The sequence below is a fragment of the Colius striatus genome, chromosome 1 (genome assembly GCF_028858725.1).
Source record: "Colius striatus isolate bColStr4 chromosome 1, bColStr4.1.hap1, whole genome shotgun sequence".
In the NCBI taxonomy this organism is placed as follows: Eukaryota; Metazoa; Chordata; class Aves; order Coliiformes; family Coliidae; genus Colius; species Colius striatus.
In genome coordinates, this window is record NC_084759.1 from 180,944,413 (window position 1) to 181,005,360 (window position 60,948).

General features: G+C 41.8%; 2 protein-coding genes and 1 long non-coding RNA gene across 3 annotated transcripts; all 3 read left to right on the plus strand.

Moving 5' to 3' along the window:
• The first annotated feature begins 403 nt into the window (after positions 1–403).
• CAV2 (caveolin 2) lies at positions 404–8,033 on the plus strand. Its single transcript, XM_062017614.1, has 3 exons — positions 404–610; positions 802–989; positions 6,927–8,033. Exons 1-3 carry the CDS (start codon positions 461–463, stop codon positions 7,075–7,077), a joined length of 489 nt encoding a protein of 162 aa, XP_061873598.1. The 5' UTR covers positions 404–460; the 3' UTR covers positions 7,078–8,033.
• A 7,669-nt stretch (positions 8,034–15,702) lies between these two features.
• Positions 15,703–34,885, plus strand: CAV1 (caveolin 1). The gene is made up of 3 exons (XM_062017626.1): positions 15,703–15,897; positions 16,982–17,143; positions 32,551–34,885. Exons 1-3 carry the CDS (start codon positions 15,868–15,870, stop codon positions 32,890–32,892), a joined length of 534 nt encoding a protein of 177 aa, XP_061873610.1. The 5' UTR covers positions 15,703–15,867; the 3' UTR covers positions 32,893–34,885.
• Positions 34,886–36,625: 1,740 nt separating this feature from the next.
• On the plus strand, positions 36,626–45,297 carry LOC133628754 (uncharacterized). The gene is made up of 2 exons (XR_009820820.1): positions 36,626–43,560; positions 44,331–45,297. It is a non-coding gene; the product is annotated as an uncharacterized LOC133628754 (long non-coding RNA).
• The last annotated feature ends 15,651 nt before the right edge of the window (positions 45,298–60,948 follow it).

Below are 60,948 nucleotides of genomic sequence, written 5' to 3' on the forward strand. Positions count from 1 at the left end.
CACTAGATGATCTCGAGACGTCTCTTCCAACCCCTTTCATTCTGTGAATCTATTAATCGCCTCAAAGTTTTGTTTTGGTTTTTTTTCCTGCTGCCTGTAGTTGCGATGCCACAAGCGCTCGCTCTTGCAAAGTTCAGTCACGCGTGCGGGGCCGGGGCAGCGGGCCGGGGATGTCACATGAACGGGGAAAGCGAACGGAGCGCCGCAGGGACGAGCCTCGCTCAGAAGGCGGCCGCATAGCCGAAGGGACAGCAGCCGCGCGGCAGTCGGCGAGCCCCGGCTCCCCGCGGCTCCCGGCCGCTCCCGCGGCGGGGCAGCCCGTGGGGCGTGTCCCGGCAGCCCCGCTCCGCCCCGGCACGGCACGGCGCGGCGCGGCCCGGCACGGGACGGCGCGGCGGGGCCGCGGCGGCAGCGGGCGGGGCAGGGCCGGGCCGGGCGGCGCGGAGCGGCGGGCAGCGCCATGGGGCTGGAGACAGAGAAGGCGGACACCCGCATCTTTATGGACGACGACAGCTTCCCGCCGAGCGGCACCCCCGCGCTGCCGGAGCCGGAGAAGTACGCGGAGGATGAGCTGGACCGCGACCCCCGCGGCATGAACGCCCACCTCCAGGTGCGCGCCGGGCCGCGGCCGTGGGGCCCCGACCCAGCCCGGCGGGGAGCGGGGAGCGGGGCGGGGCGGGGCGGCCGGGGCCGGGACTCGGCGGCCAGGCCGGGGCCCTCGGCGGAGCGGCGGCGGGGAGTAAGCCGGCGGTCCCCCCTCGTCCCAGCTCCGCTTAACGACAGACTTGCTTCTTGTTCCAGCTGGGGTTCGAGGACGTGATCGCGGAGCCCGAACTAACCCACTCCTTCGACAAAGTCTGGATCTGCAGCCACGCACTCTTTGAACTCAGCAAGTACGTGATCTACAAGCTTCTGACTCTGGTCCTTGCCATACCGCTGGCCCTGGTGGTGGGGATCGTCTTCGCTGTGCTCAGCTGCCTGCACATCTGGTGAGTGCGTTTGGTTGCTCCTGGGTGCGTGGGCTCTGCAGACAGCTCAGCAGAGTTCTGTAGTATTACTGCCAAACCATTGATTACATTGATTACAGTTGGTAGTTGGATTAACTTACATTATCTGCTTTGTTTTTAAAGGTAGAGAAATTAAAACAATGTTTTCTTAGTGATTCAGTTCCCTGCCTTGCTTTAACCAGCGATCTGTCATGTCTGTGTAAGCTCCTTGGGGCAGAGAGCCTGTTTTACCATTCATCTGGCACCAGCTGCGGTGCCTTCCGGCCTCAGATGGCTTCTGGAGTGATTGCTTGGGTTTCTTTAAATGGGCATACATATGTTGTTAAAACATATATATGAAATTAAAAACCTGGATGGAAGTATTGACAGTACTGACACCTTCTCAGTGCATCTCTTCCGTTCTTTTCCTCACAAACTGAAGAAAGCTTTTGAGGGCACAGCTTGCTCTTTATTTGCTCCTGCCACAAATCTACTGTCATTGCCTTGCATCTGGTACATGGCCATCTCTATGCACAGCGGCCCTAAAGTACTTCCACCTGAACAAAACCCCCTGCTGAGCTGAGGAAAGCTGCTTCTGGCCATGGCCCAGGTTCACAGGCAAATACAGTAGCCCTCCAAGTCACAGCAAACCTGGTAGACCTTAGAAAGAATATACAGGCAAAATATCAGGGAAGAGTACCTTGAGACCAGAAAGGCAGATGGTTGTGGAAAAGGAAGGAAAAGGCAGGGAAAAGAAGGAAGTTGTGGAAAGAACTGAGAATCCATCAGGCTACAGAGGAAATGATGAATTCAGATTATCTATATCATTCTTGCAAACCAGGGTTTTCCATATACACAGGGTTTGGGCAGAGTCTGATTTGACTAGTGTAACACTGGAATCAGGAAGTTGTTAAGAAAACAAAATACAATCCAAAACCAGACTCAAAGCAATACTGAACCTGTGGTTGCAATCTTGTGGCCACAGATTTCAGTTTTTTGAAAGTGCAATGGAAGTTTGGGTTGATGACATTGTCATGAGCCACTTTGAGAACTGATTATCTTAAACTTTGGACCATAAAGCTTGTGCAATATTTAAAGGACTTGCAATGTAGTCTAGAGCTGCCCACTTGCTACTCCTCAAGTTATAATGAAAATTGTATAGTGTGCCCAGATTACAGGTCTGTGGCTGTGCTCTACTGTTTCGTTTGGTGGGCATATAGATTTCTAGTAGTAGATATCTATGGAAGAATCAATTGATGCCCAATTTATGAAGACTGTAATAAGTTTCTGTGCTTCAGAGTGATCTTCTGGCTGGATTTCACAGCTTGGATACATAGATGTGAGTTTCACTGAACCAGGACTCAGGGGTCAGTTTCTATTAATGCAAGTAGTCTCCAGTGACTCTCAGGAACTCTGGGTTCTCAGTACATCTGAGAATATGCCTGTGTGTGGCATTCCATTTGAATAGTTTGCTTTGGCTTTCTGTGACCCACAGGCTGGATTTGTTCACATACGCAGGTGGTACTCACTGAGACTACGTTACCTTCTCTGCAGCTCTCCCATGTTCCAAATTCCATGTTTCTTGGGAGTTCAAAGTTTCTGTGTTTGAGAGGGTAGTACAGGAGCAGTACAGGTACGGGGACCCTAAACACATGGTACTGGCTCCAATGTAGCCCCATTTGATCTGAAAAAAGTAACTGCTTGTTTTGTGGGTGAGAGGAAGGGAATTCCATTATAAATCTGTCTTCAGCTGTTGAAACATCGTGGGAAAATCCTGGGCATGGCCTCCCATGTGGCTGCCTGCAGGAGGGCTTATCAGAGTCTCTCTGCTTCACTTTCACCATCCAAACCAATGAGATGAAGATGATGATCTATTGTAGGAGAATCTTTCCTGAGGCTAAATTCAAAGGTGTTTCAGCAGCTTTTGGAAGTGCTCAGGTGCAAAGCTCAGTTGATTGTCACATATGTTTGCAGTTTTGGGAGCACACTAAAAATCTGCAAAAGTCTGACTCATGGTTCCTTGTGCCTCAAGGACATCTCATGAGTTGCCCCCTTCATACCTTGTAGTAACTGTTGTCTTTTTCCAGAAAAAAAGATGGCTAAAGAAGAAAGAAAATATATGAGATTTCATGGAAAGCAAAAAGAAAGCTGAGTAAGAAATATATAGTAATACACTTGAATTTTCATTTTTAACTGTAAGGATGGAGCACATTCTGTTCCTGCTCTTGAGCTGCTGCTTGAGCCAGAATCCAGTTTTACACTACCCAGTAAGAATCTGGATGGGCTGAAATTGTACCAGCTAGCAGGTTGGTAACCTGTGTAAAGTTCAAGGAAGGCTACTTCTCCACATACCTTCTTCTGTCATTCTCACCATAGACTATACATAGCAGAATTTGTTAGACCAAGTTTTAACATCTTTCTTGTGAATATTTGCAAGCTTTTAAACATGTCCCTAGATTGAGTTTGCTAAGGTTATTTGGGTTTGAACATGTGTAGACTACTGCTGGTTTACCAGGCAGCACGTGTGACATCATCTATTTAGTGTAGCTCATGTACTGATTCTTGTTCCAAGCCACATGTTTGCCACCCCTTGGAAACTGACACTTGAATCTCATATACGCTTTGTTGTAGTCTTGTCTGAATGGTGTTCTGCTATGTTCTGTATTTATGCTAAGAACCAGTGGTTCATTTGTGGATCCATAACTTGAGTCTGGGATCTGAGATGGGTCCTAAAGCACAAGGATTCAGCCTGCTTTATACTCGTGTCATCAGCTGGAGCAGTAGGTACTGCGCACTCTGCTCAGCTTGAGCTTCCATTCACGGTGCTAAGATGTAGCCAAGGACTTACTCATCTAGAAACAGATATGGACATGCATCACCTCTTACCTCTTTCTCCACAAATCCGTTTACATAACTTATACTCAACTCCAAAACCATCTACCTACCGGCTGGCTGAAATAGACACTATGGTACAGTTATGCCACGAAGACCCACCTTATGATCTGGTGTGGCCTTGATGCCTCTTCTTTGATGTCCAGTATATATCCCTTGGCATCTGGAGAGGAAGTAGGTAGATATAGTCTTGCTTCCTTTTTAGTTTTATCTTTCGGAGTCTACCCAGGTCCTGGGATATAAAATGATTAGTTTTAATGCACTTTGTACACTATGTATGGGTCCTGGAAGGTGTTGGTGATTATCTCTTGCCTCACTCATAAATATCCCACGGCTTAATGCAGCGCGACAAGAAGCTCTGCAACTGCCAGGTAATATGAAGCCATCTGTTCACAATGTTTGCTGTTACTGTAGACACTTTTAATTAAAAATCATGATGTAGTATATTTGCATACTTGGAATTAGGTAAGCTAACTACTGAATGATACAGCATTTGAAAGATAGCATTAAGACATGTCTGAGGTTCCATTTTGAAAAACTTTCCAGGAGAAGATGTGATTCTTCACTTTGAAGCAAGAATTTGAATTAATATTGAATGGCTACTCTGACAATGTTCCCCAGCTCTGTGAAAAGCTTTGACCTTATCAGTAAGAATTAACTTGTACTCTTCCAATTTCCAAGAGGTATTTGGGTTTTGATCACATTCCCTCAGGGAACAGCAGGAAAAAATTAATGTGGGGGGAAAAAAAAAAAAGTAATGTGGGATAGCAAGTCTTAAAAGATTATAGAACATTTCCAAAAGATTTTGATATTTATTGTATTTAACATTGTCAAAAGAGGCCGAGTACAGGTACTATGTGAATGACATCTACAGTAGTTGCAAGTAGTGAGATCACTGCTTTTCCAGCCTTCCCTACTGACATCCTGGCAATTCACTACATCTCTCTGTGAAAATTCTGCACAGTGTGGTATTTGTTTAGTTTGTATTTTGTGTGATCCTGTTGACAGAGGGTCCAATAGAACTGTCAGCTTTTCTGCATCTCTCCAGTTGTTAGGTTTTTTAAAATGATTCTGTGAAAATGCGGGCCAAATTATTTTTAGATGATAGCAAAGGACCAGTGACATGGCCTTTATAAACTAACTGGAATGGAAAAGGAGTGAAGTCAATAACAAACTGAGTAGCCATTTCTGGTGTTTTCCCTGTGTTGCTTGGAGAAATAACATTTTTTCCCCTTTGCATTAATGAGGTTTGTCAACTGTATTCTAACACATGAAGCTCTAATTTTATTCTCTAGGAGTTACCCATTCTATATGCAGTGACACTATAGGTGATTATAAAACACATATACTGAGTTAATTTTAAAACTAGGTGCACGTTAGTCCAGCAATACTAACAGTTCTATATGGTGATTATATTGCTGGCTGTTTCAGCAGAGACAAAAGAAGAGAAGGTTTTAGAAAAACTATTCTTGTTCAAATCCATCTGGGTTAGCTTAGAGTGCAGCACAGACATACCAGTATTTGGCTCCCATTGTATGATAAAAGCTGAGAATCCAATTAGATAAACACTGAAAATAATTCATTTCGACTCTTCACATTTCTAAGCTTCAACTTTTTTCCGAATGTGACAGGATTTTTTTCTACTTTATTATTCGGATTGGAACTCATTGTAAATACACAATAGTTCCATTTTTTTTTTTCAGACTTAGGATGAAATAGGAAAATAAATCTTCCCTGTTGATCCAAACAAAGTCAGTGAGAGTTCTGCAGTGGAATTATGTGGATCAAGACTGGCACCTTAAATTTTGAATGCAATAGCAAACTAGAACAGAGTTTATCAAAAGAATCTATAGCTTCTACCTAATTGAGGAAATAAATGGATTCTATATGGCACAGAGATGTTTCAAAACCATGCTCTAGTTCTATTTCAGCATTGCATACATTTAATTTGTCTGTACCCAGTGAAGAACATCCAGCTTAGTGAAATGACATGATGTTTCACCCAGAAAATTAAATCAGGAGACAAAATAGTGTGGCCAGTGATGATGTAACCACTGGCCTGTGAGCTGCCCACATGTGCACTTCCGGCTCGCCTCCGTTGTCAGTATGCTTGGCTTAAGCTACCACTAATGACATTGCTTTGAAACTGGGACATGTGGAGAGCATTACCAGATGCTTACTGCTGCTCTAGAGGTGAAAGCACAATACTTTCAAGCATGCATCCTGAGTGATTAAGAAGATCTTTCCCCTGACCGGTAGCATTGACCCAATTCTACATTGGTTTCTCATGCACAAACCTCACAGGATTAGCAAGATCCCGGTTTTCTGAGGTTTGGCATGTCTCTGTATTACAGTAATCCAGTGTAACTAGATACTGCTTTACTGTTTCTGTTTTATTGTAGGAACTTGTAACAGCAATGTTATATTGGTAGAAGGGGTGATGCTCATGTGCATTTGTGTGTGTGAGGGATAAAAGAAGCACCCAAAGTGACAGAAGAGCCAAGAACAGATTGTAAAGAGCACTGTTCCCAGTCTGGGGAGTGTGATGTTGCTATAAAGTCCCTGAGGATCCACTTGGATATGCCCACAGTGTAAATGAGTCCTTAGCAGATGATTCTGCTCCTCAGCCACAGTGGGATGGCTTCAGGGTTGCAGCATACAACATATAGCATTCCATCCAGTGGCAGGTAGAGAACAGCAGATCTTCACCCATTAAATGGCATGTCCAAAAGTCAGCATAGCATTACCAATGAAGAAGAAGAGACATGACGAAGAGAAAGCTGTCCCTGGTGTTGCACCCAAATGATCCTGGCCAGAGGAGCACCATGTGAGCACCATCACAGCGCTTCTGCATGTGTAAGTGTGAGGCTGTGAGCAAACCAAATGGATGGAAAATGAGCACAAGAGTGTAACATCAACTTGCCTAGAGATTTTGACTTATACAATCGCTTCCTCTTCCTTAAGATCTCATGCTTGTGTTTGGTTATGCTGATTTCCTTGGGCTAGAGCTTGAGTTCTTTTCAAATCTTCCATTTTCTCTTCTTACAGGATTGTGGTGCCTTTTGTGAAAACCTGCCTCATGGTCTTGCCTTCGGTGCAAACTGTATGGAAAAGCCTGACAGATGTTTTCGTCGTCCCATTCTTTCAGAGCCTGGGCCGGTGCTTTGCCATGGTCAATATACGCCTGGACCAGGAGTAAACATCAGGGATGCCACACTGCTGTAACTGTAGCTGGTGTGTTATATCTCTTTGCTAACATAACATACAAGCACTTACCATTCATTCCAAACTGTTAAATTACAATGGCTGGTTTAAGTGGGAACATGCTATTTTTAACAAAACTCATGTATTTTCAGGGAGATCAGTTTAAGAATAAAGAGGCAGTTTTCATGGCTCACTATTTTAACAAGAGAGTGAACACGGAGTGTATTGGCAACACTTTATTTTAATGGTACATCACTGCTAAATTACAGGAGAATTCTCATGAAGGCTTAACAGCCACCACAGTGATGCATATTGGTGGTGTTACTATAAATATTTCAATAGCTGTGACACTAGCTGAAACTAATCATAGGGTTTTCCTATCCACTTTACTGCAAATCCAGCAGTAAAGGGATCATTTTTGGTCCTCACTATGCAGAATGATCAACTCAGTCTTTTATTATCCACAGTAAAAATGAATTGGACTCATTGCCTAAGCATACAGAGAAAGGAACTATTGTGTAATTCTCCAGTATTGGGAAGGAAAAGCTCCCTGGAAGTTTATCTCTTAAAATAAGGTGTTAGCCAATGATTAGGAACATCAGCTAATCTGTATATTTTATTTAATTTGAGGTTAACTTTGCTGTATATTTTGTACCTTTGTAAATGGCACTTGATGGGTTTTCTCTGAAGCATTATTTCCGTAGTATTTTAATTCTAACCAACATATTAGGCAGCAAGAGCGAGACACTGCAAAAAAATACTTCAGATAACTAAAATTTAAGTTTCTAAATTATATAGATTTTTAAGTGTTGCTGTGCAATTCTAGTATATTCGTTATATATGGTTGTGTGTAAAAGCAAAGATTTAAAGTGTTTTCATACAAGACTATGCAAGAGAAATAACTGTTTATGAGAGATGTTTTTTATTAAAAATAGGGTGTAGTAAATGCAACCCTGCCTATTTCTGTGTATTGTCTGTGTGAACACTGTGATATTTAAAATGATAGACACTATGCTGGCACTTTAACTAGGTAGCAACCTCTCACAGAAAGCAAGTGAGTGTAAGTGGTATCCTTGTCTAATTCTCCTCACCTATTGACTTGATTCTCCATGTTGCTTAGCTGCTGCTTTAAAGTCTAACCCATAAAAAAAGCCCTTCTTCCTTCTGCACCTAATATAGCTTTGTAAACCAGAAAAACAGAACGTATGCAGAGGTACATTGAAATTAACATTAGCCTTCTGATGGGCTCATGCTGCTGTTTTCTTTAAATCCCGAAGATAAGTTGCAATTGTAAAATGTTTGTATGATTTAGAATGTTATTTTCTAAAATGATATCACAGATTTCTTATCAAACAAAAGATATATAATAAAATCATAGAATGTCAGCTTTTTCCTATTTTCAACTTCATTTTTTTCAGGTTTTTCATTTTTTTTTAAAAAGCTCTTAAAATGCTGAACTGCGGCGAGTACTGTGCAGTTCTTCCAAAATATGGGAGAAGGAAAAGAAATGGATGAGCATCAATATGGTTCCGCCATTACTAATCACATTTAACTTATAGCAGAAAATGATGTATCTCTGTGTGTAATTAAGCCCATACAGGATGATTGCTTTCTCTGAAGCAGGTCTCTCAATGTGGAATTTTGGCCACATCCAAAAAAACGCTTGATACTTTTTTCCAGGCACATGCTTTATTTACAGATGAGCCACCGAATTTTCCTGGTCTTGTTTCTTGGTCCCCAGAAGCTCACTGACATTGTAGATTCTTTGTACATTGAGAACATCCCCATACATTAAAGATATTTATACCATTTGTGCCATTTAGAGAAGGATTCATACGGCTTTTCACAACTGTATCTTAACAATTGGTGCCCATGGAAGCTCCTGTGGAGGTTTTTTTTTTCCCTTCTGCAAGAAGTTAGCTCGCTGTTCACATGTGCTCTTCAAGATATCTTTCTTGTGTTAAGAATGGAAATATCTCTTTTGAAAATAAAAATGGGTCAGGCTAGCCTTGAATTCTTTTCAGGGTTATTTTCTTTTACAACGTCCAAGGATTTTTACAAAGAGATTTTCCATGGAGAAATAGCTCCTTGATGAAATAATTTTTTAAAAGAAGAAAGAAAATAAATCAATGAGTACTAGTCCTTGTTTCTGAAAGGAGCACTATAAAAGCCTAGGCTTGGAGAGAACTCAGATCTGAATCCAAACTTTGAGAAGGAGGCCATTCCCTAGAGAAAAAGGTATCATTTTAGGTCATGCATTCTGGAATATATGCATTCTTAAATAGCTTACTGAAGTCATCAGGCTCAGGCTACCACAGGCAATCACACAGTATGGTTTAATTTGTTTCTTATTTATAGTTAGGCTTGTCATTAGTTAGTTCTTTTCACCATTACTCTAGCTGTTGCAAGACTCAAGTGAGCTTGTAATTAAGTAACTGAAGCTGTTAGTTTCTTACTTATTTTACAGCAGTGTCTATCTATGAAACAGATGTGCTTTTATAAAGAAAACACCAAATGGATGATTAGGCTTAGGGTAAAATATCAGATGCTTGGCAAATACGCTTACTTTGTTCAGGAAAGTAGTGGAAGGAAGCATGAATATATAGAGACTATCAATACTCTCTGGTGTGAGTCTGCTCAGGGCAACTCTGGCTGGCAAGTATTCTTTTTTTTATGTATTGGACAGTTCTGACAGATATCCTGAAGGTCTGCCACAGCTGATCCTGTCAGCAGCAAACAAACACTCTGGGGCACAGGGTCTGAATTAGCACTGCTACAGAATTGATCTTCAATGTAGAAGTGATTTCCTTAACTTTGACTCAAATTCATTTGAAATATGGTCAAGCCATGCCAGATAATCCCTTAATGGCTACTTAAGAATAAGAATTAAGGCAAGAAAGGAGTCCAGAAACTTACTCTCCTTGTCTGCAATAAATGTAGGAAAATTTACACCTGATTCAGAGGCATCTACTTTGATGCATCTTCTATTGCTCCATGGAATGGGGAGTTTCTGCTCTTAAGAGTAGTTTCCCTCATCCCCTCATTAGGGTCTGTCATGCAAAATATTTCAGCATCTCATTCTTCACAAAGACTACAACTAACACACAGAGCTAACCCCAGATATGTGTTTATAGACTTTTTTGTTTTAATTCACAAATAAATTTAACTTACCTCCTTACAAGAGCTATTTCATACAATCCTTCTAATCTAACCCTAGAGCTTTTATATTTGTATCTTACCTTTCCCCACCCTACTTGTTCACTATATAAATTGGAATAAATTCTTCACAGAAATTTTGACCTGCTAGTAAATAAGGAGCCTTTTCCCACCTATCCAAAATCCTCACTTAGTCATGCACTGACTGAAAAGTTCAGAACATCCCTGGGACCTCAGACCACACACTCATATTTACTGGAAGCCAAAGAATTGTAAGTCCATTATTTTTACAGGGTGTGATCGTTCCCCCACCTGCAGAGATAAAACTATTGCTCTTAAGCAGTAAAACTCTTTATACATGGAAAAAATGCATGTTTTGGTTTGGTTGGGTTTTTTGAAATAAAAATGCAAATGGAACAAAGTCAACCACCAGACTACCAATGTTTGGTAGTACACTGTGCTCATGAAAATTAGAGCTGAAGACCTCCAGTAAGTATACTGAACCAGCAGTTATGCATTAAAAACTGAGGCACTTTCTTCACGCAGGGGTTTACAACTGAGGGGAGAATTAAGAAAGGCTAATTTTAGGCTAGTAAAACTAATCTTCCTAAGCTTATTGTGAAAAAAAAAAGAGAAAATGTCTTCTGTAGAGGAAATTTAGAGGAGCTAGGTTAGGTTCCTGCTCTGAATCATCTTCCAAGGAAGACGCTCTGCGCTGATTAATGCAAAATGTTTGGCTTGGCTTGGCTCTTTTCCTCCGCTACATAAAAAGTTGTCTTTGCTGCAGAAATTGGGAAGGCCTATGGAAAGAACGAGAGCTTCATGTATGTAGTGGGGCAGGTTCTTCTCTACACACTTCTCTCACAACTTGAGGACAGGGGTGAGTGTCACCTGTGCTAGGTGTTTGGTTTTGTTTGTTGTCTGGCTTCCCCCTCCAACTGCAAGTGGGAGAAAAAAGAACCTCTTCACAAAGCACTGAATCAAATCGTACTTTAGACAGTGGAATAAAATTTAGAGATTCACACTTTTATTTCAAACTGGGAGGAATGCTTGTTTACTTTTCCAGCTGCCTCAATTCAATAAGAGCTGCTTTTTCACCCCATGTACCTACCTCACAATGAGATTCTTAGACAGCAAAGCTTGGTGGCAAAAACTCCCATCCTACATAAGCCTCAAGTGAGTATTTAAGTCCCATTAATGAAATAAGTTCTTACAGTCTGATATTTCTGTAAGACACATGAACAGTTAACAATATGCCAGTGAGGCCTCATCTGCAGTACTGTGCCCTGTTTTGGGCTCCCCAGCTCAAGATGAGCAGGGAACTTCTGGCTCAGCACAGGGCCACTAAGATATCAGGGGACTGGAGCATCTTCCTTATGAGGAAAGGCTGCGGGAACTGGGGCTGTTTAGTCTGGAGAAGAGGAGACTCAGGGAGGATCTCATAATATTTACAAATACCTAAATGGTGGATGTCAGGAGGTTGGGGCATCCCTTTTTTCTATTGTATCTAGTGACAGGACAAGGGGTAATGGGATGAAGCTGGCACAGGCTGCCCAGGGAGGGTGTGCAGTCTCCTTCTTCGGAGGTCTTCAAAACTCACCTGGACACGTTCCTGTTTAGCAGGGGAGTTGGACTAGATGACCTCTAAAGGTCCCTTCCAACCCCTACCGTCCTATGCTTCTATGAACTGGTAGAATGGTACAGAACAGTGTTGACATGAACCAATGTTTATGGTCCAGCTCACTATTTGACAAGGAATTTGATAGTGAAAAGGACTGAGAAGAGAGTGACTTGAATTGCACAAGGCCTGGAAGAATTAAAGCTTCCCATATACTTGCCTTTCCCCAGCCCAGGCAGTTTCAAGCTGTCTTGATCGAGGCCTACAGGGACTAGCTGTAGTAGATGTTTACACCTACCGCAGGTCTGAGATGAAAGTCAGGCAATTTCAATCCAAAAGTATAATCCCTACCCAGCTGCCACCCAACCTGGTACATGTCTAAACTCAGAAGGCACCTCCCTTTCATGTAACCTCACCTAGGTACCTACAGTTTTACTTTGGTCATGCCCAGAACTGCCCTTGTTTGAGCAACTTGGCACCTTATGTACATCTAAACCCAGACAGAATCCCAGAAGAAGGGAAGACAATGCTTTGGACCTCTTAAAATACACTTGCTGCACATCAGCAGAATAGAGCTCTTACCAAAATACTCTTTCCCAGAGTGAATCCAAATGCATTAGCCCACCTCAGACAGGTAAAAATTGACTTTGGGTTGCTCAAGTATTGGATTACTTCTAGCCCTCAGGCTATTGTGAAAGAGCTTCCATGTTAAAAGAAGTCACTCCTAGCTAGAGGGTGTGAGAAGGAAGGAATGTTAAGAGGATCTCACCATCTCTCCTGAAATAACTACTCCTTGATGCAAGGAACAAACGGGTCAAAATAGCAAATGTATAGACAAAAGTACAGGCCTATATACTGGTGGTGAGGGGCACCCCTCTCAGTGGAAAAGTTCTGATCCAGTGACTTACAATTCAAAATACATAAATCCTCCAAAGACTAGGGACAGGATGACCATCATGAACCCTTCAGGACTACAAACCTGCAAATAATGGGATGAGCAAAATATTGGGCTGCATGTTAAACCCATCCCAACGCTTATTATCACCCAGCAAAGTGAGGACAGTAGCATGGCTGATGAAAGCAGAACTACCTATAGTTCTGTCAGCTGGTGCCTTCATCTAGCAAAACATCCAAAAATGTGCATAAAAGGATGCAGTTAAGCATTTGAACAGAAGACACTAAAAAAAAGCAATGATCTTCTAAACCTCAGGTTTTTTTAAGTGCTCTGCATAAGACAGGCTGCTTGCTGATAGCCTCTGTTATCTGACAGCCTCATTGCTGTTGAAACTATACATAAAGAATATCGTTTCCCAGGGCTGATTCTGATCTTGCTGACACTGGAATATATCAGGGGTATTGCTAATACCATAACTGGAATAATTATGCAAGCTTAAAAAAAAAAGGGGGGGGAGGGGGAGTGGAAGGAGAGAGAGTGTTTGACACCAGACAAAGACACTCAGTAAGCCATCATGCACATTCAGCTCAGTTTCATGACTCATTTTCTGACAGTTTTTTGAGGAATTTGTCCAATCCTTTTTTTTTTTTTCACTGGCTTCTGGGAAGAAATGTTTCCTACCCATATCAAAGCCTTTCCTCCTCTCAAAATGGAAAGAAAAGCTCATAACTTATGCACACTTTGCTCCATGTTTAAAGCAAGTTCTCAATTAAGGTAATTCAAGGCTTAAAAGTTCAGTTAAAGCAAGACTTTGAAGCAATAAAAACTGTTTAAAATTAGGCATAAAATGCCTAAGGCTGGTGTGATAGAGAAAGGCAGTGAGGTGGTCGGTCAAGGTAGCATGTCATCCTGTTCAACAGCTGACCTGGGCTGTTAAAGACATAGTAAAGCTCAAGGAGAAGATAGTCTGGGCGGCATTTCCAAGGCCAGCTCAGGTGTCTATAGCCCCTGGCAAATTTAGGCCACCTCTGCATTAAAATTCATTCATAGTAACCGAGAAGGCAACCAGAGCTTTTGCACTCTCAGAAGGTTCCTGCAGGCCTTTACAAGGCCCTTTCCATCTGAGCTATACTATTTCTCCGTGTGCGATGGATGCTCCTTGCAGAACCCCTGCACTGCATCGGTGAGAATTCTCTGGCTGTGAGGTTTGTGTGCATTTCTCATACAGCAATGCTGGAGGCAATGGGCCGTGGCTCTGTCCCCATCCATCTCTGCAGGTGGAACTTACCCTTCCTCACAACTCATGCCATTGTCTGTAGGCTGTCTTCTTGGTATTCAGGATCAAGTGAGCAGTGCTGAGGTTCATCAGATGTGCTTTCATTGATGATGGATTCTCACGAAGTTTATAAATTCCACCAGCTTCATGGATTATTCTAGCTGCTAGTGTTGCATGATGCAGAGGGGGCTGTGGTTCTACAGAAACCATTCCAGAATCAATTTGGCATTTCAAATTAGCAATTTTTCCCTGTTATTCTTGAGAGATGCAGAGCTACTGAATGATGGTATCAAAATCTTCTGATTGTAACCTTTCTGGTTTCATCCTAAAAACCAAAAGCTGTCATGTGAAGTTTTTTCAGATGGGTTAAAAAATTGTAGAGACTATATCCTTCACTCTATGTCAGACTCAAATGCGTAGGCAGACAAAGATATTTTGATGATGGCCTAAGTGAATTCTTGCATCAATAAAAAAAGTTACTGTTAAAAATTACAACTAACTTGGAAAGCTGGAAAACATCCATCCAAAGTGTTTGTTCTAAAGTTTATGAGCAATGTAAACTCTTAAAGTTCACCGCTAGCTGTTGACCGTGTCAGTACTACATGTCCATGTGGACGGCATTTTCAACAGGTGCAATTATTTACATCTGTGCAGGCTATAGCCATCTTAGCCAGTAGCTTTTTGGAGGTCATTTCTCTATTAAATTGTCAAAGCCAAATGTACTGCAGTTCAGAATTTTCTACTTCTGTTGCTGCAATTCTGTGCTAAATGGCATAACACTAAGGTCACTATTTTTCAGCTAATGTTATAAATCTTTCATCATGGTCTGATTTCCTAACAGAAAACTAATAGCTGAAAACACTAAAAAAAAGGGAAAAGTAAAAAGAAAAAATGGACAAACTAAAATTCATAGTTTACAGACATATAGTGCCATTGCAGCCCTAACCTGAGCCATCTTGAATAGAATGATGAATCCTTACAGCTTTTATACCAACATATGACCCTGAGCTTACAAAAGACTTTGAGAAGAGGGCAAGGCAAAATGTCAGTGTCCCACTGCTCCTCGTTAAAAAGTGAATCCCAGTGGTTAATGCGCATGGCAGATGTGCATGGGTCAGTCTCCTCCCGGGAAAAATATGGCACAGTTGAAGTGCAGGACTGTTAAATATTTGCATAGTTTTGAAATGAACCAGTTGAGAAAATCTCTTTTTCTTTATCCAAAGGATGTCCAAGTTTCCACAATTGTTTCTGAGGCAGCGATGACTATGTGTAAACTATTGTCAATGCCGGGGGCGGGGGGAGCCTTACTAACGCCTCGCTCGCTCCGGACGTGAAATACAACTAAAGTTTTCCATCTCCTCATTGCTTCCTTGCTCCCCCTAGCCCCCCGCCCGGGCGGCCCTGCCGTGCCACGCACCGTCGCTCCCCGCAGCCCAGTAGCGGCGAATCGCTGTCGGGGGTGGCGGGCGTCCAGGGCAGAGAGGGCAGCGCAGAGAAGACCCGGACCCTGTCCCTATCCCTTGCGTGCCCCTGTCCCCGCGCGTCGCGGCACAACCGTCTGGGACCGGGCCGCCCTGCTTCCAGGTTGCCGGGGCAGGGCTCCTGTCCCCTCCCACCCTCGGCGGCTCCCAGCCACACTTTGATACGCCGGGCCCTACCGCGGCTTGTCATCCACCCGAGCCAAAGGCAGGGAGCAGCCCCTGGCCGGCGGCCAGCCGTCTCCCTCGCAACTACCTCCCCCAGGCCGGCCGCTCCGCAGAGCGGGATCCTCCTGCCTCCGGTCCTACAAGTCATAGCGCAGAGCAACCCGCGGCAGAGCTGCCAGCCCGCCCGGGGCAACATGTCCGGCACCAAATACGTAGACTCGGAGGTAGGACCGCCGCGCGGACGGAGCCGGGAGGCTGCGAGAGTCCCGAGGACTGCCCCGCCAGTGCCCCGTACCTGCAGCGGCCTGGCCGCCTCGTGCTCCTGCCCGCTGCACTGGCCCGGCCCCGCGGGGCAAGGAGGGCAGCCCGGCGGGGCAAGGAGGGCAGCTCGGTGGTGCAGGAGGGCAGCCCGGCGGGGCAAGGAGGGCAGCTCGGTGGTGCTGGAGGGCAGCTCGGTGGTGCAGGAGGGCAGCCCGGCGGGGCAAGGAGGGCAGCTCGGTGGTGCAGCAGGGCAGCTCGGCGGTGCAGGAGGGCAGCCCAGCGGGGCAAGAAGGGCAACCTGGCGGGGCGAGCGGGCAGTTCAGCGGCGGACCCTGAGGCCGGCGCCCGGAGCGGAGCGGAGGGCGGACAAATAGGCACCTGCGGGCAGTGACAGCAGTCAGGGAAACCCGGCGGTTTGTTCCCTGTAGCTGGGCCGGGGCCGCAGTGAGGTGGCCGAAGTTGCGACCGTACGGAGAGGGGGGTATGTGGGGCGGTGCTGCAGATGGGGCGCCAGCTGGAGAGGGTACGGTAGTGGCCGTGCGGGGAGGGTGTTTAGTGAGGCGCTATAGTGAGGTGTGAGGGGCACGGGGAGCGTGTCGTGCTCCGGTCCGCGCGGCGAGGGCGGCGTGGAGACGGCGAAGTGGGGAAGGCAGTATGGGGAGGGCGGTGTGGGAAGGGCGCTGCCCGTGGGGGCGGTGGCTGCTCCCTCCCCGCTTCGGGCGGCTGCGCTACTCCCGGGGAACGCCGCGGGGAGCGGGACTGGGCGCGGGGGGGGCGGAGCGGGGCGGTGTGGGGCCGAGACTCCTGGCAGCAGGCTCGGACCGTGCCTGGTACCGCGGGGGGGTGGTGGGTGCCCCGCGGCCGCGGTTAAATAGCCGGGGCGAGAGCCGCCCCGCAGCAAGGCTCCCGCCGCTCCGCGGGACCTGGGGCCGCCTCCCACAGCCCGCCCTCCTGCCCTGCCCTGCCCTGCCTTGTCCTGCCCTGCCCTACCGTCCCCTCCCCTTCTCGGTTCGGCTCTCCCCTCCCGCCCGTTCTCCCTCTCTGCAGGGATTTTTGTACACGGCGCCCAGGGAGCAGGGCAACATCTACAAGCCCAACAACAAAATGATGGCAGATGAGCTGGACGAAAAGACGGTGCGCGACGTGCACACCAAAGAGATTGACTTGGTCAACCGAGACCCTAAGCACCTCAACGACGACGTGGTGAAGGTGAGGGGGCCAAGGCGGGACGGAGCGATGGGCAGTGCTGGCCCCGAACAGGTGCCTGTCCTGCCGAGACAGAGTATGCGGGCACTGCCAGCGCGACGATATCCTGCAAACCGCTTCCCTCCACCTGCTGCAGGAGGGAGAGGGCTGGGGAGGGTCATTATTGCTTTATCTTTGTTTTTTTTAAAGGAAGTGGGAGCGCGCAGGAGAGGGGCGGGCGGCGGGTCAGGGTTGCCCGCTGGAGCTCCGCAGAGGCGATGGGGCCGCATCCTCTCGCAGCCAGCGGTGTCCCTCCCCGCCGGGGCCGCTCCTGCCACCGCCGGGGCTTGTGCGGCCCTCCGCAGCCGTGTGTCGGTGGGTTAGCTCTGCAGCCAGGACGTCCCGCCCGGGAGCGAGGCAAAAAAAGTTGCGTGACCTTATGCAATGCCGGTAGAGGGATTTTCCTACCCTCGGGCACGTACAGAGGCAGGGCAGGGAGATGGCACCAAACCAGTACAGGCTGAGAAAGCTGCGCCGCTGGGCACGGCCTGCGGGACACAACACCCTCCCTAAGCCGAGGGCATGCAAAAATCAGAGGTCCTTGTCGTCGTTTAGATTTCTATCCGTGTTTTATTGCGTTTTCCTTGGTGTTTTTCCTTCCCTCGAGAAATGATAAGTCGAAGCAAGGGAGGCAAAATCTAATTATGTTCTTGTCTGGAATTTTTCTTTGGGGTTTTAAATCAGAGTTTTACTATTTTGACAAAGCAGGGTCGATGGAGATTTTTGATTGAAATCACTTTGGTCAGAAATATCACACAAGTGATTTTTCTCTAAGTAGACAAATTTTATACTATGCATGTGAAAACTGAGGATGCTGTCATCTGGGTTTGTCAGAGCCTAGGAAAAATGGGAGTTGCCCAGTTGTAGTGGGTGACTAAGCTGCTAACTGGTTTATTTAGTGTCCAGTAGAGTCAGTGTGTGCAATTCACCATGTTTGTTGGTCAGGAAGACCTGTTGTTGAAAAATATTGTATTATTTGCAGAGAATCAAAAGGCTGGATTCTGGTTCCTGAATGTATGTCAGTAAAATGATTCATGCTGTGTACAGACAGTATATAGCAAGGTCCTGAGTAACCTCAGATGCCATTGACTTTAACACAATCTGAAGGTGCTGAATATGACTAGCCATTGTGCTAGATCAACATTAAGCATTATCCCTTAGAGCAGGCTGTGTCTTTAAGGAACGATTGTCAGGTTTGCAGTCTAGAAAGAAAAGGCATAACGTTTTTACTCATGTGTGTACTTAAGGGTACAAAACTTCCGTTAAAATGACTGATTTTTAAAAGGAGAGGGTAGTTCTTTTTCTTGTACCCACAGAGGAGCAGCTGAGTAGACAGGGAATGCAAGAGCTGAAGAATGGGACTGCATCATGGCGTGTTGCGTACATAACAGAAGAAGTCCCCAAAGCAACCAGGCCTTCTGAGGATGAGTCATAGCCCCCAAGCAAGTAAAAATCTGGGTGTCCACAAACTTAACTAAGGAAAGAAAGCCTGCTGGGAAAAGAGGCAGACCACTGATGGAAAAAAACTTCTAATGACCTTAACTGAAGCATACAAAGCCCATCCTGCACTCTCTGCCTCCCATAGGGACAATGATTAAGAAAGTTTATGTCCAATCATCTGAAAGAAAGTTGAAAAATAAGAATTATAGGATTGGAAAAAAATAAGCTTTTCTGTTTGCCCATTTGAAAAAGTCATGGACCAGCACATTAACTGCAAACCAGCAAACAGCAAGAGTACCAGTACAGCCTCTGTGTGAGCAAGTGAGTTCCTGGTAGTGTGTGAAGTCACATCAAAACACAGACATGTATCAAAATGAATTTGATGTTAACCAGACAGGATCCGTTTTCAATCATAAAACCAGTAGTATTTCCAAAAAATGTGGGTATCGTAAAGCAACATTTTCCATCATGTTGCAAGGATAAATAAGAATTACTTTGCTTTTTTTAAGTATTTCATGGATAGGTCCAACCTGAAAAGTAGAGGAATTTTGTCACAATTTGAGCTTATTTGGACAATGCCTTCAAGTTCAGCCTATTAGATGTAGTGATAAAGTTCAGACCCAGTACTTAGGGAACGGATTTGATTTGGGGTGAAGATGCACAGATTTAATTCCTGCCATAGCTATCAGTCTGTGGTCTCCTTCTGTCACACATTATCCAGGCAGATTATTTAAAAATATGCTTTTAGAAGAGAAGGAGTCCCTTGTCTCAGACAGGTACTGAAAGTCAGAGAGAAAAAGAGTTTGGGAGTGTTGTAAAGCCAGAAATATGGTTCAGGCTGAACTCAAGTTCATTTAGAGCCCTTGCATTTTTTGAGATTCAGAACCTTCTGCTTTTTACTCAGAACTGAATGCATTTCTTACCACTTGAATATGAGGCACAATAGCATGGAAACTGGGGACAAATCAGTCAGCCATGAAATAGAAATGATTAGACAGAGAACGAGGAATCTGCTCTGTAAGCAGCTCTCTAAAAGGCTTCAGTGTTGTCTGCATTCAAATACTTCCCATAGCACATTTTAAAAATAACCCTTGCTTGTGAGAAGCAGGAGACACAATCCCTTGATGTGCAACATAAAACATCTGCATAGCTTCCTCTGCAGCAGATACATAGTGCAGACATCAGTAGGGTAGAGATCCAGGCAAGACGGAGAGGCTCAGTTGAGATCCTTTCATAAAAACTAGACATGTGAGCAGCTTACTACCAAAGTTACTGGTGACCTCAACTTACGGTTTATCTTCAAATTAGCTACCAAGTGGAAGCCAAGTGCTGAGAGCTTTCCAGAAAGTGGGGTGGAAAGGATGGATTTCCGCTCGGAGGGGAATGGAAACGAGGCCTTACCAAACTTGAGGTCTGCAGATAACGGAGATGGCAGCTCTGTCCTAGAGGAAGCACGATCTAGTAAAATCAACAGAATTTCCTTCCTGTTACAATTCCCTCAGGGGGAGCACAAAGGAAGTAGTTTCTTCCTCATTTGACTGCCCTCATGCATCACCTTGGTAGAGAATGTGCAACAGTGGGCTCATTCCCTGAGGTGCGGGCTTGTAAAGTTGGCTAGTCATTCAGGAGGCAACGGGGGGAATCTAGTGATGGACAAACAGCCTCTGTGCACCTGGGAGCTCTCCAAGAGTCATACTGATGATTATACAGCTTTTTGCCTCACAGTTTTATCTATTTCTTATGTCTTTCCCTGGAAAATTCTGCTCTTGGCTTGTGTCCCACAGTTTTTATTGGTGTGTGATAAGACACAAGAAACAAGATAGATAGCTGGTTGCATTTTTTCACTCATTCATTCCCCAATGACCCAGCACTCACGTGAAGGTGTCTGAAGTTCAGCCTTTGCTCTTCCTGTTTCCCAAAACAGTATTTGGGTTTTCCACAGTGTGGCTAAATTACAGCTTTCCAACTCTTTGGAGTTCAAAGTTTCTCAAAGTGTCTGTGGTCAAATCTGCACAAAGTTTACTGGAAGAAGCAGAGGAGGAAGCCTGTTCTCCTGCAGCTTGTGCTTCTCAGTACATCTTGCTTCTTGCTCAGGGTGGGGATGAACCTTGCAACCAACCCTGCAGAGTCTGCTTCTTAGTGATTAGGGAGAACCAAACGTGCAGTTGCACCTGCAGCCAGGTTCACTTTTTCTCCTGTGGTGGTGTGCCAGGAAGAAAGGCCTAAGCCTAGTCTACCATCCAGAACATCATTATTATTTTTTTTTAAACAAGTGGTGTCTATCTGGTGTTTGTTGCATGAATCCTTTTCTCTCTGGAAAAAAATACCAGTACTTGACTTCAGATGTAAGGATGCAGAGCTTTTGAACCAAGTTTTAACCAGTTAATTCATGCCTTTCACTTAAAGCTAATACCATTAAGGGCAATTCAGCTCACTGCAAGGAAAAGTCTGGAATTTCTAGTCAGATGTTGACAAATACCTTAACACCCTTGTGTGGGCATTAGGGAGGAAAGTATTACTCAGCCGTTTTAAAGCCATTTACAGTTTCTCCCACTTTCTAATAAGAGAGGCCTTTTCAACAGCAGTTTGCTGTTTTATTTAGTCCTTCACAATTACAGTCCCTCCCTGTTGCACTGAGCATGGTTTGCGAGGCTTCCCACCTCCACACCTGAGAAGGAAAGCAGGAATCACCCCCTGCTCTGTATGGATGGCTGGGAGGTCTAAGGGGCTGAGGACTATCACTCAGCCTGGAAGGAATGGAGTTCTGCTTTTCAACATGATATAATGAGAGAAAAGCCAAGCTCGGTCACCTGCTTTTTTCTGAAACAAGGATTTAAGTGAAATTTAATGCAAAACCTCTTTCTTTGTTTTCAGATATTGTTAAAAACCCTGAGAAAAATAGATAAATATATGTTTAACTGGATTAATGCAAACACATAAGTATATAAAAATAAATATGTGTGTGTATGTTCTAATCCAAGCATGTCATGTGGACTCTTGCTGTCAGCAGTGATGAAAGTTAGATGCCTCTGGAGGCAGATTCACATCACAGAGTTGAGGCTTAACCCTGGGATGTGAGAAATGATGCTCTCAAAGGAAGTATTTCTCTCTATTGATGGCCCATGTAGCTTAGACATGCCACCTTACTTATATGTAACTGCTTAAATGAACTTATTCTGAAACTTTGTGTCATACTAATGTCCAGCTGTGGGGTTTATATGTAGAATGCAGGAATAAACAAATGTTTGACTTTGGCTACTCACATGATACAATTCTGTTTCTAACATTTTTTTCCCAAAGCTAGTCTAGGAGTGAGAGTTTCAAAACTTGAGTAATTACGAATGCCAGTTTATATGAGGACTGTGCGAGGTTTTGGAGTTTTGAAAAACAATTTTCTTGCGCATTAATTAGGAGATTCCAGATATAGAATTTCTGAATGTCTGTAAGATTACAGATAAAAATGACATCTGTCCTAATGAAAGTTTCTTTCTCAAACAAAATGTGTTTGAATTTAAGCTCATAGTATTATTAAAGCCTTATGCACTGCCTTCTTGCTTAGCTTGATGAACATGACTCAGAATTCCATAGGAAAATGTTCATTTGATGGCCACAGGGACAGAGCCAACAGTTTAGGATATTCCCTTTGCTGGTATTTATTGGAGGCTATCTCAGATTCAGAGGAGATAAATACTTATTTTTTCCCGATAAATTTCACAGAAGTTGGCCTATGTGTTAGAAAGGACAATTCATTTTAGAGTTTTTAACCCTCTATATGGGTAAAAATACAATCTTCTGTTGCAGAGAGTATGGATGTCTAAAACAAACAGAAAAATTGAAAACCAAAACTCTCCAGGGGGAAGAGGGATAAAGGTATTTAGTACAGTGGTCTGCCCATGGGGTCCCCAGTGAGAACTTTATCTTCATTGTATTTTAGGCAACAGAGAGAAGAAAATGCGAATTAATTTGGATGATTCTACAATACTTGTTATCTGTAGAAAACTGAAGAGAGATACAGTTCTAAACTATGACAACTTTGTATTTCCCACTGCTCTCAAATACCCTTGTAATAAACAGACAGAAGGATGAAATCCACATTGGCAATTGATTTTTTGAGCTTTTTCGTCAAGAACTACCATCTCTCTTTTCCAGACAAATGACAATAATAAAAACCATGTTGGACCAAAACAGATTTCTTATTTTGAAGATGAAAGAGAAGTTATGCCATTTAATTTAATTTTATCTGATTTATTGGTGAGGCAGGTTTAACTCTATTAGTCCCTTAATATTTTTCTGGCAGATTTCTTATGAAAATGTCTTTTGATAGTTTTAAAACAAACTTTGAATTTTATTCAATATTATTCTTGTCAGAAATTACATCATGAAATTAGCATTCAAAAGGACAAATAGTTTCTGTACCACTATCCCTGCTCTAATGAGCACATTAATTGAAAAAACTTGCACCCAGTTTTTCTTCAGGATAGTCAAGGAACTGTGCTGTAGGTGTTTGTGAAGCAGTACAAACATGGAGTTTCATCATAGAATCATGGAATGGTAGGGGTTGGAAGGGACCTTTAGAAATTGTCTAGTCCAACCCCCCTGCAGAAGCAGGTCCACCTAGATCAGGTCACACAGGAAAATCTCCAGGCAGGTCTTGAAGACCTCCAAGGAAGGAGACTCCACAACCTCCCTGGGCAGCCTGTGCCAGTGCTCTATCACCCTCACAGTGAAATAGCTTTTTCTTAGATGGAACTTTTTGTGTTCCAGCTTCATCCCATTACCCCTTGTCCTGTAGTTTGTCCATAGTCCTCTATTTATCTGGTCCATGTACTTTATTTTTGAATAAATGGGAACTGATAAATTCAGCTTCGTAGACAAGAAGTGCGAAGATGCTCTCACAGCTGAAGGTGAAAGCATCACATTCCATATCCAAACACCTGATGTGCTGAATTTATACTCATAGTTCAAAAAAAGTCTAAGGGAGTCTCATAGATGGATTGCAACACTTCCTCTGTCAACTGTGAAATCCTGTCTTGGAATTCATACAAATGCTAAAAAAAGTATAAAATCCTATAGACCTCAGCCATAAAGTATCCTGTTCTTTCATGAAGTCCAGGTTCATATATCTCTGTTCTAGAGCAGTTTATTGCAAGACCAGAACAATAGACTAATAATGTCTTTATTTTTAAGAAATAGTCCATATTTAAGGATTGATAACTTAAGATGAACCATAAGAAACACAACTTTCTAAACAGGAGAAATGGAGAAGCATTTTTTTTTTTAAAGAACAGAGAGGCAACTGGGCATCATGCACTCTCACTGTCAGCAATAAGCATAATCAGGGAGAAATGAGGAAAAAGGTGAGAACAATTTCCTGAGAAAGTATTGCAGCAGTTAACAGGAGTGTGTCTGTGGGTACAAATGATAAAAAGAAAAAAGTGGTTTCACCATTTAAAGCACTCTCCAAAGGTGCCTGTGTCTCTCCACAAACTACTAAAGAATCTATACAGTCACTGTATTTCTATTTCCCATTAGTGTGTAAATTTAGAAGGGATGAAGGCAGAACAAGTTCTAAAAAGTTCTACTTAATAGCAGTTTGTCACCTTAAATAGCAGGTCATTAAATCTACATTGAAGGCACTATAATAATATGATTTAAATATAACGTATTATATGTATAAGATTAAAAAAAATAATAGTAATTCTGTTTAAAGAATATCTTTATTTCTGTTACCGTTTCTGGATTCTGGTTAACTCAAGAACCCACTGGAATCAATGGAAGAATTCCCACTCTCAGTAGTGTAGTCAAAACTTCACCTTTTTCTCCATGTTCACCGTATTGATCAATACACTTCTTTAAACACACAGAAGGACAGACATACCTACATCAGAGTTCTTTGCTAAAATAGTCGTATCAAACAAGGATCTGTGCAACATGAAACAAATAATAAAATGAAGAAAACTTCTTAAGAGTTTATCTTTGAGAAAACTGCAATAACCTCCCAGCAGTTTCCAGGGTGGAAAATAGCCACTTTATTTTCTGACTGCTTACTCTGACAGCATCAACATTTTTCCAAGAAACTGGCTGACATGATATCCCCATCTGCACAGGAAGCTTCTGTGTGTTTCACAGAGGTGCAGATGTCTCCATGAAGCTGCTAGTCCTTCCTTCTGCTGGACTAGGATAGGCAAGTGCTTCAGGAAGAGATCTCTGGGAATGGCTGGTTGCTACGGTGCTGACCCATTGTCATCAGTTGCATTTTTCTCAGGAATTGAGCCTGCCCATTGCCTATCTGATAAAAGAGAGCCCATCACCAGGGCTTTTCTGGTATATAATCAGTAATTCAGCAGGGGCAGGGAGCAGGAGATTGTTCTCTTAGTAATTAGTAGCAAATTATTTTTTGGCTATTTTCATTGATTGTCAGACTGTGAAACAGTGATCTGCAGTCACAGCCTTTTTCTAAGTCATGGCATTGTTTAAAATTTTCCATAAACCACTTGAATATTTGTTATGTGGGCAGTAGGGAACACTCCGGACCAGACTGGTTTTCTTCTCTGGATAGAAGAGCGTAGTCCTTCAACTCTTCTTTCCAACATGAATATCCTTGTTTGTTAAAGCATTGTTTGCTTTTCTGGCATACTCTAGAGTACTCAGGAAAGATTCACGATTTCCATTAAGACATCTGCCAGCCAAACACTTTTCTTGCCATGTTATGGAAAGCAGGCCCAGAGAGACAGGGAATGTAAGGCAAATTCATTGGTTGATTTGAATAATGAACAGGGGTGGAACAATTCTTCATGTTGTTTAGGGTTTCATTCACTTTGGAATTACTTGTGTGTCATTTTTCTGCACTTAACCAGCTTTACACAAAAACTGTGGTCCTAGACATCTGTGTTCATGGCATCTCTTTTTTGTGCAAGAGTAAGTATTCTGCCCACTGTTCCGGCCAGTCCCCAGGAGGGCAGTGTGTTCTGAAGGCAGAGTTCAAAGTTGACAGGCAGAACCTACTCTTGCTGCACCCCAGCTTGGAGGGACTCGTTGGGTTCTCTTGTTAGATCCTTGCTAGCACACCAAGAGTCAAGGTGATTTTTGTCTTGTGATGGAACTTATCACATCCTTGAACACTGCTGGATGTTTCTGTTTTGTAGTCACCCATGCTGTAGCCTGACGCTCATATCAATAAGAATAGAACGAGTTTTGCCTTCACTGCATACCTGACAGCACCCGATTTTTGCTCTTAAAAACAATTAGTGAGGAAGTACAACATCTAGGCATCATGAAGCTCTATGTTTTCAGGAATAAAATACCACCTTGTCTACGTAACTGCAGTTAAACATTTGTCAGATGGAGATGATACAGTACTTCCGAAAGAGTGAATGAGTCTTCTTGTATCTGGGAGGTGAGTGAAGGGAGAACAGCTTTACTCCTTCAGGTTCCAACACCTCCCATGCTCTTTCCTTCTGATTCAATAGAAGCAACCTTAAATGTCTTTTCATCATTTTCTGATAAATTTTGTCAGTGGTTAGGAAGACAAGCATCAGCAGATGTGGAAACATGGTATTTCAAAGGGTCAAGGAAATATTTAGGTGTTTAGCTGATATCACAGATGTAACAGAATGATTGTGAGCTTACAGCACAACTTTTTTTCTGCTGCTGTGATGCCTTTGTTCTCCAAGCGCTGTAACTGGCAATTTTTAAGTTCCAACTAGTCTGTGGAAGGACAAAAACTAATAATGATCTCATACACTCATGCATTTTCTTACTTTTAATAACACACACCACAGCATTCTCCAAAGTCAGTAGTGCTGCCCCAGTCCTGAACGTCACCTCCCAAATGTGATTCATTCCATACAATGGCTTGTCATTTTGTGATCTTTAAAGGATATTGAATGCATTAAATGTGCATTAAATGCAAATAGCATTTATCACAACAGGAAAAAAAACCCACATTTTTTTTCTATATGTCTGTTTCAAGTCTTATAGGTACACAATATGATTTGGTGAAATAATATAAAGCTTACAGTCTCGGTATCAGGAAAGTATCTCTTTAAAACCAGCACAGGGCAAGCAGTAAAGACAGTTTTCATACTCGGTGCTGAAATTGTAAAGAAAATTAGTTTGTGACTCCTTTTTGTATAAATATACGTTCGGACTTGCCTGTAGCCCTGATCTGGCAAAGCATGTAAGCCTAATGACATCAGTGGGACAGTTCACGTTTGTCGGGTCATGTGCAGATCAAGTGGTTTGCCTGGTTGTAGATATTAGTGATCAATCAAGAGAGTTCCAGTAAAGATTTGAGCACCTTTTCACTCACTCCAAAAGATATTGATGGCATTAAAAAACATAAGCATTCTCAGCACTTGTTTGGCTTCCTCCTCAGTGGAGCAGTGATGGTGACTGTCTGTGTGCTGAACTGCGTGCTGTGGGCACAGTAGCAGCACCCAGCCACCACACATAAAGGTTTGAATAATTATAGTTGCAATCACAGAAATGTAGATTAGGTCAAAGCCCTCATCAAATGCTCATACCTTAATAATTTTTTTTTTTTTTCTGATAAACCCAGCATAGTACATTTTTCTACATAACAGATATTACGTATCTCAAAGAACAAACTTTTGAGGAGAAACACAACTGGTAAGTTAGCAATTTGAGGTTGGCATGTAACACACCTTTCCAGCCTGCCAAGTTTTGATAGGGAGGGACTAAAGTGGCACGGTCAACAGGTTAACTATTTATATATAAGGCATATATTCTTGAGTTGGCTGGACGGGTTTTTTTTTTGAGAAAACGGTGACTTCACACTGCAAAGTTTTTTTTTTTCTTTACTAAGGTTTTTTTCTTCAAACAGACTTTCAATAAAGAAGACAAATTCCCCATACCATTTCCCTTTCTTGTAAATAAATCTCTTTTAGAATCAAAGCAGGTTCCTTAATTTCCTGATAAAAGTTTAATAAACATATACAGAGCAAAAGAAGCTGCACTAATTCTCATAGCAGAATCAGACAAAAGCTTCAAGCAATTTGAAAACTGGCTTTACTGAACTGAATAGTAGGAAACAAAGAATAGCTGAAGTCAGGAAGTGTATTGTAGACATGGAACAGGAGTTGATAGTGTTTAATAGCTTTGGCTGAAATAGAAGGCTGTAGTGAGTTATTAGCATCCTTTAGAGGGTCACAACAAATTTCCTTTACTTCTCTCCTTGTCACAGTGAACGTGCCTGTTTTCATTAGCTTGGCAAATAACCCAACGGGATTTCACAGCACACACTGACAGCTCTGGAGGAACAAACTGTATGCTGAACATGCAATCTACTGAACGAGACCTGTGCCTAACCCATGCGTGCCTTTATGTTGATAAAACAGTTGCTCACAGATCTACATGCACATGATGCTTTGGCAAAAGCAATCTCAAAAAAAAAACCCACTAAAAAAAAGGTATCTTATCCTTGTAACCAGTTAGATTAATTTTCAGAAATCTTTCAGAAGTCTTTCATCCCTAGGATCATATTTCTGACTACTTCTCTTTCTTCTGTCAGTCCTATTTTTACTTGACTTAGTTCAATTAGACTCCCTTTATCAGTATGATGACACTCACCATCACTGAGTGCTACTGAACTAAAAAACAGAGGACAGTAATAGCAGGGACTGAGGAGTGAATAATCCAAGTGATGTAAGTATAACCTATAGCAAGGCAAAATGCATCCAGGCACTTATTCCTTCTACTGCCTGTGGAGGACTTATCTTTATGAGTTTAAAACAGGATCTTTCATGGGAGTGGTTCAGTGCAGGAAGAATCTGGGTGATATCTCAGTTCCTGCAGCATAAGGACTTATCTGTATTCCCTGAACAGTGAAATAAATAGTTATTTCCCAGCCAGTGGGTCTGTATGTGATCTGTTGGCAGCCGAGAAGCAGAACAGCACAGATTACTTCAACTGCTTGTCTGTCTTTATTTAAACTATACACCTCTGTGCTAAGTCTGGCTTTGACAGCACTGCAGAGGTTTGTGTTCCAGTTGTAGCTGGACTGTCTTGACATGTACATAATTTCATAACATTTGTAGGACTTTCAGGAAGGTAACAGGTTTATTTTAACTCTATATTCAACTGAGAGTTTTCAGACTTGCCAGACTGGTTTTCTGTCTTTTCATTCTCAAGTTCAGTTTGGTACCTCCTGTATTCAAACTGTAGCAATATAGAATGTGAGACTTGGGCAGTAGCAAAATAGGTAGAACGTGGTATTGGTCCATCAAGTATAATTCCTACAAGGCCATCTGTTCAACTTCTGTGCATTGTTAAGAGCATTCTGAGAGCTGTGGAAATTGCTCCAAGAAAGAAGCCTCTCTACAGTTGATGGTGGCATGAACACAGTGGTGGTATTATCACAGAATCATTAAATCGTTTATGTTGGAAAAGATCTTTAAGATCCAATGACAGAGTGATTCCTGAATACTTTTAGGACAACTGTGTTTGACTTGAGCTGGGAAATCCTGACCTAAGATATATAATAAACGTTGTAATATTAGCATCATCTTCTGGAATGAGGACAGGGATGTCCATCTGGAAATGTTACATGGTGTAGTTCTTCTATTGACTCCCCAGGACTAACTCCATGGACATCCTGGAACACACAGCAGGCTAAAGCATTAGTTACGGAGAATCACGATTACTGAAGGTTTACAATTTGATTTGAAAACCAGTGAGTTTACTGGCTTCTATTTTCAGTAAAACATTCATTACAATAAATTATTTTAAAAGGAATCAAATTATGGGCCAGTCTTACTGTTTATTTTTAAAATTCTAAGAAAGTCACATTAACCTATGTTTTGTTTTTGCATGCCAAAAATATGCTTTGCTGATAAAATAGTTCCCACTTAACTAAATTAAAGATGTAACCATTAAAAGGCTGATGGAGCTCAACGCAAATGTGCTTTCCTAATAAGATTTACTAGACTCTATCACAACTGAACTGAATAAAGAGACTTTAGGCATGGCAACTGGTAGGAAGGATGCCAATAAATTACCAGAAATTATAGAATAAGAGGCTGTGCTCAACTTCGTGTAGTAGAATTTTTTTGAGAAACAACTTGATTTTGCTCTCATCACCTTGGGTTTTGCCATCAAGCACGCATTTTTATTATCAGATTTCAAGGCAAACATTGATGATAAGCCAAGAGCACTCCCCATTCACTTTGAAAATGAGCTAATGCGGGATACGGGCTACAACAAAGTTTGCTTTTGAATGGCTGCAGAAACAGATACTGTACACATGCTGGCTGGTATATTCCAAAGAAGAAAATATACTTGCTCCATTAACTCAGGCATGCATTTTTTTCAACATATGTGCTCAGTTGAATGGGCTTAATTTCAGTGAACAAGATACAAATCTTGAAATCATCTATGGGGGGTGAGCAGGAGGAGAGGGCAGGAACAGATATAAGACAATTAGATGCCATCATCAGTAGATAGCATTGACTTCTCCATTTAAACATCTACAACCTTTTCTTATGTCTTTCTTTCATGATACAGTCCTAAAATCCCGTGATTGATACAAAGCCATCTGATTATTTCATTTCGTAAAAGATCACACTACATCCAGAAAGTCCTTTGATCTGTCTTACTAGAATGCTGCTAACTTTTAATGACTAATTCACATAATTATTTTATGGTCAATGTGCTTCATACAGTTAATTTTTGGTCAGTTTTTTAGCCCCCAAATGTGAACTTTGCTATGTCATAATCTAACAGTAAAAATAAAGAGCACATTGTGGGCTGTGCTGCCTTCCCCAGAATTAGTTATTTCTACCAGAGCTTCAATCTTGCACTAACTGAAATTCCAGAACCCAAATAATTTCTAATTTCCTGTCTTTGCTCCACTGTGAACGTAGTGCACTTTCTATGCTGTCTGTAGACACTGATTTCAAGAAACTCTTTCTAAGATTTGTACCAAAAATTCACGTGCATGACCTACAGAAGTGGAGGTCATTACATACCCTCAGAAATATTGCAGAATAGAACTGTGATTCAGACTCTTTTTTTGTTTTATCCTCTTGTAGCTATTATTTAAAAATACTGATTTTCAAAAAGGCTCTATATGCCTTCATGCAGTGCACAGCACTGAGGTTTGTTCCTTGGGTACTCTGCCTATGCAAAGTCTGCCATTGGTTTATGTGGAGATAGAATTTCAACCCAAATACTACCTTTAGGTGTGACGGTGATGATGAATTCCCATCCCAAGGAATCATAGATCACTTTCGTATCACTAGACTCTAGTTCAATACAACTGACAAAAGAGGAGTTTTATAGTTTGCATTATATGATGTCTAGAGAGGAGTACTGGCAGAGAGTGAGGTTTAGGCCCAGTAATACATTGATGTTAGGCATTCAAGATATTTGATATCACAGCTGATTCGGAAATTTCCTGTCAAGGATTTTCAAGAGAACTGCACCTAGACTGTGCAGTTTTGCTTTGGAAATTTGGGTTTTGTTTAAGAAACTGGAAAGTCCAGTGGTTTTATATTATTTTTATATTTTTATATTATTTTTCTGTTTGAAGGTGATTGAAGATTCAACAGGAGAGAGGGAGGAGTTATTTCCAATTATTATGTATATTTCAGATTGATTATGAGCCTTTTCCTACAGTGTAATCAACACTTAACACTGAGTGTATGTATATTTACCTCCTCCCAGCATGCTAAGGTACTGTTGTCTGAATTTCTGAGGCTATTGGCCCATATCATAGTTACCCCATTCCTATAAATCTTCACTTAACGGCAGCATTATCATCTCACTTTGAGATCAGACCCAGGAAGGTAATTTGGTTTTCTTTCATCTAATTTAAACAATCTTTTAATTTCTTGAAGAGAAATAGTGTTGTGATGTTCTCTTTCCTGTTGAATACAGTACCTATACAATTGCTTGTGCTAAGTTAAATATCCTGTATTGTGGGTTATGTCAAACACATTTGTGTGACATGGAGCTGAACCATCACTGCAATTCTGTTAATTTTCTAATAGAAATGTTATGACAAAAAAGCTTCCTGAATAGCTCAGTATTTCAACAGAGGAGCTGTGAAATACACATGTTGGAATGCACTGCTTCCTCAGGTGACTGTCTGAACAATTTATGAACAGTCAAAACTATGAAAAATGTGGAAGAGTGTGTTCCTTCTAAATATTCATATGTTAGCCTGGAGATGTCTTTCATGAACAGTGTTATCACGTAAACAGGATAGACTAGCACAAAACAGCTCTAATGTGAAGAGCCTCCGTGTATTCAGTAAGGTGAAAGAGCTCCCTAACGCTTTCAGGCTGAAGAGGAGCTCCAACTGATGCAGATCTAAATCCAGAATTTTATTTTTCAGTATATCAAGAACTATCTATGCCTGTTTCAAAGTATATATTTAAATAGCTAGCCTCACCATTTTTTCACTGTCAAAATTCAGCAATGGAATACAAGGAAGAATGGTAAAATCTGGTGGATAAAACATATTTGATTGATACACACTTGAGGTTTGTAAAAAGTCAAAATAGTGACTTCATTTATTCCATTCATAAAGACAAGAAACAGTTAAGTTAGGCAATGAAAGCATGGTCATTCTGGTCACCTGGTTTCCCCCTTAAGCAGACTTCAAAGGCACTGTGTATCCTTAGGACAGCAGAAGGCGAGGAAGGTATATTCAGTTTTATGGACATCTCCATCTAGAAGTCACATGTCTAGTTTTGAACTAATCATTGAAGTTCCCTGTCAGTCCTTGGAAAAACATGGTTACTGAAGATTCTTGGGTTCAATGGTATCTTAAAGTTATTTGAATGGCATTGAGATGTAAGTACATTCTTCAGTATTCACAGGGGACCATTGCTCTCCAGGAAGGTGTTTCTGGACTCCAGCATTGATATGAACGTCTGACTGACCTGACTTTGTGTTCTTTGCTGCAGATTGATTTTGAAGATGTGATTGCTGAGCCAGAGGGAACACACAGCTTTGATGGGATTTGGAAGGCCAGTTTTACCACCTTCACTGTAACAAAATACTGGTTTTATCGTTTACTATCAGCAATCTTTGGCATTCCTATGGCTCTCATCTGGGGCATCTACTTTGCCATTTTGTCCTTCCTGCACATCTGGGCGGTGGTGCCATGCATAAGGAGCTACCTGATCGAGATCCAGTGCATTAGCCGCGTCTATTCTATCTGCATCCACACGTTCTGCGACCCACTGTTTGAGGCTATAGGCAAAGTGTTCAGCAGCATCCGAGCCACAGTACGGAAAGAGATTTGAGAGACGTTACAAGGAGCGCTATCAGCCTGGGAAGGGGGTAGGGGTTTTGTGTTGTTTGGAGTGTTTTGGTGCCAGTTTCCTGTTTCCCAATGCAACATACAGCAACTAGTGGTGAATACACTGGCCCAAAACAAATAATCACTTCCTCAGTTTCTTTTTGTACTGTTTATTCTTACTGGACTACTTGCCTCTCTTTTTCGCTTTCTTTCCTCCCTTCAGTTTGCATTTCAAACTAACCTTAAATGGCTATAATTCCTTGACGGCTGCATAGCATTCTGCTGGCTGTTGAATTCAGAGACTGAAGTGCTGGATGCCTTTTTCTCTCACCCTTTTTTCCTTGTGAGATAAATCCACAGTAATACTGAAGATCGACAAAAATGCTTTCCAACACTATAAAGCCGTTCATTTTATTGTGGCAAAAGAACACAGAGCTATTGCAGCAGAGTGAACGTGACCAGCTGGCACGTTTTAGAAGAATGTTCTTTTTCAATTGGATTGTCAGTTGACTGCAGCTATTTACAGCCATGGTCAGATATGGTGCACTACAAACAAATCAGTTAAGTAAACAAATTACTGAGCTAATATATATCCTGAAAATCTAACACTTTATCAAGTTGGAGACATTAACATGTGAAAGCTTTTCATGTGCGCAAAAAGCTTTGGTCAGTGCCTTCCTGTCTTATCCTCTCTTGGAAGTTCGCATCCGGCCGTTTCTCAACCGTTGCTAGGATTGCAGAAGCAATCTGCAGTTGAGAACTAAAGCTGGTCATTATGGAAATGTTTTCCTGACTGTGACTTTTGACACATCCCTTAGCAAGTATTTAGGTGCTTATCTCATAAGCGGCTTCTTTTTTTTTTCCCAAAAGTATTCCTGTAAATACATATCGCAGGTATGCCAGAGATAACCCTGAGTTACAAGGAAAATGGTGTGCCAAACACAAGCCACTTGAGGCCAAGGCAGAGCTGCCCCTGAGAGAAGCTTTCCTGTCATCTCTCAAAACTTCCTTGTCAGCAGAAGTCAGCATGCCACTAGCACACAGATTATTTTCTGGAGAACTGATGCTTTGCTGAGTCTAAACTAATCCATCACAAGAGGTGGTTTAGAAACTTTACATTTGTGGGTTGATCTGTTTGTTTTCGGCTGAGCTGCAACATCACGAAGTCTTAAACAGAGGTGTTGTGTGAAACTACCGTGTTGCAAAGTGCAAGGCCTAGAAAGCAAAGCCTTTGTGACATGTTTTGATGCTGTGACCTGCAGGAGCTTTTTGCCTTCATGATTATACTGTGTTCAGAGATGCACTCTGCATCCTCATACATTTTTCCATTTGTAAAGTATTGTGAGGCTAATCAGCTTTATTTTAAACCTGAGCCTGCTCCAGTCAGGATCTCCAGCAAACCAGTTCTTGACCTCAGAGAGTGCAAGGTTTGGCCCTTGGGATGAGCACGGAGCTGTCTGGTACACCTACAGCTTTTTTATTTAGCGCTGGTATTTCACATATTGCTTTGTCTAACACAGGAGTGCCTTTGGTTCATTTTCTGCCAAAGCATTGAAAACTTAGGAAATGCTGCATTTTTTAATTGGGGGGTGGGGAGAGTAAGGGAGAGGGTGCACAAAAATACAAAGCTATTAACTACTATTGTTTGCATTTAAAACAGACACTGGTATGGATATAGTTTTATGTTTTTCTATGTACATAATGAAGAGTGTACTATTGTAGGTTTTTTCAGTTTTAAAAGCAAGTGAGACTGTAAACAAGAAATATTTTATCTTTTTATGAGGCAAATCACTCTGAAGAAAACCTTCTTGATTTACCATATAAACCACATATCCTGAAAGATGTCTGTCCACTTAGAGTTATTAGTCCCTAATCCAAATACATTGCTGATCCAAGACATTTACATTGTTGTTATACACTTACACATATAACTGACACTTTATTTTTTAAATTCTGCATGTACATTAAAGACTACAATAAAAAGATGTTTAATGGTAGCTCCTGTCTGACTTCTTTTTTCTTGAAAGTCATGTGAACGAATCTCATATTATTAGGGTGAAAGGGCCAATACCTCTTGATACAGAAACTGAAAGCAATGTATTTTTTTTTTTCTTCTCAAGAAAGAGTGCACACAACCATCTCAATTTGTCGATCAGGATCTGTAGGAATAGTGAATACAGCATTGAATAGGGAGTCTAAGCTTGTTTAAATGCTTGGTGTTTCTCACTTTCCCTACATTTCGGATGATGATAATGACGTTTACTTCCAGAAAATTTTAATATCCATTAAACAAAATGATAATATAATGAATTGATTATAGTTCATGATATGTAGAAGACTGGCCATCCAAAAATCAGTCCTGGATTGTCCTGATGATAGTTCTTCAGTTAAAATTGTTTAAAGTTTTCCTTCTCAATCCAGTCGAAACAGGATTGTTCCTAATAAAACTCATTAGCCTAGGCATTTAATGTATGGAAATAGGTGAATAACAGCTTTTATCCAGATGTGTATAGACCTGACTTGTGACAGGACCATTCTTTTCTATGGGGTTATTGCACAATACCAGTCACACTGTTAAAACTAGTACACAAAAGTAAAAAAAAAAACCACGCTATTACATTTTGGCTAACAAATCTGTTACCCATATTTTCATGTTCAAATGGCAGATACCAGCTTAAGATAGTCTGTCATGGGTTTTGCAACAGCAGAATGTAGTTGTAGTTAACAGTCCAATGGTAGCAAGCAGTACATTGAGTTAGACTAGGTGAGAAAATTTAAAATAAAGATAGGTTGTAATGTGAAAGTAAAGGAAATGAGCCTTCCATTATTCAAAAACATCTTGCTTTTGATGTCAGGCTGTTAATGCAATAACACTCACAACCAATACCACAGCCATGATACATCCCAGTGCAACATCCAGGTTTGTCTGCCAGAGGACTAGACATTAGCTGTCAGACAAGAGCATCAGGCAATCGATCATAGCTGTAAATGTGGTGTAGACAATTTTACACTACTGTATATGCAAGTCAGTGTCCTAAGCTGCCTCAGGAACTGGGGGTTCAGGTAGGCTCAACGTTACTTTTTCCTCCTACCATAAACTTTCTTGGCTGTCGTTAGTCACTCTTTTCATCCTCTGGGTTACCAGTTCTTAAATTGTGCTATATACCTTGAACTGTTTTCCTTTGAAAACTCGTGAGACAAGGTATAGGGAGGCTGGCCATTCCCAATTGAAACCAGCTGGAGCCCCCACATTTTGAGAAATAAGAGTGTGAACTGCTTGGTTGTGCAGTTGATCCCTCTGAATTTGATTGTTTAAGAACAAACTGAATACAGAACATTGTTTTGAAATATATTGGAATGAAGTTGCAACAAGATATAATGACAAACCAAAGGCTTTTATTAATGATGGAGAATTCCACAGCTGTACCCTGACCTTTTAACCCTGTCTTAGGTTAACCTGGAACTATTCTCTATTCACTTGTTTGCTTTCATTGCCATGTATGTCTGCTGCATCCTCCTGCCTTTTTTACTCAGTCTCCTAAGCAGGGGGAAAGAGACACAGAATAAGTCTTTGCAAAGCCAGAACACATTTTTAACCTTCATTTTTGTCTTACAAACCTTGATTTTTTTTACTTCATTTTATCTGACACTGGGATGCAATTTGATACAGGTTATATTTTTTCTATTTTGCTTTTTTCTGTAGAAATTTTAATTGAAATTTCAATTGTATAGTACAAGAAGCATATCCTTTCTTCGAGATGCTCTTCTCTATTGTGGCCTTCTGAAGGCCGGGTGGTAGAATGTCATACATCTGAAAACTATGACAATATATAAATGCACGGTGTTCCTACTAGATTTGCAACTGCTTTTACTAAGTATGGCAAAAGTGGGAAGAGAGACTCATACAAGCCTGTGTCTTCTCTCATAGTCAAGACACATTTTGCTGTTGTTTCAAGACACAATCCAGAGAAAACCCTAAGCTCAGTGCCAGTAGGTAATTTGCTTTTGTTCTGAGAACCTGAATTTACATAACTCTGCAGACACCTGAGTTTCCATGGCACATAATTGTCAATAAAAAACCCAGGTCACATCTACTCACCACTGCATAGTGGGATGTACAAATCAGACGTTTCTCTGGCTGTCACCATCCCCTGCAGGAACTGGAGATAATACGTGTTCTCAGGGATCACTAACAAGAGCTGGGAAATTATGCCTCTCTCAGGCTTGTAGTCTAACATCTCACTCCTTGAGACAGAGGAGACTTAAACTCCTCTCACTGCACTCCCAGGTGTTCACTGCTCAGAATGCTGAGTAGTATGGATCCAGTTTTCATAACACCAGTAGTTTTCCTTAGGTGTTGTTCAGGAGCTAACCATAAACCCCTGATGTGGCATGACGTCTTCCAGTAGGTGCCAGGTCACTTTAAAAGGCTTTTCTTGGCCTAAAGTCTTCAGAATCCAGATTTTTCCTTCCATCAAGCATTCTGTGGTGAAGAGGGGAATAAAGGCATTATGGTCTCCAGTTCTAGCACTTCTAGAGGTAGTTCTCTGTTCCAGCTTGAAACACTAGGGACCTAGGCTGAAGATTGTTTTGTTTTCTGCAGACTTACAGCATATCTCAGGGGTTGTTTAGGCATCCATGCATTAACTTAAATCTAAGGCTGTCATAGCTGTGATCTCAGTTGATCATGTCTCTGATTCTTCATCCAGCATATGGAGTACCCCTACAGCACATCTAGGCACTAAAAATCTTTTCCTGGTATACTGGGTTTATGTGGCCAGGTTTTCGTAGCAGGGGGGTTGTAGGGGTGGCTTCTCTGAGAAGCTGCTAGAGGCCTCCCCTGTATCCAACAGAGTCCAAAGCCAGATGGCTCCAAGATGGACCCACCACTGGCCAAGGCTCAGCCCATCAGTGATGGTGGCAGTTCCTCTGTGATAACATATTTAAGAAGGAGAAAACAGTCAGTGCACAGGAGCAAACTTCAGTGAAAGAGAGGAGTGATAATGTGAAAGCAACAACTCTGCAAACAAGGTCAGTGAAGAAGGAAGGGGAGGAGGTGCTGCAGGCACCAGAGCAGTTTCCCCTGCAGCCTGTGATGTAACGCATAGTGAAGCAGGCCCTGCTCCTGCAGCCATGGAGGCCATGGGGGAGCAGAGATCCACCTGTAGCCCATGGAGAACCTCACATCAGAGAGGGTGGATGCCTGAAGGAGGCTGCGACCCTGTGGGAAGCCCATGCTGGAGCAGGTTTGTGGCTGTCAGGACTTGTGACCCCATGGAAGGGACCCACACTGGACAGTTCATGGAGGACTGTCTCCCATGAAAGAGATCCCATGCTGTAGAAGAGGAAGTGTGAGGAGTCCTCCTCCTGAGGAGGAAGGTGTGGCAGAGACAACCTGTGATGAATTGCCTGCAAGGGGGAGGAGGTAGAGACCTGGGAAGAAGGGAGAGGTAGGAGGAAGGTGTTTTAAGATTTAGGGTTTTTTTTTTCATTACCTTTCCCTGTTTTGATTAGTAATAAGCTAATTTCCTCAAGTTGAGTCGCTTGCCCATGACAGCACTTGGTTAGTGATCTCCCTGTCCTTATCTCAACTCATGAACTTTTCATTATATTTTCCGTCCCCTGTCCAGAGGGTCAACTCACCACACTTGAGCCATAAAATTCTGTGATTCTGTGAAAATGTTTTACATCAGAGGATCCATACAGAGGAATCTTAAAAAATCAAGGGATCTGTAACTGTGTAACTTTTTGGCAAGTATCGGAACACAGGCATCCATCTGTGACTATTACCCAACAAAACATTGAGCCAGCTGATATCCAGCAACCAGAGCTCTAGATATAGCTTTCCAGACATACATGTTGCCAGAAATTCTACTGGCAGAAAATCCCAAGTGAAAAAAAAAGTGCCATGGAAACTAACTGGTTGATGCTAAGATAAAAAAACCAAAATAACATCATCAAAACGCGCAAGTATATTCTACAAAGAGCAAGGAGATGAGAGAATCTCAGGGGTCTGTCTTTCCAACTCAAGGAATGAGGAGAAGCTGTGCACAGCAGGTGTGTTTCCATTTAGAAGTAATAAATGGAGACTTTGAAAAAGAAAAAAGGGATGGATGACTTTTCATACCTTTCTCCAGTTCCTACCTGTAACATTTTGTAGATAAATCACAACAGAATCAAACAGGAGTGCAAATATGAACACTGTAGTGATAGGCACCCTTAGAGAGAGCAATAACCAAGGCATTAATGTATCAAGGTGTGCAGATTCCTAGTTCAGTGTGTCTTGCCTTGAAGGGGAAATGACTATCAGCATGGTCAAACAGAGCTAGGTTTAAATGCACTGACAAGTCAGCTCAGAACTTAGCCAGATTCACATGACAGGAGCCTGGCTGGACAAAAAAACAGGCCTAGAAGCTGCTTCCACTCCTGGAGAAGCCCAGTGGGAAGCAGGATGGGGAATCACCCTGTGCTGCCAGTGGCAGTCAGACTCATGCATAAAAACTCTCTGCATGCAATCCCAAAGCCCAACCCAAATATGCTGGCGGGCAATGCTTAGCCTGTGTTCCCTGAGATAAGCATACACTGCTTTGCCAGACAACTCATCTCATAGATATGCTCTATCTCACTGACAGAAATCCTCCATTGTAGTCTGGATTCCTTGTAGGACAGTAAATATCCCAATAATAGGAACTGACAAGTGAATACAGCATATGAGTTCTTGTAGGTTTAGACAAGTGCCTTTGACGTTTGCTCATACTTGTCATCTCCCGACTTTCAGTCTTCTGGCTTGTACAGTGTTTTGTCCCTATATTTCTTGACATGTAGACTCTGATTCAACTGTTACAGACATCTGTCAATTCAGCTGTTTTATCTTTACAAGAGCAGGTGTTGTTACTCTCTATTAGACAATGATTCGACTACATGTGGAAGCAGCTAAAATTCTGCCTCTTTAATCTGTGCAGAGTTTGTGAAACAGTCCAAAGAACCTCGTGAAGCAAAGATGCTTAGGGACAAAACGCTGGAGCTGTTTGTGTCAGTTTTTGTCAGGATTGGATCTTTTGTCCTTGAAGCATCATTTCTACACTTAAAAAAATTTCTTTGTGTATCTCTTAACAAGCATCCTTTGAGGAAGGCTACTGAAAATACAGACTTACTCCTCTAGGTTGCAGAAGTGTCTGAACAAATACCAGTATTCAGCAGAGAGAGGTTAAAGCCAGCACTGCCAAATTCTTCAGTGGAGTGAGGAAAGCCTTTCTGTTGCAGTTCTGAAAAAAAACTGGACTTCCCCATGTGTCAGTTTACTCCTCCTGGCTGAGAGACTAAAAATGTTACAGTTGAAACTATCCTGCTGTCATCCAAAATAAGGAAAAAACCCAACTTAACTGCTGATGACTTGATGAATCATGTATTATTGAGGACTGAAACTCAAAGCAACCCTGTTGTTGATGGCAACAAGAACTGGTCTTAAATGCAGAGGGATACTTCTTAGCATTAGCAAAAGCCTTCAGTTTTAACCCTCACCTTGAGTCCTGGGGACATTGAAATCTGACTCTCCTGATAAGCAATATTTCTCATTTAGAAGATTAAGCCTCTATAGAGACAAAGGAAATGAAAATAATCTTGGGAAGAATTAGCAATGCTGAATTAATCATATATTTGTATTAGCAATGATTAAAGGTGTGTGCTGTACTTCTTTGCACTCGAACTTTTTGACTCAGTTTCACAGCCACAGTCATGATACTTGCCTCAGCTATTGCCCGTTTGTGGTCACTATGGTCATTCCAGCTATTCCTTCTGCCTGTTTCACCATCAGTGGCTCCATCACTATGATATCCAGGAATTTCTTCATATACATAGACATGTTGCTAGCTCATAGGAGTGCTCAACCCTAACATACTTGTTCCAAGAGGCTTACAGGGAATTCAGAGAGCCCTGCTGCAATGCTCTGCAGCTCCAGCTCAACGTTTTAATTTTCCTCCAAAGCTGACTCCGTATTAGCTCATCACAATGTCTGCAGAAGGTCTACAACTACAAAAGTCTTTGCCCTATTTCTATTCTGATCTGAGTTCTATTCTGCTTCTATTTCAGCATGAGCTTCCAGTAGTGATGTAGATGGTTCTGGACAGAAAGCTTATGCAATTAAAATCACCGTCTAGCTGCTCTTCTCCCTGTACAATGGTATTTCAGAACCTTCTCCTAAGTGGAGCTTACATTCTTTTTGTCTCTGTTTACAAACACCAGCTAGAAGTAAAAAGCCTTTACTCTTTTAAGGAAACCACATTGAAAGTGTCTAAAAACTACTAGCTAACCATTTTATTGCTCTCTGTTGAGTCCTAGTGCTATATTTCCAAATGCCTGTCAGATAATGACCAATGTCATCAGGTAATACCGATGTATTAAATCCAGTTCTTTCAGTATATGATGTTACTTGGTGAGGGCCCATGAACAACAAGTATGTCAAATTGCAAATTGCAAGTAAGTCAAATTGCTCCCCAAAACTAAGCTGTCCTGCTGGGTTACCAAGCACTGCTATTGATGAAAGCCTTTAAAGAAATGACACTTTTATCTTAGGCAAAAACTATTTATCAGTCAACTAAGGATCTGTCAGTAGTTGCAGTCCAGATGAGCAGCCATGTTGATCACTTTTCATGGCACGTACTATCAAATTTCAGTATGTATAAACACCAAATGATTTTCTGAGGCAGAATGTAAGTCCCTTAGGAGCTTTACAGTCAATGACTTAATTCTGCATAAAGAATGCAACAGGTGCAAATAGTTGGCACAAGGAATGTCTGAATATTTCTAAAGACTGTTCAATAGTCTTGGAAAATGGCATGAAATGGAATGGTTCTTACAAAACAAGCTGTCTGTTTCCAGAATAAATATTGGTACACACAACAGAAGTAAAAATGCTTTCATATTGCCCTGCAGAAAAGTCTGCCCTATGTCTCTCCAAAAGACTGATTCTTGCAGCAAAGAAATAAGCTGCAGGATTTTTTTAGTTCTTAACTCTGCCAACACTGATACCATTGCTCTGGTAATTTCTCTCTTGTGTGGACCTAGGACTGAAACTGGAACCACTTCTGTCATGCAAACTCTTCTATAGCCAGAGAATAGTGATGTGACCACAGTGAATTTGATGTGAATTTAAACTGTGTACTCTCTGGTTCTCTAGTGTGTGACACTTCTCACAGCAATAAGCTGTTTATCTGCTTAAACTAGGCTGATTTATTTTGTGTTTCTCTTACTGTCAACTTCTTTGCGGTTAAATACACCAAAAAATGCAGAAACAAATAAGTGTAATCTAAAAAGTTTGACTGAAAAATACATACAAGATATTTCTAGTTCATGGACTAGCAAATCCATATTGTTACCACAGCTATTGTATAAAAATCTTGGGTTTGGTTTCTAACAGAAATATTGCAGAAAACCAGAAAGTCACACAGAGGTTAGTACAGTGCAAGAGTACATCTACTAAAAAAATATCTCACAACCAAAATGGTAGTCCAACCTGACCAGGTGTCTCTCTTAACCAAGTATGGTTTCATATATATTGCTGGGTAAACTTATGCATTTGACACTATGAAAAAGACTTGCTAAAAGTGTGCCTGATTTGTAGTAAACTTTGGTCACAGTGCCATTACCAGTCTGAAATGAATTCTACATGGAGGTTGAAGGTGGGAACTAGGACCAGAGCAAATGTCACCCCTCTACTAGTGGATGCCTTCAGGTTTGTGTCTCCCAGAAGCACAGAATAGCTTTAACATGGAGCTCCTGAGGAAGTCAAAGACAAGCCCAAAGTATGAGTTCAGGCCCCTTGCTACTCCCACACAAGAATGTGAAGTGCCTGAGGAGCAGACAAGGGTTTTCCTGGGAGAGCTGGTGGGATGGGAACCAGTGCCTCATTGAGATCTGTGTATTACAGAATCACAGAATCCTAAGGGTTGGAAGGGACCTCCAGAGATGATCTAGTCCAATCCCCCTTGCCAGAGCAGGACCACCTAGAGTAGGTCACACAGGAACTTGTCCAGATGGGTTTTGAATGTCCTCAGAGAAGGAAACTCTACAACCCATCTGGGCAGCTTGTTCCTCCATCACCTTCACAGTGAAGAAATTCTTTCTTGTATTTCTTTGGAACCTCTTGTGTTCCAGCTTGTACCCATTGCCCCTTGTCCTATCATTGGACATCACTGAGAACAGCCTGGCTTCATCCTTCTGACACCCACCCTTTACATATTTGTAAACATTAATGTAGCCATGTCAGAGCGTGTGTAGCTGATTGACTCCAGTAAGTTGTGTTCCCCACTGGTCTTCCACAGCCACAGGTGTTGACTGGTCCCAAGCAGGGGTTGAACACCCTCCTAGGGATCTAAAAATGTTGCTGGCTAGCTGATTAACCTTCATGATAAAATGTAGTATAATTTAAGATGTATTTTTCTGGCTTCCATGACATCAGAACGCCTTCTGCTGTTGTATATAATTATAAAAATGTCCCTCTGACTTCTTGCTGCTGAAAATACACACAGGCTGTTTTGTTTTCAAAAAAACAACATGTTCTCTCTCTCTTGTTTTTCTATTTTTGGCAGGTTCTACCATGAAAACTGTGGCAATTACTACAGCCAAAATCTTGAGTAAGACAAGCTTTCACCCTCTAGCATGGAGCTTTATAAAGGTATTTAGCCCTTAGCTTCTCTCTCAAGATGAATACTGTGTCTTTTTTGTTGATATAGTACTCCTAAGCAGATGAAAGATATTACTTGTTTGTAACTGATGCTGTCTAAGATCTTACTAGCCTTAACCACAGAGTAAACTATCACTGCAGAAAAAGATGCACAGCGGCAGAAGGGTAATGGGCACTGAAAAACACCATGCAGGAGCCTGAGTAATGGGCAAAAAATGGGAGTGTAACCCTATGACCATATTTAGTTTCCACATGTGAATCTTGACTGTCTGAAACTTACTCCAAATGCCAGTGAAGCCTGAGAAGCTGGAAATCTTTTGCTCTGTGCATACAAGCAGCATCATGACTCACGCAGAAGAGAAACAGCTTTCTTTTGCAAGAGGAACATTTTTCCATATTGACCAGGGAGACACCCGAAAATAGCTTTGCCATCATAGTGATTCTGTCAATTCATGGCAACACTGTGGAGGTATGAAAACCAAAGAAACTCCAGGAATTTGCTAATAAGAAGGAGAAATCTCTGTTTGAAGACAGACAGCCAAATTTACTATGTATGTCAGCTCCTTGAAGGCACTGAATTAAACTGAGTGTTGCTCAGACTGTTCAATAAATTCCAAATGTCAGACAAATAAATGAAATGAGGACCGAATAATATTAATGCAAGATATTTAAAATGCTGTGCAATTTGATCTCTTTGAGTAGTAGCTCAGTGCATAATCTTATTTGCACTGGGATTTATTTCTGATGTAATACATTTTCAGCATTAAAACTGATGAAGCATTAAACTTCTGCGAAAGTCAGAGCTCTCTCGATCACAGAAGAATGACGTTTCTTGGAAAGGAAGATTACTTCCGAGAATCCCAGTTTATTTATGTTTGTATCCACCAAAGCTGTTGGAACTTTCCAAGTTACTTCAATGGAAACTGAAGTGAGCCAAGGAAAATCCCACCCGACAGTGAGGGAGGGCATCATTAAAGGATATTACTAATTAGAGCAAGGCAAACAGGACGTATTTTGATGCTTGCCTTTTTTTCTCTCCTGATTTGCTCCAGTGACTCTCCTCTAACGTTTATGAATGACACTGATCTAAACCAGCTGAAAATTAAGCTGTGGTCAAGCAGATGGGGCTCGCCAAGCCTCACACACCCCCTGCCGTCCCGCTCACCTCGCTCCCATCTTCCCCACGAAATGCATCAGCGGAGGCAGCCGCCGGCAGGGGCGAGGCAAAACCTCCCACCGAAAAGCCCCTGTCGTTTTTATTCTTTGAATCCAAAACAAGCCACGATGCGCACCGATGCTTCGTGAGGTGGAATTCGCACTGCGCACACGCGCCTTGGCCGGGCCTCGGACCCGGCCGCATTGCAAGGCCGAGGCTGCCATCTCCCGGCTGCGCCTCGCCGGCCACCTGTCCAGTGGGCCTCGGCCTTGCTGCCTTCGCCGGGGAGGAAGAGTACCGAGAAAACGCTCGTTTGGAGCGCCAAGAGGAAACCCGTTTGATCCTGCTCAAGCCCGTCGTTAATTTCTAAAAACACTCCCATTTACATCCAGTAGCGGCACTCAGCTGACCCCCCCTCACTTGCGGGGGTGAGGGTGCCTTTAAAATTATGCATCAGCTTAATGTCTGAGACAAAAATGCTTCAGGGGCTAGAGGCAATATTCTAATGTGATAAATCAATTCTAAATAAATGAGATCAAAATAAACAGGCTCTGGGAATCACCCTTGTAAAAGTACATAAGTGAAGTTACTTCCGCTTATGTTTCGCCTGGTGAAAGTTTGTTGGCCACTTTGCTGGTGGAAATGTGCCCTCTGCTTTCAGTCCAATAGAAATGTTTCAAAAGGTCTTGTTACTGTAAGTGTGGAGGGAAAAGTAATTTAATAAAACACTCCCTTAAGGACAGCAAAAAGGGAACTAGCAATGCAAGCTATGGTTTGACTGAAATCAGTAGCAGACTTCTTGCACCAGTAAAGTACAGTCAAAAAGAGATCAGGGGAGGCACAAAATTTGACAAGCAGACCTCACACCAGCTCATCACTGACAGCAGAGGGATCAAGCCAGAACAGGCTTGAAAAGATTTATTTTTTTTCTTCCTGTCTTCCCAGGAAATTTTGGCTGGCATCGAGCTGAACCAGAGGCTCCAGAAATGCCAGGCACTGCTGTAGTAATGGCAACGTAGCAGGTGAATCCATTTTGGTCCCGTGCTGTACTTATCAGCACAGCACAAAGCAGCCACCCTTAGGAGTCCTATGGAGTAGATAAAATATATTCTTTGAAGGAAATTATAATTTTACCTGTAACTACATTTTGTTTTGGCAAGATTATGTGATTCTCTAAGAGAACAGGAATGTTTTGAGATGCCTGGTCCTCTGCACCAGAAGCAGCAATGTTACTTGCAGGTGAGCTTAGACAGCACCACAGTTGCTCAAATTTCAGAGGAGTAATAGGGGGGTTAACACCAAGCTTGAGTTGTTGCTGGTTAACATCTGGCTGTTTTGTTTTGCTTCTAATATCACAAAGCAGCCCTAGACCTCTACTTGCCGTCTGGGATAAATCAAGCAGGCAGATCCTCTGTTTTCAGAGCGGCACTAGGCATCAGGAGCAGATTGGTGACTTTGGCACAATATCTATTAATAAATAAAAGCATCAGGCTTTGCATTTGAATAGGCCCTTTTCTTTGGCAGATCTCAAAGTAATTTCTGAGGAAGGGCAAATGTTATCATCTCCATTATGAGACTAGGTTATACAACAAGCTCACAGTTGGGGACTGGGTGAGATCTTGGCTCTACAGTAAGCAACAGCTGCTCTCCTTGGTTAAATGCCACACACCAGAAGTCCCAAAAGTTGTCAGGTCCTGGCCAAGCACGTAAAGCCTCTCAGCCAGATGGGCAAGAGCAAACGCTGGAAACCTGGTCCTATTACTCAGTTTGTTCTTAAGGTAACTAAAACTTCACAGAAGACTTGACCAGAATCACAAACAGTGAGGGTTTTTAATGTGATCTGCCTTTTATGTAGATTCTTTCTTCCACATATCCAGTTTTGAAATAATCCTCACTTTCCCTTAGGCAGGAATCCAAACTGATCTGCTTCTGGGAAGAAATACACTTTCTTATTTGAAAATGTCCTGTTGGGGAAAGTTTTGAACCTGCTTCCATTTTCTGAATTTCCTACAGGCTTTTGAACACTTCAACTCTTAAAAACATGGAATCATTGCAAAAAGACTATACTGCAGGCTACCTGCTTCATGTGCATGCTTTCTATGTAAAGACCACATATAAACATAATCACTGATGTTTTAGGTACTGTATCATGTTATATGTTAAATGAAGAACATAAGATGTCAAGATATCAAGCTGGCATCTCCCCTAGGTCCCTTCGCAAAATGTAAATATTTACAGAAAATTACAGAATTACAGGGACGGGAAAGGGACCTCTAAAAATCATCTAGTCTAGCCCCCTACTAAAACAGGTTCACCTCAATCAGGTCACACAAGGGTAGGATTTGAAAACCTCCAGAGGAGACTCCACACCCTTTCTGGGCAGCCTGTGCCAGCACACTCTCACAAGGAAGAAGTTTCTCCTGTTCAAGTGGAACTTCCTGTGTTCCAGCTTGTGTCCGTTACCCCTTGTCCTGTCAATTGGCTATTCTAGGTAATAGTTCCTTAAATTACTTTTACATGTACACATTAACTTGACCTTTCAGCTAATGAGTCAAAGCAATGCAAACTATGGGTTGTGAACCACAGTTCAGGATGATATGTACCTTTACATGAGCCATTCTGTGCTTTTGTTAGCAAGGAGAAGAAAGCTGCTTCTAGTACAGGAGCGGTTCAGAAGTTATACAGGCACGACACAAACATGTACACACAACAAAAACAGGCTCCTGCCGTTGAACACTGGCATTCTTTACCATCTGACAGCTGCTCTAAACCAGATGGAAAACAGCCATTCCAGTTCTGCTGTAAGCCACATCTCAACACCAGCAGCACTGCAGACTCCCAGGCTGGCATCTCAACCAAAAGGCAGCTAGGCAAAGGAGCCAAATCTCCCCCGCCTCTCACTGCCGATGCCATCTCTCCGGGAAAGCACTGAGGCATATTTGACGTGGAGGGGAGAGAAGCAGGAAGCAGCAGGCTTTTTAGATGCTGCATTTGGAAAACTACAACCACATTATTTCTGTACACAGGGAATGTCTGGGTCCAGTGTTGACAATCTGGCAGTGACCAAAAGCTGTTGAGTTAGCTCAGATGTGATAAACAGAAGGAAAAAAAAAGTAACAAGTCATCAGCAAAAGCAGTAGGTCCCAACACATTAGTCAAGCCTTCTTAGCGAGGCATGACAGCATTGAAGATAAGATACAGAAGAGATAGCAGAGGTACTGCTGAGACTGAAGAAGGGAAGAGAGAGAAGTGTTGAGTTTATTATGTTTCTTCCTTCTCTTTTTCACTCCCATGTTCAAATCTTAGGGAAAAAGAGCATGCTGCTCAGTGGTAAGAAAATACAGTGCTATAGATCTCTGAAGGCAGGGATACCCAGGAGTCATGGGTTCGGGGATGATGGAGGAGAGGAGGAAAAGAGAGTATAATGAAAAGCTACAGCCATGAGGCATGCCTAAAACAGATTGAGTATTACTGCCTTAAAAAAAAATAGTATTAATCTGAAGCATTTCCATATTTGGAATAGTAAAATCAGCCCAATCCAAAACATGCTTATTAAAACAAAGATCTGGATTCTGCTCCAATCAAAGCCCAGTGAAATTCTCACATGAAAAAAAAATGGTTCTCAGTCCTTAAAAAAAAGTATTGGTAGTTATTTTTCTCAAGTTGTATCATTCTAGTACCCTGCACAAAGATAATCTGTAAGCTATTATATATAAAAAATCCTGTTTAGACAGACAGATTTAGAAAATAGAGTCTACTTCAATAAATTTTTATGCATATCAGCAACTTGATACTCATTAAAACCCTTTCTGTTCTATAAATAAGTATGCTTCCCCAGATCCATCAAGTTTCTGGTCGTCTCAAGCTTATCAAGGACAAAAAAAAAAAAAAAGGAGGAAAAGCTCATCTCTTTTCATTTTCTTCAAATCTGAGAATCTTCTTAGACTTCTAAGACCTTTTTGCTGTCCCAGTTGCACTGGATAATAAACATCTTGCAGCTTTGCTTAGTTCAAATCTGTCTGGTTTATGTCTTAACAACTACCAAAGGTATTAGGGTTTGGCTTGGATTTGTCTCTTCTACAAATACAAAATATGGGAAATCATAAAAAAAAAAAGGATATTATTTGTTCATTGCCTGGACTCTATTTCTTTTTTTAACTCAGTATCTTCATACTCTTTGGGGGATAACTGCTTTGAATTCTGTGTCAGGCTTACAGGTGCTGTAGCACTGATGTCTTCTTTGTCTTCCCAGTAGTTTCAGTGCAATAAAAACACAATACAAACATTAGCTCTTTGCCTTGCCTCAGAACTAAAAATCAGATGATTTTATCATTGGCAAGATAATCATCATTCACCTGTAGGATCATATGCAAGCCCATAAATTGAAGGGGATTGTATTTCCTTGGCTTTGGGGTTAGTCTTGCATCTAGTTCCTCTGTCAAAACCTCCTTCCAGGATCTATCCTATTAAATGCCTGTGCTGTTTATAGATGACATATTCTGGTGTTAATGTTTTTCATCCAGTGTGGGCCATGTCTAGACTTGAAAAACCTGTTTGCAAGGAAAATTATGGTCATGAAACATACAAAGAGAAAGACTACTATGTTCAGTTCAGCTACTTTTACTTTTCTGGTGTCCCAGGACTTACCTTGTTAGATAAAGAGGTGAGTTAACTCTTCGCCTATGTCAGCAAAGCAAAAGCCTACAAACTCCAGGGGCTTGCTACTAACATCTGTCGCTAGCTGCCCTCCCAGCTGTTTAGGTGTCTCTCATAGGATGAGAAGTCTAGAGAGAATCTCTAAAGCTACATATTTTTCACTGACTAGAAAAAGCCACAGCAACTAGCTTGGCTAGCCTGACTTTATGATGACCAACAACAGGTGAAATGGATCCCATCCACTAGATCCAGAGATATTCTTCAGTGCTTATACATGATGTTGCTCCAAATCGGAATAAATACTTTAGTCAGGCAAAACACCTTTTTTGGTTTTTTCCTTGTAATGGTGGAGTATCATCTTGAATTCATTTCTGAAAAAAAGAAAACCTAAAATGAATGTTCTCCACTGGGAAGCAGTGCTGCCTTCCTTACCTAATGTATGATTCAAATGGCAGGCTGCTGAGAAGTTTCGAAATGCAGATAGAGACATACTGCTTGCAGAAAAAACACAATGTTAGCACAGCTTTGTGTAACACAGACAGGAACATGCTGCCCATATATGAAGAGATAAATATATTAACCTGCTTTAATGCACACAGGCACACCTTGTTTGTACAAGAAAAAATGATGTTACCCTCAATATGCAAACAAATACACACAAACTTAACATGTGGCCCAGACAGGAACAATCAATAGAAATGGCCTCATATGTGCAGGAGACACATAGATAAATAATAATCTTTATTATTTTCAGATGTTAGTAACTAGAAAAGAGTACTCAGATGCAGAAAATAGCCAGAGAAATTTCCTGTGGCCCGGTGACCGATGTGGTGACAGTTTGGATCCCAGCAGGTGGAATTAGAAAGGAGAAATCAACAAATGGCATAGGAAAATGCACTTGTCGAAAGTATCATTTTGATGTGTATTAGGCAAAATGAGACATGACAGCCACGCACTGACCGAAAACCTTGTGAAGCTTCTTCTGCCTCAGAAGTCATAAGAGCAAAAAGGGCGCTGGGATGGCAGCCCTGGCAGGGTGGAAGCACCAGGCCGCGGCCAGGTCACGGGGCTTGCAACAAGTATGAAAATTATTAAGTTACTTAGGGTGCTGAAGCTGTTACATACAGGGGCTAGAGACATTAAGTAACCAGCAGAAAAACAAAAGCAAAAAATCATTATCCATTATATTAAGCTCACAATTTCTGCGGCAGGTGCAGGTGTTTGATTCCGAACTGCTGAGGGGAGCTCATCTCTCACAGCCCCAGAGGGGAGGGGTGAGGGTGATAAAATCAGGGATGATCAGAAAGCAAGCCTGTGCACAGCAGTCTCTGCTGCCAATTGACTCTCTCCTGGAAAATACAAACGTGTGTGGAGGAGCAGGCAGCAGATCTGCTGCACTCTCTAGAAAGATGCTTGCCCCTGCAGGGAATGCAGTGAGGTCCCTGAGCAGGGGTCCTCGAAGCTGCAAGAAAAGACTAGGTTGGTCTGAGAAGATAGGTGACCACAGTAAGCTGTATTCATGCAAAAAATGATTGTATTCAAAAGTTAAATATGGCAAAAGTGCTGCAAGCTAGCATTAATTCAACTATTTGAAGATGGTGAAACACTGGAACAGGTTGCCCAGTGAGATGGTAGGTGCCCCATCCTTGATTTAGTTGAAGATATCCCTGCTCATTGCAGGGGATATGGACTAGATGACTTTTAAGGGTCCTTTCCAACCCAAATGTTTCTATGTTTCTATATGGAAAAACATTTAGATCCCACCAAATAACCATGGATGGGATTTCTAGGCCCAGAACAAGAAAGATCTTAGGGGATCTATCAAGGAGAAAATGACAGATGCTTGTGGACTGAGAAACAATGGAGAAGTAATCATTTCCACATCAATAATAAAGACCTTTTACTCTGTGCTCTTACCTGAGCAGATCAATAAAGGTTACAAATGTTCCGGATAAAGCAATATATTCGAGCCTAAGTTCACTGTTCGAAATGCCAAGAGTTTAGGCAGAGAGCCAGGTTTAATAAAAATGAAATAGAAGCCATGGCTTGACTAAATCATTCTTTTGGATTTCTAGACAACATTATAAAGTGATAGTGGCTACAGTAAAGAGCACGTCGAGGGCATGATTCATGGCTGTTTTACTCCAGTTGTACACTGGCTGAACATCCCCAGACTCAATAAACACCACAGTGAATCAGACATGAAAGCTGTCAAGAGAAACGAAACGCAAAATGTGATGATCTTTATCACTAATCTATTATTGTGATGCACAGATCCTGAAATTGCAAAGAAGGATCTTTGTATCAAACACATTGTTACCAGTCTTGAGATTTGATTGTGAATTTTGGTTTCTGTGTCAGTATTCCTTAAACGCTCTGGTCTTTGAGTTGCATGATTAAATAAAAACTGGTCATTTTGTGGTGGTGTTTCTTAAAAGAGACTCTCCGGCCCTCATAGGGCTGCTGGCAGAGACTGAGTAGTAAAGTTCTGAACTGAAAGAGATGGATAAAAAGACACTACGGTTTTATTGTCACTGTTTTCAAATGCTTCTGATTTTAAGCTACTGAAATCCTGGAAGGTCTTGATACATCATTTTGTGGACCCTGGAACACTCACAGACCTGGCATGTGTGTGGTCAAGATTTAATATTTTGGAGTTAGATATCACCTGTTAGACTCCAAAACAGTTAAAGTTAAGAGAGCATGACCTAAGTAAAGGTAGCAGAGGTCAATACGGAAAATAGCAAGACAAAGCAGCAGCACAGATCTACCTTGATGATTTAAAAGCTCACTTTGTCGGATTTATTACTGAGGCGATTAACTGCTGTGCGCTACTACAAAAACTAATGAGACCATTAAGGAGAAAACTTAGGAAAGACAGAGACAACTTAACTTTTTTTGTAACTTACTGCTTGTAACTAGATTGTTAAATTGTTAACATTGTCATTTACTACCCATTTACTGGATTTGGATAACCTCATTGCCTGGACTTTGGAGCTATTAATACAATGTAATGGAGAGCTCTCCAAGTTAATATAGCAGATAGCTCAGTCTAGTGGGAAGAAATAAGAGCCAGTTTCTCTTGATAAGAATTGTGCCAAAGGCCACAATTCCCACATCAAGAGAAATCATAGGAAACATTTGGCTAATTAAATTTAGATCAGTGAACCATCAACAGTTTTGGAAGTCACTTGTTGTTAAGTGTAAAACACATTTGACAAACAGTTAGCATCAGCACTGACTCATGATACAGTCCACAGTTTGTGACCAGACCTTTTGCATACCTTCTGAAGGTATACGATGTTCTGCAACATCTTGAAACAGTTCAATGCAAATTGCAATTTCCAGGATGGGTTCATGCTTAGAGGCTTTTTGGTGGTGATGTCTGTAAGTGATCTGATTGGCACACCAACAGCTCAGGTCCCTTGAAGACTGGATGGAGATTCTGAAGATTCTGGTGATCCTAAAAAGACTTGAAAAATGGGTGCCACAGAGGATAAACCCCGACCTAATGTTGACTCTGATTCTGAAGTTTTTCTTTTAAGTGTTGTGTTCAGTTACACAGCCAGAGATCAATTCAGTGTAAACATTGTACACTCAGCACACATATTTCTAGGTGAGAGTGAATCAGGGCATCAGCATTCTCACATGAGGTTAGATATCAGTTTTAATGTCCTCTTTTATATTTTTCAGATTAATTTTCAGATTAATTCTGTCCAAAGCCATGCCTGTATGCTTCAGATGAGATTCATTTTGGACTCATTGGCAGAAAACTGTGACAGTAATTAGTTCTGTGCTGGGTTTGCTTTTTGGTTAATTAGTTAGTAGTGGGATTTAGACATGTTCCAGTGGAACTTCCAGATTATCTGATGTGTGATGGCTCTTTTCAACTAAGCAAAAATGGGGGCTTGTGCTACAAAGCTGTAACCATCACAGAAGAACTTCACACAAAAATGTAGATGTTGAAGAGTGAAGGAGTAGGCATGGACCTGTGGTGAGCCTTCTAGAGCACATACAGGTGTGCATGCTCGCTCAGGAGACTGTCATTTGCATGGCTGCTCACCAGGGTAGCCAGCAGTGTATGGTAGTAGTGGATGATGATGGAAGATGCACAATTCTGTTTTCCTCCACACACATAAATCTGTTAGTGCTATTCTGATTGTTAAGGGTGTGTGATGTGTCTAATAAAACCAAAATCTTACCTGAATTATTTTAATCCCAAATGAAATAGACCTGTTCCTCCAGCAAATGAGTTCTAATCTTGCTGGCAGGACCACTGAGAAAAACTGCCTCCTTGAGCATATGAATTGCCAACAGGAATATTAGAATAAAAGTACTGTCACTTGGTGGCTTTCCATGTTTGAGAAAAGCAAAGATCCTTGCCCATTTTGGGCACTCCTGTGAAAAAGATGTAGCATCTTCTAGCATTGAATGCGTTTATCAGACACATTCACAGTACAGATCAAATTTTTTGAAGTGAGTCTCAAATTCTTGTATCCTCTGTGGTGTATAGGGAGAATATCAATGAAATGCCAGGCTCTGTCAGACACTCAGAAGACATCCTCCCCAGATCTTCTCTACAGTGAGTTTTTTACTTTTGGTCCTTGAGCTGCAGAGAAGATAAGAGGTGACAGGAGTGGCTGTCACTTTCGGTTGACAGTGCTTTGCCAGGTCAGTGCCTTCCAGCTCACAAGGGAGTGCTCAAGCTCTGTGGGCGCTGTGCCCCAGTCGAAGCCCTTTGCTGTCTCATCCCATCTCTTCAGTAAAGCAGTGTTCAGCTGCTCTGGTGGAGATCTTGATGCATCTGGATCACTGTTTGCATACCTGTAAGGGTACTCCCACCTCCAGGTGTCAGTGGGAAGCGTAGGCCTCCTGTCACCAAAGGGAGCGTGTTTCATTGCAATTGTGCCATGCATGGCTGTGTTACAAGGGTCAACAATGTGATCATAGTTTCTGGTGCATACACATCATATTTTTAACTTAAACACACTCCAGTGTTGTTTTGCTGTTGATAGAGTTGGCACACCTTCAAAAAGTGTTGTGCAAAATTGAAAGCTTGCAAGAGAATTTGCTTTCTATGTTCACAAGTCTGTTAAAGGAACATTTTGCTTTTGTTTTTCATTGAAAGTCAAAGGTGCAGAAAGTTGTCCATATAGCTGAGACAAGACTCATGTACTTTACAGACATGAGCAGGAGAGGTTTTTGGGAAGAGAGGACACTCTGAGAGCTATTTACCAGCTGACTGGGGAGGAGTGTGCTGTTTGATCCAGTGCAGCACAGTTTGTAAGTTTATAGCTCTTCCTTTATGGTCATTGTAGTAGATTCACAGGTTTCAATCTCTCCAGGAAAAAAAAAAGTATTTCTAGACCAACTCTAGCCTACATTCGAGAATTTCATAGCATTCAGTAGGGAAGTAACAAAGAAAGTGGCCTTCTTAAGACCTCTGTACTTTTCATAACACAGCACCATCAATGTTATTACCTTCAGAATTCTTGAAAGCTGTTTCAGGTTAACAGGTAACAGACTTGTACGTTAAGTTAGAAAAACTGTAGTGTTTAGAGCAGTGCTCCATATACTGACTCCTGGCAAATGTAATCTTCAATTGAATCTGGACAGGATAACCTTTTATCAGCTTGCTTCCAGTGGATATCAAACACCTATGTTTAAAATTGATTTTCAATCTTGCAAGCATATATACTTTGTGGCTGTATGATAACCTTGTAAATCTAGGCCTACTTGACTTCTTAAAGAGACAAGTTTTTTTCAAGGAATTAATGAAGGAAGCACTACTGGTCAGATAATATATTTTTTCTGCCACACAGTATTCTCTACTACCTTACTGATTATCTCCTTCCTACTGCAAAAATTGGAGTTGAGGAAAATCCACAGTGAGGTATTTTGTTTAAAAATAAATAGGAGCCTTACAGCTCCTAAATTAGGTGCTGAAATTTGAAGGCTGTCTTTCCCAGGCACCTTGCCAGGGACAAAAAGGCTTCACTGGAGGACAATGCGATGCATCCAAGCTGAACTTTCCTTCTGAATTTCTGGGTGCATTATATGCACCCAACAAAGCCTCCTCCAAAAAAAGACATTTTAAGAAAGGGGGTTCATAGTCAAATAGCCTCAAAAATCAGCAGTAGGATACAGTATTCCAGTTGTATTTTTTTCATTGGAAGCAGTTTCAGCTAAATCAAAATTTTCTCCTGTAACTTTTTAATTTAATTGGAATTGTAAATCAAAAAGCTAGCTGCAAATTAATTTCAGCAGTGTTGAAATAATTCGTTGTTATCATTTCAGCTTTTATGCTTCATATAACATGCATTCTCAAATGTTTCACTATGATCAGTTAACTAAAAATATAGGAATTCCTACAGAGCAGGACAGTCTGTTTTAGAGCTGGCTCAAAAAAAAAAAAAAAAAAGTATAGGGTGGAAAGGAAATCTTTGCACAGATACCTCTCTCTAGAAGATGCCTCTTTGAGGATCCTTAGGTAAACAAAGCTAACATCTCTTAGACAGTCCCAGGACTGAAAACAGAGAAAAAAGACCTGGGAGACAGTATATAATAGTATGATTTTGTATTTATAAAATTCTGGTTGCCTTAATTCCACTGACTTTGGCTGGACTGGGTCTAAACTTTACCTGAAGGTATGCAGGTTATACCTCGTACCTGGCTTTGGAAAGCTGAGCATCTTCCATTAGGAGCTAAGCACTACCCACAGGGATGCTTTTCAAGAGAATTTGAGGGTATGCTGGACATACAGAAAGAGGTCCAAACACTTGGATCTCTTTGAGACAGACCCTATCTCTCAAACTGCAGATTTATTTTATTTTAACATTTTTTAGTTTTTAACTGAGAAATGTGGCAAATCTTTGAAATCTCCATGATTCAGAAGAGGACAAACACCAGCTCCTGTCTGTGTCTGTGCAGTAGTAATTACACTGTTTCTTCTTTGCTTCATGAGGGATTTATTGTGTGTCTCGGCACATGTGCAGTTCTACACCCTGCCCTCACGCCTTAGCTAGAGGGACACCTGTTCCTGGTCTCCCACACTCCCTCGATCTCACGAGCCACTCAGAGATGCTAGAAACCCTTCTGGTCAACACTTAGCTCGTACAGATGCATCTGGGCCATTTCAGGAGTCATAGGTGATAACCTATGAAATAGGCAATAACCTTGAGGCTGGAGAGAGAAGAAAATCCAGGCTTTATTGTTAGAAAAGGTTTATATCATGGAGGGTAGGGAGAGTGGTTTATAAATGAATGGCTGCTCTCTCAGAAATCACTGAATTATCAGGGAAAGCTGCTGCTAGTGCTGTGTACTGAGATGGATAAAAATCAGAGCCCAAGCTGGGATGTGCTGTAAAGAATTTAATTACAAAATCTCTGACTATTAGTGTCAAAATTTTGATTGGCTTGTCAGTGGAAAAAATTAATGTTATTGCTGTGGAATTAATGTTGTTTTAATTAGAAATAATGCTTTAATTAAAAATGATGATACATTTCTCATTGTAAAGGTGCCGTTATTGTTATATGCCATCAAAATATTTGTGTTTGAAAGTGAATAATATTGTAATAATACCTGTTTTTTTACCTTTTATCAGTAGATCTCATTAGTGTGACCCACTATGAACAGGATGATCTTACAAAAGCTTTCAAAAGTGTTTATGAAACATTAATGAGTTCTGTCCACAGCCCTTGGAGGGGAAAACGTACCCTTATAACAATTTAACAGTTGGATAAACTAAGGCAGGTGGTTTATGCAAATTATTAGAGGACAACACAGAAAACCAGCACCTCTTGCATCCCGAATGTTCCTGTCCTCAACGGGCAGCTTCCACACTCTTTCTGTGTATTATTTATTTTATTTAATTATAGTTTAAAAGAGTCTTCTAAAAGGCTGCTGCCATAGCTGCAGGCAAGGTAGTATCTGGAAAAATACACAATAATACTGTAATTAAATATGAATACATCAAAACAAGCAAAATATGAGGCAGGCATCAGTAGAAGTCCATCTTCAGAGCCACTTTTAAAGCAGAAAGGTGAATTAGCTGGTGATTAAAAAAATTTCAGTTCCACGTCCACCTTTGTGGTTTTTTCCATATCCTTCCTTTTGTTCTTTCTATTAAAAATAACAAACAAACAATCAAGGTATTAATGGAAAAGAATTGCCTGTTACCTGATCTTAGATGGGATAGGTTAGTGATAATCTGCTGCCCAATCTATTGCATCTGGATCTGAGTATAAATCAGAGCCACGGACAGTTACCCCATTTTGTTATTGTACAACAATATGGGTAGAAAGGCTTTTCAGATTGTTATTTTTTTAATAAATAGAAAGAGTGGAGTGTGTGGATGCCTGTGTATGTATCTGACTGGAAGAAACCCTTCACAGAGAGTGACTCATCAGAGTGCTGTCAGTCATGGCTGGGACATGGAGGGGCTGCAATGGGGGAGTTGCGCAGGGTCCTCTGCTCAGCAGCACCACTGCTCCTCTTGGTTTTTCTGAGAGCCCTCCTGTACCCGGCAGCTTGTTTAACGGTTTGTGAAACCACCCCGACAGAAATTTAAAGTCTCTTCTGATCTGTAAATGAAGTTACACCTTTGGAGCCGCTATTTAAGTTGAGCTAACAAGCTGCCTTGCTATCGGCCAGTTTGTAAACAGGTTGAAGAGACATTTGACAAGTAGGGGTGGTGACATCTCTGAAAGGCTGTCACAACATTAGTTATCAAATACCGTACTGAAGTCAAAGACACTTGCCTGTACAGGGACGTGTTTCTATCACAGATCCAGCATACTAAATACTGAAGACTGAATGGATTCCTAGCAGCTGAAAGTAAGAGGTAATTTATGCTTTGGGCTCTAAAGCAGGAGTCTAGTAAGAAAATCTTGCTGGTAATTTGTTGAATATTCAATTGTAGATGCTAAGCCTAGAGCATAACCAGCAAGTGATTAAAAAGATAAATACTGTTCAATTATAGTCTGTTTTCTGGTTATTTTTAAATCTAGCATTGGAGTGAAGATACAGGTCGTGATTTTTAAAACACAGTTCAATTAAACATAAATTGATTAATTTTCATCTTCAAGAGGCTTTAGGTAATTGTTTGAAGAAGATGAAATAAACGTGTAAAATACCTAGAGGTTTTCAATCACAGCAGTCCTCTCTTCTGGGAAGAAAAATCAACATTCCTCTCTATGTTGGACAGAAACAGACTAATAACTGAAAATCATCTGAAGGTTTCATTTGTTCCCCAAATTATGTCTGTGTAGAAGATAAATTTTTTATTCAGAAGACGCTGTGGTCTATTTAGTAGAATGATATCTGCTTATTTTCTGATCACAATTTGCATTTACTAATCTTTACTTCATGTGGATCTGCAAAACTGTTGTAGATGCCCACAGAGACACCTGTCATGGTTTTGCAAAGAGCCGCTTTTGCGTGGTAACAAGGGGAGGGGGCTGCAGTGCAGACCTGATAAAGAGTTCTCAGGTTTTCCCCTGGCTCCTGGGTTCAGACCCACCTCCAGCCTGGCTGGGCCAATCTGACACCTCTGCCATCACAATTTAAGGAGGGGAATTTGAAGTGCTTGAGAGGAGGTGTAGGAGTGGTACAAGATGGAGGCGACCACACGGACCCCACAGTCAGAGAAGGAGGAAGGAAGGAGGAGCACAGGACCAAAGACCCCTCTGCAACCTGTGGCGAGAATGCAAGCTGTGCCCCTGCAACCCATGGAGGGCCATGGCGGGACTGAGAGCCACTAGCAGTTGCAGATGAGTGCCCCCAAATGGGCAAGAGACTGTGTGAGGAGGCAGCCATGGCCCAGGCCATGCTGGAGAGCCTGTGTGCCGCAGAGCAGACCCACACAAGAGGCCGAGAGGAGCTGCAGCCTTCGGGATGAACGCACGTTAGAGTGGCCCGTGCAGGGCTGCTGGGTGTGTGAGGGACCTTGTGAAGGAGCAGGGAGGACCGGTGCAGAGCCCACCTGCCCTGAGGAGAGACAAACAGCAGAAACTATTGGGAATAGACTGACTCAAACTCCCATTCCCTGTCCCTCTAAGCCGTTCAGTGGGGGAGGAGAAAAAGACACCAGGATCAGGGCTCTGAGCCCAGGAAGAGGGGAGGGATGGGTAGAAGGTGATCTTAAAGGACTGGTTATGTCCTTCATCATTATATCACTCTGTGTTGTTTTGTGTTGGTTATGTTTTGGGTTTTTATGGTTATGTTTTAGTTTGTGTTGGATTAAATTATTTTCTATTTTCTTCCCCAAGTCTAGTAGCTTTGTCCGTTTTGTCAGGGTCCATAAGCAGCAATTAAGCCCTGCCTGCCCTTTGGAAAGACTTCAGTCTTTGGTACTTGAGTCTAATCATGGTCTTTTGTCCCCTGATGGGCCAAAACTACAACACCACCAAACTGCATCTGCTCCTGGTGATGCAGAAGCTGTAGCATTGCCAGGCAGGTTACACAGGCAGAATCCGTGAGTCAGGGAAAACAAACTTGACTTGTTCATATGAACAAAATACCTCTAAGTCTTTAAAATAAAAGCATCTTCAAACTTGAGATTTGATCATGTCTCAAAGAGATGGCAAACATGGGAGATAACACTGCACTTTGGATGCTCACATTTCAAAGCAGAACTGTCAGTTTGGTTATCTCCCCTCAGACAATTCAAGCTCTTTGGATCACGGGTAGATCTTCCACTATTAGATCATGTATAACAAAGGAAGCCAGACTGACTGTGTGATAGGTAAACTAACAAGTTTACCTATCAGATTAACAATCAAAATTAATATTGTAGAAGAGCAGCCTCCAGAAATATCCTGAAGGCACGGCACGATTATTTTTTCCTGGGCACAATATAATTACCACTATAAACACCACTATAAAAAAAAGACAATTGTTGTATTAAAATTATCCTGGCAGATGCAGATTTGCTGCAGTAACTTTATTAAGGCAATCAGAAAATAATAACACCGAGTCATCTTGAAAGCCCGTAGCCCAATTTGGTCATGGCTTTCATCCCATCAATATCAAAGGAGTCAATCAGTGAATTGCATCTACTCCTCTAGTCTTACAGGAGCAAGAGAAGTGAGAGAAAAAAAAGACATAAGGTATCTTGGAAGACACAATAGTTTTTTTACAGGATAAAGTCAACTAACATGCCTAAATCTCATCATTTTTCTGTTAATTTGCTCTTCCTCAGTGTTTGGTGCTTTTAAAGTAGTACAAAAGTCCTCAATTAGCCTGAAACTCTGAATACTTTATGCTTCTAACCAAAGAACGAGCTTTTGTTGTTGTTGCTGTGTGGTTAAATGGTGCGAGAGGGAATGAATGTAGAAAGACATGGATGCAGGGAACTAGGAAACAAGAACATCTCACCAAGCAGTTCAGTTGCCATGACAAACACAAATTTACCAGAGATCATAAATGCAAAAAGCATTTTGGACAAAGACATAAGGTCCAAAAAATATTTTTTTTATAGGTGGAAAGTCTCTCATTCTTACAAATAAAGCAAAGTTGGCACTAAGCATACCATAAATCAATGGGATTTAAAATCCACAGTTTGGATA

What these genes read in the sequence shown, in the direction of transcription:
- CAV2 (XM_062017614.1), top strand. Translation starts at nt 461, where the DNA reads ATGGGGCTGGAGACAGAGAAGGCGGACACCCGCATCTTTATGGACGAC. An exon ending in GCATGAACGCCCACCTCCAG is followed by an intron (nt 611 to 801) that starts GTGCGCGCCGGG and finishes TTCTTGTTCCAG; the next exon opens with CTGGGGTTCGAGGACGTGAT. An exon ending in CTCAGCTGCCTGCACATCTG is followed by an intron (nt 990 to 6,926) that starts GTGAGTGCGTTT and finishes CTCTTCTTACAG; the next exon opens with GATTGTGGTGCCTTTTGTGA.
- CAV1 (XM_062017626.1), top strand. Translation starts at nt 15,868, where the DNA reads ATGTCCGGCACCAAATACGTAGACTCGGAG. An exon ending in CCAAATACGTAGACTCGGAG is followed by an intron (nt 15,898 to 16,981) that starts GTAGGACCGCCG and finishes CCCTCTCTGCAG; the next exon opens with GGATTTTTGTACACGGCGCC. An exon ending in TCAACGACGACGTGGTGAAG is followed by an intron (nt 17,144 to 32,550) that starts GTGAGGGGGCCA and finishes TCTTTGCTGCAG; the next exon opens with ATTGATTTTGAAGATGTGAT.